The sequence below is a fragment of the Nicotiana tabacum genome, chromosome 6, assembly GCF_000715075.1.
Source record: "Nicotiana tabacum cultivar K326 chromosome 6, ASM71507v2, whole genome shotgun sequence".
NCBI classification, from domain to species: domain Eukaryota; kingdom Viridiplantae; phylum Streptophyta; class Magnoliopsida; order Solanales; family Solanaceae; genus Nicotiana; species Nicotiana tabacum.
This window is the reverse complement of record NC_134085.1, coordinates 44344985-44417073: the sequence shown is the minus strand read 5'-3', so window position 1 is coordinate 44417073 and position 72089 is coordinate 44344985. Positions and strand designations below refer to the sequence as shown.

The 72089-nt window shown below is 39.2% G+C and overlaps 3 protein-coding genes across 3 annotated transcripts; all 3 read left to right on the top strand.

Moving 5' to 3' along the window:
- The first annotated feature begins 20557 nt into the window (after nucleotides 1–20557).
- On the top strand, nucleotides 20558–29872 carry LOC107814976 (putative amidase At4g34880). Its single transcript, XM_075254707.1, has 5 exons — nucleotides 20558–21288; nucleotides 22627–22841; nucleotides 28492–28734; nucleotides 28856–29054; nucleotides 29244–29872. Exons 1-5 carry the CDS (start codon nucleotides 20737–20739, stop codon nucleotides 29613–29615), a joined length of 1581 nt encoding a protein of 526 aa, XP_075110808.1. The 5' UTR covers nucleotides 20558–20736; the 3' UTR covers nucleotides 29616–29872.
- Nucleotides 29873–30014: 142 nt separating this feature from the next.
- LOC142181786 (putative amidase At4g34880) lies at nucleotides 30015–35183 on the top strand. Its single transcript, XM_075255318.1, has 2 exons — nucleotides 30015–30096; nucleotides 34837–35183. The coding sequence occupies exons 1-2, from the start codon at nucleotides 30015–30017 to the stop codon at nucleotides 35181–35183; spliced, it is 429 nt and encodes a 142-aa protein (XP_075111419.1).
- A 30751-nt stretch (nucleotides 35184–65934) lies between these two features.
- Nucleotides 65935–66525, top strand: LOC142181785 (uncharacterized). The gene has a single exon (XM_075255316.1). It carries the CDS (start codon nucleotides 65935–65937, stop codon nucleotides 66523–66525), a length of 591 nt encoding a protein of 196 aa, XP_075111417.1.
- Nucleotides 66526–72089: the final 5564 nt, after the last annotated feature.

Sequence of the window (72089 nt, the reverse complement as noted above, 5' to 3'; positions counted from 1 at the left end):
AACAACGAACAACTAAAATTTTGATTGAACAATATTTTTAGCAACAAACAAACCTATTTTCAGATTCAACAACAACAACAAACAAGTATATTCAGATTTCTAAATTCAATAATTATTTGAACTTAAAATCAACTCTAACAACATTACAACCAACAATTCCTATATTAAACTTAAACAAGATTATGAGACAAACTCAAGAAATAATCATAAATGATAAACAATAAACAAGAAAATCAAACTTATACTAATTTCGTATTCAAGAACAATCAAACAAAGTATGGACATGAATTAAATCTAAAAATAAAAACGACGGATTCAAATAATTAAACCAACATACTTCCCTATTACAACTAAATTCTTTTAGGCAAATAACAAAACAAAACTTAAGAAGAAACAATTATGAATTTAAACTTGAACTTAACAATATTAACAATTTCTGAAAAAAATACATAGAACACATGACACAAATTAATTAAACTTCAATTTGTATCTAACCAACATTAAACTAACAACTTTTTAACTAAACAATAAACAAGAACGATAAAACAAACATGAAACAAACTGAAAAATTCACAAAATAATGAACGAAACAAACATTTACCGATTTTAGATTCGAGAAATATCAAAACGAAATACGGACAAAAATAAAACTCAAAAACCAACTAACCGAAATGAAATGACAACAACGAAGAAGATGAAACAACAACAATGTTGGTGAGGCAGTAGCAGCTGGTCATTTGCTCGACGTAGAGGCAGTAGGAGGCAGAAGCGTGAAACGTGAGCAGCAGCAGGCGGCGACGGGGTAGCAGCAGCGGCGATGCAGCGGCAGCAGCAGCGGCGACCAGCGACGGTAGGCAGCAGCGAAACAGAAACAGGAGCAGCTTGTTCGTTTGGAGAACAGAGCAGCAGCGCGACGGGTTGACGACGAAACACGAAGAACAAGTAGCCATGGGAGCTGCTTCACGTCGTCCATGGCTGGAGCTCATCGAAGTGGGGTTGTTGGTTGGGATACGCCGGCAGGGTTCGTTGTTGGAATGAGGAAGAAGAAGCAGCAAGGGTAGTCGATATGGTAGCAGCTGCCATGGAAAAGAAGTTACAACAATGGTGGTTTGGTCGTGGTGCTAGGTTGGTTCACGGCTGGGAAGGGTGGTCGTCTTAGTTGAAGGTGTAAGACGAAGAAGCGGGCAACAGCTGTGTTTGGGTGGTGAGGATGGAAGGGAATGGGAGAGGGCAGCCATGGTTGGAAGGTTTGGAGTTTTGGGGAAGAAGAAACCAAGGTGTGGGGGGGGGGATGGCTTAGTATCTTCTCTCTCTTTTTTTTGTTTTGTGTTGTTTTATGAAATGTAAGATAATAGGGGTGTTGGGTTATGGACTGGGTCGACCCGGTTTGAAATGGACTGGGTCATAGGGAAGGTTGGGCCATTTTTTGGGCCTGGGGTTGAAATTTGAAGAAGTGGCCCAATCCGATTTTTTCTGTATTTTTGTTTTCTTTTTTTTTCTTTTATTTTTCTAAAACTAAATTATAAAAATACTTAAATTATTATTAAGAACTAAATTAAGTTATAAAAGCGCAAATTAACTCCCAATAATAATTAACGCACAATTAAGTAATAATTAAGCATAAAATTGTATATTTGGACATTAAATGCTAAAAATGCAAACGATGCCTATTTTTGTAATTTTTATTTTTTGTAAAACAAATTTAATTACTAACAATTGTAGAATTAAATCCTACATGCAAAATGCGACATATTTTTGTATTTTTATTAATTTAACAAATAAACATGCACAGACAAATACAAATAATTATTCAAAATATCACAAAATTGCACACCAAGAAAAATTACTTTATTTTTGAATTTTTTGGGAGTAATTCTCATATAGGGCAAAAATCACGTGCTTACAGCTGCCCCTCTTTGCCCGAAGACACGAAGGGTTTTCGTGCAAAGATAAAGCGAGCGATTTTTGCCCATCCGAGTACTCCGTGTGAAGCATTTTTTTGAAAAAGATTTAACCGAACCTTTGCTTCAAAGGTTTCCTACATATCCTGGACTAAACAGGAATCAAGTCAATGTAGTTCGGGAAATTTTGGTAGCGGGGACTACCATGGGATTGCAATGCTTGTTGTTACTGCTATTGCTGTGGCCATTACCGCTTTACTGGTCTCCTTATTACAACCAAAGGAAATTGAAACTGAACTAACTACTTATGCATGTCAACCGCTAATTACAAGATTCCTATCTATAATTCTTTTGCAACTTGATCTTGGGTCTTAGCTGATTCTGCTTGTAGACTTTGATCCGAATCTTGGTGCTTGCAAGTTGTAGGCGCTTGTTTATTTCTGCGGTATTGAATGAAACGGGATTGGCGGAGCTCGGTCATTTGATCCAATCTTTTGAGCGACCTGCCCTTTGTTTGTTCCAATATGTGGGAACATCTTCTTTTTTTTTCTTAGATTCTGGATTGAGACTCATCCCGTAGGTCGTCTCGATCCATGCACCTTAGGGTTAGACCTGCTGAAACAACAAAACAAATGAACTAAATTTTCTGCCCCAGTTTCACTAGGAAAATCTCGTGAGTTAATTGTCATGAAAATTTACAGCACTGATGAGGGGATTGGAAAAACCCTAGTCTACAAAGCGCAACTCAGGGATTGGAGCCCTAATGTCGCAAAAGGTAAAAATGCACAACTTAGGGATTGGAGCCCTAATGTCGGCTTAACAGAAAAACGTTCAGTTCAGGGATTGGAGCCCTAAGGCTGGCTAAACAGAAGAACGCTCAGTTCAGGGAGCGGAGCTCTAATGCTGGCTAAATGGAAACTTGCTCAACTTAGGGATCGGAGCCCTAAATTGGGAGGATTGCCAGGTTATGCTGGAAAACTGACCGGGTTATGCCAAGAAAGGAAAAAAGGTCTCTAGGTTATGCCAGGGAGGTCCACGGGTTATGCCGGGAAAGGGAAAGAGTCCTCGGGTTATGCCGGGGAAGTCATCGGGTTATGCCGGGAAGATTCACCGGGTTATGCCGGAGAAGGGAAAGAGGTCCTCGGGTTATGCTGGGGAAGTCATCGGGTTATGCCGGAAAGGGAAAAAGTTCTTGGGTTATGCCGGAAAGGGGAAAAAGGTCCCTGGGTTATGCCAGGGAGGTCCATGGGTTATGCCGGGAAAGGGAAAGAGTCCTCGGGTTATGCCAGGGAAGTCATCGGGTTATGCCGGAAAGATTCATCGGGTTATGCCGGAAAAAGGAAAGAGGTCCTCGGGTTATGCCGGAAAGGGGAAAAAGGTCCCTGGGTTATGCTAGGGAGGTCCACGGGTTATGCCGGGAAAGAGAAAGAGTCCTCGGGTTATGCCGGGGAATTCATCGGGTTATGCCGGAAAGATTCATCGGGTTATGCCGGAAAAGGGAGAGAGGTCCTCGGGTTATGCCGGGGAAGTCATCGAATTATGCCAGAAAGGGAAAAAGTCCTCGGGTTATGCCGGGGAAGTCATCGGGTTATGCCGGAAAGATTCATCGGGTTATGCCGGAAAAAGGGAAAAAGTCCTCGGGTTATGCCGGGGAAGTCATCAGGTTATGCCGGAAAAGGGAAAAAGTCCTCGGGTTATGCCGGGGAAATCATTGGGTTAGGAAAAAAAATGTACTAAAGAATCGGGAGGAGACTTCCCTTTTGGGTTGATTATTGCAGCATAGCCATTTCTAATCCTTGCGCATTTCCTTTTGGCTGCACCTGCCTCTCGCAGGGTTGTACCTGCTTCCTGCTTAGTTCGTTTTTTATTGCAACTGCCTCAACTTCAAACAAAGGAAAATTGTTAGTTTGAAATTGTGGTCGGTTTTTTGGCCTTCATTGTTTTTCTTGGTCCCAAGCCTCATTTCTATTGAGAAAATTCGCCATTGATTGGCTTCCAAGGCAACCTCCTTTCAAACTGATAAGACTCAGTATTTCAGGATTTCACGATGATTTGTGCGTGTACGGCTCAGTTTCTTCCGTCTCGCTCTGCTTGGGGATTTTGAGGTAATCAAACGCCACGATCAGTCGGGATTGGACTGACGCATCACTAAGGCCGGGTATGTTCTCCACCTCTTGCCAGACAAAGCCCTGTGAAACCGGTCCTGCCACCTTTTCTTTCTAGCATGTTTTGGGGCTTAGGGTTAAAACGAAAAAGAATCCAAAGAAAGGTAAACAAAGAGCGAGGAAATGAATTTAAAAGAGAAGCGTTCTTTTCGGGAAAAAGAAAGACTTATCTGAGGTGTATGCTAGCTATAAATTGACATGACCTGCTTTTTGGACTGGATGCCCGATTCTCACGAACCTACATTTTCTCACGAACCAAAACGGATCTATGTTTCCAAACTAGGGAAGCTTGCTAGAACCTTCTGTGGTGAAATCCTTTTTTCGGCCGACAGCGCCCTTTGCGAGTTTTCGCTAGCCGACCTCTCTCATTTCTCTTCTTACCGTCGCCTTTTAGTGCTCGTCATGAGTTTTCACTAACAAGACTCTCTCATTTTGATTTCTCTGCTCGCCATCGCCTTATGGTGCCTATAGGTTTTCACCAATAAGACTCTCTTATTTATTTCTCTCATCCTGACTGCGTCGGATCCGAGCAACTGTGTCCTTTGATTTTGAAGAAACTTTTGCCGATTGATCGGAAGGACTTGCAACAGGTTTGGGGTAAAAAGAACTTGGATCGAATTACAACTTTGGAACCGTCCAGGCGGGATTATCGCCGAATTATTATAATGTCTGCCCCAGTTTAAATTTTGGGGAAAAACTGGATTTTTGTTTTGGTGTGACTGAACCCCATAGAGAGGCTGCCTACGTATCCTTTCGGAATCAAGTCAAACATAGTTCAGGCTACTTTTTTTTTTTTTTTTTTTGCACTTCCGGGTTCCAAAGAGGGTAATGAAAGAAAGGTAAACGGCTCAAAGGGTTAGCAAAGGATTTGAGTGTTTGGGTAGCGGGAATGAAAGCCTTCGTCCTCTCAATTGTGAAAAAACAATCAGAGCAAGTTCAGACATAGTATCTTTTTACTGCATCCGCATTCACGGCTGTGTCAGGATCTTTTTTGCTTCAATATCACCTAGATATAATGCTCCCCTGGGCAATATCTTCCTGATGATGTATGGACCTTTCCAATTAGGAGCAAATTTTCCTTTCGCTTCCTGGTGATGTGGAAGAATGAGCCTTAACACCAGTTGACCTACTTCAAAATTCCTGGGTCGCACTTTTTTGTTGTAAGCACGGGCCATTCTTTGTTGGTACAACTGCCCGTGACAGACCGCAGCCATTCGCTTTTCATCGATCAGCGTTAACTGTTCCAAACGGGTTTTGACCCACTCACTGTCTTCAATTTCAGCTTCAACAATGATCCGGAGAGAAGGGATTTCTACCTCTGCCGGTATTACAACCTCGGTCCCGTAAACCAACAAGTATGGGGTTGCCCCTACTGATGTGCATACTGTAGTGCGATATCCCAGCAGGGCGAAAGGTAACTGCTCATGCCATTGTCTGGAACTCTGGGTTGTCTTCCTCAAAATCTTCTTGATGTTTTTGTTCGCTGCTTCAACAGCGTCGTTGGCCTTGGGCCGATAAGGAGTGGAATTCCTATGCGTTATTTTGAACTGTTCGCACACATCCTCCATCAAATGACTATTCAGGTTTGCTGCATTATCTGTGATTATAGTTGTAGGAATACCGAAACGACAGATAAGATTTGAATGTATGAAATCCACCACGGCTTTCTTAGTGACTGATTTGAGAGTGACAGCCTCGACCCATTTTGTGAAGTAGTCGATAGCGACCAATATGAATCTGTGTCCATTTGAAGCTTTGGGCTCAATCGGACCAATGACATCCATACCCCAGGCAACAAATGGCCAAGGTGCAGACATGGGATGCAGTTCTGTGGGAGGTGCGTGAATCAGATCTCCATGCACCTGACACTGATGACACTTTCGAACGAAGCTGAAACAGTCCTTTTCCATGGTCATCCAGTAATATCCGGCCCGCAAGATTTTCTTTGCCAAAACATACCCGTTCATATGAGGTCCACACACTTCTGCGTGTACTTCATGCATGATTCTGCCTGCTTCTTCGGCGTCAACACATCTTAATAAGTTGAGATCAGGGGTTCTTTTATACAATATCTCACCGCTCAAAAAGAATCCACTTGCCTGCCGCCTTATAGTTCTCTTCTGATCTCCAGTAGCATGTTCGGGGTATTCTTGTGTTTTCAAGAACCTCTTAACATCCTGGTACCATGGCTGGATACTTGGTCCTGCCTCAATGGCATTGCAGTAACCATGCCTTTCCCTGATTTGGATTTCCAAGGGATCGATGTGGGCGTTGCCTGGATAAGGTAACATTGAAGCTAAAGTGGCAAGTGCATCGGCTAATTCATTGTGACATCGCGGGATATACCTGAACTCTACTGATCTGAACCGCTTGCTGAGATCCTCTACGTGCTGCCGGTAAGGAATAAGCTTGACATCTCGAGTTTCCCATTCACCCTGGGCTTGCCGGATAATCAAATCAGAATCCCCCATAATCAACAAATCCCCAACATCTTGATCGATAGCCATATTCATGCCCATGATGCAGGCTTCATATTCAGCTGTATTGTTCGTGCAAAAGAAACGAAGCCTAGCTGTAGCCGGATAATGTTGACCAGCAGGTGAGATCAAGATTGCCCCTATTCCTACACCTTTGGCGTTTACGGCCCCATCAAAGAACATCTTCCAAACGTGAGTGTTTTCCGAGACCACTTCTATGGTATTTATTTCTTCATCTGGAAAATAAGTACTCAATGGCTGGTATTCCTCATCAACCGGATTTTCGGCCAAATGATCTGCTAATGCCTGGGCTTTCATTGTCGTACGGGTGACATAGACTATGTCAAATTCAGTAAGCAAGATTTGCCACTTGGCCAGTCTTCCAGTAGGCATTGGTTTCTGAAATATATACTTCAAAGGATCCAGCCTGCTTATGAGGTAAGTAGTGTGAGTTTGAAGATAATGTCTCAATTTTTGAGCAACCCACGTTAAAGCACAACACATTCTTTCCAGCATAGTGTACTTGGCCTCGTAGCCGGTGAATTTCTTGCTCAAGTAGTAGATCGCCTGCTCCTTCTTTCCGGTTATGTCATGTTGCCCGAGGACGCAACCGAAAGAATTTTCCAAGACTGTCAGATACAAGAATAGGGGTCTCTCTGGCTCTGGCGGGACCAAAACTGGGGGATTTAAAAGATATTCTTTGATCTTGTCAAAGGCTTCTTGACATTCAGCCGTCCATTTGATCACTGCATCCTTCCTTAATAGCTTAAACATGGGCTCACACGTGCTAGTCAGCTGGGCAATGAATCGACTGATATAGTTTAACCTGCCCAACAGACTCATCACGTCTTTCTTCGTTCTTGGGGGAGGTAGATCTCTGATAGATTTTATCTTTGTTGGATCTAACTCTATACCTCTCCTGCTTACTATGAAACCCAAAAGCTTGCATGATGGGACTCCGAAGGCGCATTTGGCCGGGTTCAACTTCAAGTCGTACTTTCTCAGTCTCTCGAAGAATTTCCTCAAGTCTTGGATATGATTTTCCCGAGTCCTGGACTTGATTATCACATCGTCCACATACACCTCTATTTATTGATGCATCATGTCATGAAAAATGGCAGTCATGGCTCTCATGTAAGTTGCCCCAGCATTCTTCAGACCGAATGGCATAACCCGGTAACAGTAAGTGCCCCATGGTGTAGTGAAGGCAGTCTTCTCGGCGTCTTCTTCATCCATCAATACCTGATGATATCCAGCGTAACAATCTACGAAAGACTGGATCTCATGTTTGGCGCAATTATCAACAAGGATGTGGATGTTGGGCAATGGGAAATTGTCTTTGGGACTCGCTCTGTTCAAATCTCGATAATCCACACAGACCCGAGTCTTCCCATCTTTTTTCGGCACTGGAACTACATTCGCTAACCACGTGGTGTACTGGATTACCCGAATTACTCCCGTTTCCAGCTGCTTGATGATTTCTTCTTTAATCTTATCACTGACATCAGTTTTGAACTTTCTTTGCTTTTGTTGAACTGGAGGACAATCAGGGTGAATTGGCAATTTATGCACCACTAGATCAACGCTTAATCCTGGCATGTCATCGTATGACCAAGCAAACACATCTTTAAATTCAAAAAGGAGTTGAACTATCGCGTTTCGCGTTCTCTCGTCCGTGTGAATGCTTATTTTGGTCTCTCGGATTTCCTCAGGAGTTCCCAAATTAACTGGTTCGGTGTCATTCAGATTCGGCTTAGGTTTGTTCTCAAAGTGTTCCAATTCTCGATTTATTTCCTTAAAAGCCTCTTCTTCGTCGTATTCCATTTCTTGGTTCATTATTTCGCAGCTAGACTGCATGTTTGGATCCGGGCATGAAGTCCGCAAGCATGTCATGTTATTTAAAGCCGCATTATTAGAACTGAAAGAAATAAAACAGAAAAAATAAAAAAAATCAGAGAGAATAAATAAGATGAAAGATGAAATATTAATTTCATTTCATTGAATTTTGAAGATAATAGGGTTTACATCAGAATTTAAGGACAGGAAACTAAAAGGAAATCATTCGAGTTACACCCCAAAATAACTCGTGATGCAGAAAAGGTGGCAAGACTGGTCTACCAGGATTCCCTCTTGATCGGAAATGGAGTAGCCTTCCAATTTTGCAATTTGGCACCAGGCCCCATGTAAAGCACCTCAGCGGTGCTCGAGCCTTCTCATGGCTGAACCATATGGGTTTCGTACATCATTTGCCTCATAACCCCATAGATTTCTTCAATTTCCTCGGTCGTGAAGGTCTCATCCTTTTTTTCTTCATTGTACTTGGGTCTGACGAATGTTCTGTAAAGATGGAAAATTGGATGAGATAAAACCCAACCATTGCTCTTCCGTTGGTTTGCCCACATTACGTCAGCTTCTTCGGCGTAAAAACCAACACCGAAGAACTTTTCGGCGGCAGGTAAGGTGATAGGTTCGGTGATACCTTGCAACGATGCCCCGAGTCCCTTTCCCAGTTTATAACCATGCCTGATCATTTCCTTGGCAACCATAACTGACGCTTTTGAGAGAAAAGGTTGAGGGTAAGGGCTTCCTTCTTCGCATTGGTCTGCGACCACAACCTCAAAAACTTGATAGACTATGTGTTCACTACCCTCCTTAGCTTCGAGGCATAGAACCGACGGGTCTCGATAAATTGAATGCTCATCCTCTTCGTGGACTATAATTTCTTGATTTTCATATACAAATTTTACCATCTGGTGGAGAGTAGAAGGTATGGCTTCCGTCGCATGAATCCAAGGCCTTTCTAGAAGGAAATTGTAAGAAGTGTCCATATCTAGGACCTGAAAGGTCACCTCAAAATCCACAGGTCCAATAGTCAAAATCAAATCGATCTCGCCTAGGGTGTCCCTTTTGATGCCGTCAAAGGCACGAACACATACGCTGTTGGGCCTGATTCTCCCTGTCTCGATCTCCATTCTTTGCAGAGTCGAAAGGGGACAGATATCTACTCCGGACCCGCCATCCAGCATGACCCTCTTCACATAGTACCCTTCACATTGAACTGTTAGGTGGAGGGCCTTGTTATGAGCGGCCCCTTCCGGGGGCAGATCATTTTTGCTGAAGGAAATCTAATTGATCATGAAGAATCTTTCTGCCATCCTCTCTAGCTGTTCCACGATAGTTTCAATTGGGACGTAAGCTTCGTTGAGGGTCTTGATCAACACTTTCTGATGCTTAGTTGAATTCATTAATAGAGACCACAACGAGACCTGAGTGGGAGAGTTTCGGAGTTGATCAATTATCTCGTAGTCCGCAGTTTTCATTTTCCTGAAAAACTCTTCCGCTTCCTCGGCGCTAACCGGTTTCTTGAGTGGGAAACGCTTCTTTGTAGAATCATTCAACTCCTCCAGGTTGAGGTATTTCTCAGTTGGGTTAGTTTCATTCACTTCTCCCAGGATTTCTTTTCCTTTGTAGGTTACTACCGCCTTGTTATAATTCCACGGGACGGTAGTAGGATCTGTCATGGGCCTCTGCGGCGCGCGTCCAATAATCACGGGCTCATTCAGCCTTGGTGAAATTATTGGCCCCCGTTCCGCATAGGTCCCTTTGGGCACATACATTTTAGATCCTTTGTTCAGCTCAAACCTTCTTGGAGGGCTCAATGTCACTTGTCCTTTCTTCGAACCTCGGGGGACATAAAGGACGGCATCTTTCGATGGTACTACCTCAGTTTTTGTTTCCACTGCTTTTTCTGTGTTTTGAGGGGGGTTTTTACTCTTCTTGTCCACCTTTTCTTGCTTTGCATATGTCTTGGGCTCTTTCTCAATGTCGGCGATTGTAATGATGGCTTTCAAGACAGGATCAAACTCTTTATCTTCGCAGATCATCCCAATAATCGGTCCATTGTTGTGAGCCGGTAACGGATTGTTGGTCACATTAGGAATATCTTCGTCCTTTAACACTATTCGCTTTTGTTCTATGAGGTTTTCAACAACCCTTTTCAAAGTCCAACAGCTTTCAGTGTCATGCCCTTCCACTCCCGAATGATAGGCACATCGGACACCAGGTTGGTAAGAGGGTGACTCTGGGTTTTGCTTATTTGGGGGTACAGGTTGTAACAAACCCATTTGGACCAATTTAGGGAAAAGGTTGGAATATGACTCTCCAATATGTGTGAAGTCCATTTTCCTGGGCGGCTCTCGAGTGCGGGCGTTGTAGGGGAGATTATTTTGTGGAGGTCGGGGATTATACTGAGCTTGGTGGGGAGGTTGATTTCTTGGAAATTGAGCTCGCTTTTGGTGAAATTGTTGTTGTGGCCTAATATATGGTTGTGCATTCATTACTGTGTAAGGCTGAAGGTTCATAGCATAGGCCGCATCTTGATGGGGATAGTAGTGTTGCGGGGCTCTTTCAGAGAAATGAAATCTGGATGGATGGGGTTTTCTTACACTCGAAGTTGCCATTGTTGCTTCTTCCTTCTTCTTTCGGTTTGCTCCTCCTCCAGACCCACCTTGGATTGCTTGGGAGGTGGCCCTTATAGCAGACTGACTCAAGATTCGCCCTTTTTTTAACCCATTCTCCACCATTTCACCGATTTTGATGGCTTCAGCAAACGGCTTTCCCAATGCAGACATCATTTTTTGATAATAATCAGCCTCTTGGGCTTGAAGGAAAACACTGACCATTTCTGTTTCATCCATCGGAGGTTTGACTCTGGCCGCTTGTTCGTGCCATTTGACAGCATATTCTCGGAAGCTCTCCGAAGGCTTCTTCTTTAGATTTGACAATGAATTCCTGTCGGGGGCAATGTCGATGTTATATTGAAACTGCCTCACAAAATCCCTAGCCAAGTCGTCCCAAATGTGCCAACGAGATACTTCCTGATCCGTATACCATTCAGAAGCAGTGCCGATCAAAGTTTCTCCAAAGTAAGCCATAAGAAGTTCTTCTTTTCCGCCCGCTCCCCGCAACTGGTTGCAGTACCTTTTGAGGTGGGCTATGGGGTCCCCATGCCCGTCATATTTTTCAAACTTTGGGGTTTTGAAACCCAAGGGCAGATGTACGTGCGGGAATATGCACAGGTCAGCGTAAGATACGCTTTTTTGCCCGCTCAGACCCTGTATATTTTTGAGAGTTTGCTCCATGCTTCTCATTTTTCTAGTCATTTCCTCTTGTTCAGGCGTTTTCTCGGCTTTCTCCTGTCCTGCGATAAACTCGTACCGAGACGGCTGAGGGTAAGCGTTGGTAGTGAACTGACTAGGTTCCAATGGAAGAGGTGGTGCTTGAAATGTGAAGGATGATGAATCGAAGTTAGGCCTGGGTAAAACAGGTTGTGCCGTGGATGAACAAGGTGGAGCAGTGAATATGTTTGAAACCGCACCGGCAGCTAACACCTGGGGGCGAGACTCAGAAGGTGTTCCAGTAAAGTAGGTTGAGATGGTAGGAAATCCCAGTGGGGTATTTGGATAACTTGTGGTGATGTTGGAGGTCCCACTTGCCCTAGGAAAAAGCTCAGGGAATCCAGGGATCGCACTTGGTGGCTCTTTTCCATTGGCTCAGGCGTCCCACATTTCCATCATGTGGAGACGCAAAATTCTATTTTCCTCGACAGTTGCTGACTCAGAAGTTGGGATGGCTGAGATTGAACTTTCCTCCGAAATAGGAATCGTTGGCAGAGGAATTTCTGAAGACATTTCGACACTTCCCTTCGACCTTGTGAAATATGTATGAACACTTCCTCTTGATTTAGCGACGGGTGGCTGAACGCTTCCTTTTGACCTCGTGAAGTACGAATGTGAGGCCAGATTACCACAAAACCAAACCACTTTTCTAGGAACCTGAACTTATCAGCAAACAAACGGGTTAGTTTGAAACAATCAACAGATAGGCAATCTCACATTGGGGTGTGATGCACCTATACAGTTAGGTGGGTTTCTACATGCTTGCAACAAAGACATGCGTCATTCCGGCTTCTCTTTAGGCTTTTCTTTTATCTATCACCATTTTTCTTTCTTTGTTTTTTTTAATTATTATTTTCAGTTAAAAATGTGACCGGATCCGATGAGGATTGCCTACGTATCACGATGCCGCGTGAATCAGATCTTGCGTAGTTCGGGATAGAGGAGTGTAAAAGAAGCACACATTTTATTACTGAAGCAATCCATCATAACCAACATTCGAAAAAGGGAAAATAAACAAACCTTGAAAATAAGTACAGACTCAAACAGACTAATGCACCCTGGTGCGAAAAGACGGACAGAAGATGCTAAGATACAGACTCGACCTATGAATACATTAAGGTTTCGAGAATTGGCGCCCGCGGGGCATCGTTCGGCCTCGCCGCGGTCTTAGGTGTGAGATCCCTTTCAAGTTGTTCCAGCTCATGCATGGTTTGTTTGACATAAACCATCACTGCCGAGAGAACGGTAATGGTGGTCATGTTTTCACACCGTAGACATCTTCTGATGATGGCATGGGCAATGGTCCTGATCTTATCCCTGGTTTGCCTCTTTTCTTTGAGTAAGTGCTCTATTTGATCATTACGGGCTGTCATAACCCAAGAATCCTGGAGGCATTGATTTTGCCACTGCTGAATTTCTACTTCCATCTGGGCTAAAAGCTTGCGGCAATGTCTATTTTCAACTCCTAGGGTTCGGGTTTGCTCAAACGCTCTGTCCACCTTTTCCTTCAGATTGGCAATGGTTCGCTCGTGATCCCTTTCCAACTGCTGTAGGTGCCGGTTACGTTTTTCTGTCCTTCTTGCCCAGTGTGCCTCGAGCCCCGCTATGGTATTTTCTGACTCACTCCGGCGCTCCCCAATTTCCGTCCTTAAAGCTTTTATCAATCATTCATCCGACCGGCTCCTTTGTTGGTTATCAGCATCTATCCTCATTTGTTTGATCCGGGCTTTGAGCATCTCGTTTTCCTGAGCCAACCTGTTCTTTTCTCCAAGATCGGTAGAAACTTGCACGTTGTGCTCATATTTTAGACCTTCCACTTGTTGCTTCAACTTGCTGATTTCGGTACGATAACCTCTTTATTTTGCCAACCAATCCCACTGCTTTTGCGATGACTCGGCAAAATTCAGGATGTGGGGTCTTTTAGCCGGCCTTTCGTGTTCGAGTTCTCTTCTGTACCATGCAAGGTAACCTGGCACCATTTCACTTTTGGCCCAATCCTGCACACAAGTATCTGCTTTCAAATATTGACATTCATTCCAGATCTGGCGGATTTTGCTTCAGGAAATTATCCGTCAGGGCTTATCTCAATTGTTTGAGCACTAAGATCTTCCTCGTGTGGTACTATCTGGTATCTTCCGAGTTGTCTCAAGACTCGGCAGGGCGCGTAAGGTTGAATGCTCTTAAGTCCCATCAGTAGGAAATGAGTTCTAGTTGCTGGCATATACATGACCTCATCAACAGGCAACCATCCCAGTATCCACTGTATTTGGCTGGCAGTAAGAGCTTGAAAGAATGAAGTCCATGCCATAACTCCTTTGGGTAGACTGATCTCTTTGGTTCTCGTGTAAAACTCTTCTATGCAAGTCTTCTCCGAAGAACCATGGCTCAAAAGTTCGGAACGATGGCAGAGATGTTCAGTCATCCATATTTGTAGCAGCAAGTTACAACCTTCGAAGAAATTCCCTCCGGCTTTGCAGGCTGTGAGAGCTCGAAAGATATCAGATACCACCATAGGCGCGAGAGTACTGTCATTTTGAGTGAGCAAAGTACTGACGACCCCGGATATTTTCAGATCAATATTCTCCATCTTTCCTCGGAAATACCAGAAGGCCCAAAAATGTTATCATGAAAGCCACCCGTCTGTGCTTATCCCACTTCTGATGACTACCTTTGCTGCATAGCTTGTTAATCGGATTGTTGAATCCTCCTACATGACCATACCTGTCGTATATGAAGCATGGATTACAAAAACCGGCGGCCAAATCTGGGTTGTGGACCGTCCTGGGTATTTTTAGTGAGTCTAGAAATCGATGCACCGTGACAGCTCTTGGGGCGACCAGGTATCTTTGCCTTAATGGAAGTTCAGCATTTCCGATGTACCCAGCCATTTCCTCCAGAGTTGGGGTGAGTTCAAAATCGGAGAAGTGGAAAACATTGTGCGCTGGGTCCCAGTAAGTGACCAAAGCTCTTATGATATCTCCCCGAGGCTGGATTTCCAGTAAACCCGTGAGACCTTTCAGATATTTCTTGACCTCATCTTGTCCTTCAACACCTAGATCATTCCACCATAGCCGTAACTTGACAGGGATTTTAGTCATTATCGAAAAGTGCTCATTTTGCATTGTGCTCATCCTGCACATTTATTAAGATGATTATGCCAACGAAAAACTTTTATTAGACTCAAAAAAATAAAACTATCTATGTTTTTTTTAAAAGATTTTGTTTTCAAAATAATGGACTCGGTTTTCAAATGTGGCCTTTTAGCACTTCGGGAACGAAGATTTTAAGGCTGCGAGGATCAACCGGTCAAAAATAAAAAACGATGACCAAAGATGACTGTTTATGCAATGTCAGTCTTCCGCCGTCCCTTTCGGGAATACTCGGCTATTCTTGACAAAACGGCATCACCCTACTCATTTATGATGAAGTTAAAATTCTGACATTTTGGCTATTTCTGAAAAAGGGGAGGTTGGACCCGATGAGGGTTGCCTACGTATCTTACACCCTGTGAGAATCAAACCGGCGTAGTTCGGTCCGATCAGGCGTAGAGTAAAAATAAACTAAACCCCTTCTGACTAAAATCTTTTAAAGGAAAGGAGAAAAAGTATTTTTTTGGATTTTTTTTTTATATTTTGTTTTTATTTTATTTTATTTTGTTTTATTTTTTAAGGAAATATTTATGAATTTTAAACTTCTTTTCACCTTTTTTTTTGAAATTTCGAAAATCTTTTAAAATGGAACAAAATACTTTTTTTTTGAGTTTTGAATTTTCCCACCTTTTTTTTTACTTTTAAATAAATACCCGTTTTCGGATTTTGAAAGTAATTAAGGAATTTTTTTTTATGTTTTTTTATATATATATATAAATAAAACTAAAAGACAAATTTTGTTTTCATTTTGTTTTCTTTTTTTTTTTTAGAAAATTCTGGTGAGGTTTTGACACTACTTGGACATTGGTTTTATCCTTTCCAAAATAAGTAATTATCTCCCTACGCTGCTATTTTTCTCTTTTTTTTTGAATTTTTTTTTAGAAACCGGTCAGCACGCAGATCTGAAGCAAATAAATGCGCCAACAAACGGGATGCAGCAGGATGGTCTTTTCATTTCAGGTTGCCTGTCCTAGACGGACCCAATCCCTGTGTTGAGTCCCCTACGTCAAATGCAACATGATGCAAATAAGCGTTCCTACTAGGGATCCGGCATGAGGTTTCGTTATACTAGGTTTATAACCTAGGTATATGTTCTAGACTGTGTACCCGAGCGGACAACTCGAGTCGAGGAGGGGGCTACGTACCGGGGACCCGCGAGATCGTCCGGCTTTGTAACTTGTCCGGCCTCTTTCTTATTTCAGGTATTGACACTAACAGAATGGGGAGTCTCGACCAGCGAGCTTCTCCCCGGAGGTAAGAAGAGAAGGGTTTCGGCACAGTTTATATACAGTTCAGATAATATCAAAGCGGTAAAAGACAACATTTAGCACGTTATGCCAAAACATGTAATAAATATCAGATAATAAAGCCAAATATAACAATTATTCTAAGCTCGAATTCTTGAACCCTGAACCAGAGGTTCTGGGTTGATTCCCCAGCGGAGTCGCCAGAGCTGTCACACCTCCTTTTTGCGCGCCTACCCTAAAGGGTAAAATGCGTGAGGGAGTTTTTCCAATTTAAGTGACAATATTCGAAATGAGATTATTTATTTAATTCAGAGTCGCCACTTGGGAAAGGTTTGGCTTTTGGTGTCCCAAGTCACCGGTTTATCTTGAATCCCAATTCGAGGAAAATATTCGACTTTCCAAATGAAGTCTGCGAACCAGAAATTCTAAGTAAGGAATTCTGTTGACCCGAGGGAAGGTGTTAGGCACCCCCGAATCCCGTGGTTTTAGCACGATCGCTTAAATTGTTGTAATGGCTAAATATATGATTTTAATACATATTATAATTTATGTGCTTTTATCAACTTTAAACCGCTTTTATTATTATTATCATTTTTATAGAATTACAACGTCGTGAAAATGCGTCTCGAACCACGTCACAGTCAATGCACCCATGGTTGTTAATACATTCCGACTCCGTTGAGATTTGAATTTGGGTCACATAAATGTGCACCCGAGTTTAAGAATGTAATTTAATTAAGTCGCGCCTAAAGAGTCTAACGCGTTTATTATCTTTGGGGAAGACAGTGAAATTCACTAAACAGTCTATCCCAAATTCTAAGTATTTTATTGTGACCAGTTATTGAGGGCCCCGCAATTTGCATTATTTTATTTGGTGAGGCTCGTCTCATTTTATGAAAGGATAAACCTACAATGACTACATTTTTCTATTATGTCTCTATAAAAATGAAAGAGAAAAGATCTTAATTTATTTACATGCTTGAGTTGTTATAGTTGGGTTTCGAATATGATTCATAAATTCTGAAAATGATGCAAGCAGGACAGTCCGTTGCCAATGCGGGCCCAGGCCCAACGTGTATGACATAAAACTAGACCTGGGTCGTCTTATTCACATGTTGCTACCTAGTTACATTATACTAGGCATGTTCTCAGTTTGTCAAATTAAAAAAAAACTTAGCAATCTAATTTTAATCCTAAACCATTTATATGCTGAAATTAACCAATATTATTTAACTAAACAATATTCCTACAAGTTCCGAAATGGCCTATTCGTTTGATTTTTAACTAGACGGAGTTGCTACACCATTCATTTATTTTTTAGGCAATATATAAATAGTTCAACCGTTAAGCTATCGTCAGATGTTCCACTATATATATTAAATAGCTACATGATTCTGATTTTGTAAGCTAAATAATTTATACATACAAATAAAATTCAGAATATAATTAAAATAAATTTAGAACTTCAACTCTTCATTTTTTCGTATTCATACTTCCTGTTTCAGTTTACAATAATCAGCGTGTCAGTTGTGTACCTGATATTGGAAGCAAAAGAAAAGGGAGATCAGCAGAAATTCAGTAGCATACAACAACAGCAACCCCAACAACCAGTAACAACTAGCAACGAGAAACTTAGTGACAGATTTTAAAATCAAGACAAAAATCCAGAAACAACAACAACAATCAACAGACAGAAGCAAATGGAATCTTTTTCAGATTTTTGAAAGACTAATTAGTGTTTAACCCTTAATTTCTCAATCCGTATATCAGAATATTTGGATTGTATATCAGGTGTATATTCTTCTTCTTTTGAATTTCCAGAATGTTTTTCTTTTTATTTTTCTAAAGTCTTAGTATTTTTTCGGAATTTCCTCTCTCTTCAAATTTTCTTTTCTCTAAAATCTGATTCAAGTGCCTCTATTTATTTTCTATCCCAAACACTTAAATCAATTAATAAAAACCACCACTTTCTCCTACCAAACCCATTATCTTCCCACTCATCCCCCACTACATTAAACAAGTATATCAATCCAACCCATTATATCTTGTCCCCCATGCCTACCATAAACAAATACCATATTCCCCTCCACTACATTTTGTCTTGTCCCCCATTTATATTAAACAACTATATCAAAACCCACCCCATTACATTTGTTCCCCATGCTTAATTACTTTAATATTATCTTAATTTTAATGGAAAGAATATTCAAAATAAATAATTATTCAGAAATTAAATTCCAAAAATGCCCCTCTGCCCTTACTGAAATTACCAAACTACCCCTGAACGTACTGCAAATTACCAAACTACCCCCATCAGCTATAACAAATCAATTAATCAAACTCAACCAAAATATAGCCAATATGACCAATTTCTACACAAATTCAAAAATCAAATCATATGAACACGGATGAACAACACAGCAACAATATCACATGAACACAAATTGAACAACAATGAACAACTAAAATTTTGATTGAACAATATTTTTAGCAACAAACAAACCTATTTTCAGATTCAACAACAACAACAAACAAGTATATTCAGATTTCTAAATTCAATAATTATTTGAACTTAAAATCAACTCTAACAACATTACAACCAACAATTCCTATATTAAACTTAAACAAGATTATGAGACAAACTCAAGAAATAATCATAAATGATAAACAATAAACAAGAAAATCAAACTTATACTAATTTCGTATTCAAGAACAATTAAACAAAGTATGGACATGAATTAAATCTAAAAATAAAAACGATGGATTCAAATAATTAAATCAACATACTTCCCTATTACAACAAAATTCTTTTAGGCAAATAACAAAACAAAACTTAAGAAGAAACAATTATGAATTTAAACTTGAACTTAACAATATTAACAATTTCTGAAAAAAATACATAGAACACATGACACAAATTAATTAAACTTCAATTTGTATCTAACCAACATTAAACTAACAACTTTTTAACTAAACAATAAACAAGAACGATAAAACAAACTGAAAAATTCACAAAATAATGAACGAAACAAACATTTACCGATTTTAGATTTGAGAAATATCAAAACGAAATACGGACAAAAATAAAACTCAAAAACCAACTAACCGAAATGAAACGACAACAACGAAGAAGATGAAGCAACAACAACGTTGGTGAGGCAGTAACAGCTGGTCATTTGCTCGACGCAGAGGCAGTAGGAGGCAGAAGCGTGAAACGTGAGCAGCAGCAGGTGGCGACGGGGTAGCAGCAGCGGCGACGCAGCGGCGACGGTAGGCAGCAGCGAAACAGAAACATGAGCAGCTTGTTCGTTTGGAGAACGGAGCAGCAGCGCGACGGGTTGACGACGAAACACGAAAAAGAAGTAGCCATGGGAGCTGCTTCACGTCGTCCATGGCTGGAGCTCGTCGAAGCGGGGCTGTTGGTTGGGATACGCCGGCAGGGTTCGTTGTTGGAATGAGGAAGAAGAAGCAGCAAGGGTAGTCGATATGGTAGCAGCTGCCATGGAAAAGAAGTTACAACAATGGTGGTTTGGTCGTGGTGCTAGGTTGGTTCACGGCTGGGAAGGGTGGTCGTCTTAGTTGAAGGTGTAAGACGAAGAAGCGGGCAACAGCTGTGTTTGGGTGGTGAGGATGGAAGGGAATGGGAGAGGGCAGCCATGGTTGGAAGGTTTGGAGTTTTGGGGAAGAAGAAACCAAGGTGTGGGGGGGGGGGATGGCTTAGTATATTTTTTAGGGTTTTTTTTTTTGTTGTTGTTTTATGAAATGTAAGATAATAGTGGTGTTGGGTTATGGACTGAGTCGACCCGGTTTGAAATGGACTGGGTCATAGGGAAGGTTGGGCCATTTTTTGGGCCTGGGGTTGAAATTTGAAGAAGTGGCCCAATCCGATTTTTTCTGTATTTTTGTTTTCTTTTTGTTTTCTTTTATTTTTCTAAAACTAAATTATAAAAATACTTAAATTATTATTAAGAACTAAATTAAGTTATAAAAGCGCAAATTAACTCCCAATAACAATTAACGCACAATTAAGTAATAATTAAGCATAAAATTGTATATTTGGACATTAAATGCTAAAAATGCAAACGATGCCTATTTTTGTAATTTTTATTTTTTGTAAAACAAATTTAATTACTAACAATTGTAGAATTAAATCCTACATGCAAAATGAGACATATTTTTGTATTTTTATTAATTTAACAAATAAACATACATAGACAAATACAAATAATTATTCAAAAATATCACAAAATATCACAAAACTGCACACCAAGGAAAATTATTTTAGTTTTGAATTTTTTAGAAGTAATTCTCGTATAGGGCAAAAATAACGTGCTTACGGTAGTCTCCAGTGAACTCTAATAAACTCCTAAAATTTTAAAATTTTGGTAGGGTAGCCTCAAGTGTACTAATAGACTCCTAAATTTGGAAGAGTGTTCAAGTATCTTTAGTTTAGGATTTAGGTCTCGGTTAGCAATTTCATGTCTACATTAGCAGCTTTTTTCCTTTGGCCATTGCTACTTGGAAAAGCCGGTCTGTTCCTCCCTTTGACTGTAGTACAGTTACCTATACCTATAGATACACAGTAAATCATAAGAATACTTTCACTTCCACATAATATTAATGGCGATTAAGGGTCAATTTTCTCTTCTCTTTTCCTCATTGCTAATATTGCTGCTTTGCTTTATAAGTTTCAATAACAAAAATGGAAATTGCGAGCAGGAGTACCATTTCAATATTGAAGAAGTTACAATCAAAGACATACAATTGGCCTTTGCCCAAAACAAGCTCACATCAAGACAACTCGTTGACTTCTACTTGCATAAAATTGAAACCCTTAATCCCGTTCTTCGTGGAGTTATCGAAGTGAATCCGGACGTGCGAAAACAAGCCGATGAAGCTGATAAACAAAGGGAGATAATTAAGAAGAAACTGAGCAGTTTACACGGTATTCCTGTTCTGGTCAAAGATAGCATAGCAACAAAGGATAAGCTAAATACTACTGCAGGGTCTTACGCGTTGCTCGGTTCAGAGGTGCGTAGAGATGCTACAGTTGTGGAGAGGCTGAAGAATGATGGTGCTTTGATTTTGGGAAAGGCTAGTATGAGTGAGTGGTACCATTTTCGATCTTTCAGTATTCCTGATGGATGGTCTGCTAGAAGTGGCCAAGGTGTGGTGAGTTCTCACAGCATACTTGCTTTTCCTTCCACATATTGTCATATGCTCGCCTACTTTCCTTTTTAGTCTGTTCTCTTATTTAGAAATAATATTTTATTTTACACACAAATAGAGTCGTCAATATGGGCTTGGCCTATTGGGCCAACCCAGCCCAGCACAGCCCGTTATTTAACAGGGTTGGGCTATAATTTTTGAAGCCCATTTAAAAACGAGGCTTTTAAGCCCCGCCCAAGTAAGCCCGTGGCCCGTGAGGCTTGACTGTGGCTGGGTTGGGCCGGCCCTTGAGCCTAATAAAAATATATATTTGAAATATATAAAATAAAAAATTATACGACACAAAAAATATCAAGAAGAGTATCCAAGCTTAAAGTTTATTAAACTCATCATATTAAAAGATCAAAGTCTTAAAACGTTAATTAGTTTTAAAAATTTAATTATTTTTAATATTTAACTAATTAATATTGCATATGAATGGTAGATGTAGATGAAAGTGAAGATATTAAGACAACCTTCTCACATGCGGATTCAAATATGTTTGATGAAGATGATGTGTTGGATATCCCGTAAGCATAATGGATGTTCTCTTGAATAGTTTGTTTTGAGTTTTGACTTTTAGTGAACGAAATATTAGTCTTGTCTTTTACTTTTTGTAGTGTTTATCATAAATTGAAACAATATAAAAAGTTATTAAGTTTTGTGAAATTTTTCCAATAAGATTTTTTTAACTTTTAAATATTTATCTTTTTAGGTTAGAACTTAAAGAAAAAATGTAAATTATATTTAAAAAAATGACGGCCTGGCCGTGGGTCCCGCAACCCACATAGGATTGGGGTGGGCTAACCATTATAAGGCCCATCAAAGTGGTGGGCTAGCTTAACCCAGCCCGCCAATTGCTAAAGCCCACGTGGGTTGAGCTGGGCTAGCCCGACCCCGCCCATATTGACAGCTCTACACACAAATGTCTTATAGCTTGACTTATAAACACTGCCACATAAATTGGAGAGTAGAAATAGTATTACTTTCTTTCTCTCTTCTTTCAAAAGGAGGACTACTTTTGAAAGTTTCAGGTAGGTTCCAATCAAGGAAAATAAAGAGGTAATACCTAGTTTGTTAATACTTGTCGATTAGTTTGTAAAAGCTCCTTGATTAAAATTTATTGGCTCAACCTATGGCTTGAAGAATGTCTGTTATGACAGATCAATCATTCAATTACCTTCAATTCCAAAGTAGGTTGGGGTTGGCTAAATGTTAGTCGTACTTCCTACAAAATTTTATTGTTTGTTTGAAGAAATACTCTCAGAAATTTTACTGTTGTGGTCCTTGTGGAAAATGCAGAACCCATATGTGCAAGGAGGAAGTCCATGTGGTTCAAGCAGTGGATCTGCAATATCCGTAGCTGCTAACATGGTGGCTGTGTCACTAGGAACTGAGACTGACGGCTCAATTATCTGTCCTGCTGAATACAATGCTGTTGTAGGCCTCAAACCCACCGTTGGACTCACTAGCCGTGCTGGTGTCATTCCCCTTTCTCCTCGACAGGACACAATTGGGTAATTTCTGTATGCTATTGTCAAATTAGAATTGCTTCATTCCATCAACGACCAACTAAGCATCAATCCGACACTAGTTGGAGCAGTTATATGAATCCTCATTTATATCCATTTTCATTCAACTACTAAATAAATTTACAACTTAGTTGTTTTCCAAAACTAGATGTTTCCTAAATCTCACACTTATTCTAGTAGACAATTAATCTGAAGAAATACTGGATCTAATGTGTAAGTGTAATAACAATAATAAAGCCTTAATCCTATTGTATCATTGCTTCCATTTCGTTCACTGTTTAGCTATACGGTATATTGATTTTGAGAGACTGTATAATCTCTGTCAAGAAAACTTTTCTCAATGTGATTCAAGGTTTACCTCGTCCACTTTTAGCACCTTCAGCTTGTTGCGGAAGCCAAATGTATATAGTGTGAATAAGTCACAACTACTATACCAAAAATTATGACAGCCACCAAATAATAAAGAAGACAATAAAGCAACAATAAAGGGAATACCAGAATTTACGAGGTTCGGCTAATTTTGCCTACTCCTCGGACACAACCAATATTTTATTGCACTCCAAAAATACAAGTGAAATAATACTAAAGAGAGAAGATACAAATGCCTTAAACAGATGAGAAGGCAAATGAGAGGTGTGTCTAAATCCTAAACATTAGGCTTTCTTTTATAGGGAAAATTTCCCAACCAAATGGCTAACCCACCGATGTGGGACTTTGCCAAATTTAACAAATCTCCACCTTGGCAAAATTCCACATCTTCAATCTTCTCTCAATAACAAATTTTGGTTGTGTCTTCATCTTCAATCTTCAGTATTCAACAATGTTGATCAAATCCAAACAATGTTGAAACTTGACCGCAGTCACCACCTTTGTCAGCATATCAGCAGGATTCTCTGTAGTATGAATTTTCTTCACCGTGACTCCGCCTTCTTCTATGATTTCTCGTACGAAATGATACCGAACATCAATGTGCTTCGTCCTTGCATGATAAACTTGGTTCTTCGCTAATTGAATAGCACTTTGACTATCACAAAAAATTGTGATATCTTTTTGTTCAACACCAAGCTCCTTTAGCAATCCTTGAAGCCAAATTGCCTCTTTCACAGCCTCTGTAATAGCCATGTACTCTGCCTCTGTTGTAGACAAAGCAACTGTTGACTGCAAAGTAGACTTCCAACTAACTGGTGCCTTTGCAAAAGTAAACACATAACCAGTAGTTGATCTTCGTTTGTCCAGATCACCCGCAAAATCTGAGTCACAATATCCAACTACAGACTGATTGTCTTCTTGCTCAAAAACTAACCCGACATCTACAGTATTATGAATATACCGTAGAATCCACTTCACAGCTTGCCAATGCTCCTTCCCTGGATTGTGCATATATCTGCTAATAACTCCAACAACTTGTGAAATGTCAGGCCTTGTGCAAACCATTGCATACATCAAGCTACCAACAACATTTGCGTATGGTACCTTTGACATATACTTTCGTTCAGCTTCATCCATTGGCGACATAGTAGTACTTAGCTTAAAATGGGAAGCAAGTGGAGTACTAACTGGCTTAGTCTTGTCATCTATGCCAAAACGTTGAAGTACTCTCTTCAAATATTCCTTTTGAGATAAACAGAGTTTCTTTGAACGTCTATCTCTAATTATCTCCATGCCAAAAATTTTCTTTGCCTCACCCAAATACTTCATCTCAAACTCCTTCTTCAGTTGAATCTTCAACTTATCAATTTCTTCAGAATTCTTGGAAGCTATCAACATATCATCAACATATAGGAGAAGATATACAAAGGAACCATCTTTAAGCTTGTGCAAATACACAATGATCGTATTTGCTTCTCTTGTACCCTTGCCGCAACATAAACTCGTCAAATCGCTTGTACCATTGTCTAGAAGATTGTTTCAATCCGTACAACGATTTTTCAAGTTTGCATACCATATTTTCTTTTCCAGCAACTTTGAATCCTTCTAGCTGAGTCATGTAGATTTCCTCCTCCAAGTTTCCATGTAAAAACCACCTGAACTAGTTCCAAATCCAATTGTGCTACCAAAGCCAACATAATTCTAATGGAGGAATGTTTTACAACTGGAGAAAACACTTCATTGTAATCAATTCCCTCCTTTTGAGCATATCCTTTGGCCACCAATCTTGCTTTGTAGCGAACATCTACTTGGTTAGGAAATCCTTCCTTCTTTGCAAATACCCATTTGCACCCAATTGCTTTCTTTCCCTTTGGGAGATTGGCCAATCTCCATGTATGATTCTGATGAAGGGACTATATTTCATCATTCATGGCAATCCTCCACTTATCTTCTTCTGAACTTTGGACAACGTCTTTATAAGTGGTAGGAACATCATCAGCTACAATTGAGGTTGCACAAGCAACCGTCTCTATGAGACGAACAAGTTTCGTTATTGTTCTTTTTGGCCTGCTGGTTGCTATTGATTCAAGTTGTTGTTAAGGTTCCTGAGTTGGAATCTCCTCTACTGGCTCTCCTTCCAGAGGGTAATCTTCATTTGTTTCCTCCTCTGCTTCTTGTGTAGGAAAAATAAATTTTCCCTCAAACTCCACCTACTTAGAAGCACCTTTATTTTGTTTGGTATCTTCTGTTACCTTATTTACCATAGCAGATTCATCAAAGGTAACATCCCTGTTGAATATTACTTTCTTTGTCATAGGACACCATAAGCGATATCCTTTGACTCCAGAAGTAATTCCCATAAAAATAGCCTTCTTTGCCCTTGGATCCAATTTTGACTCTATCACATGATAATATGCAGTTGAGCCAAACACGTGCAAAGAGTCATAATCTACAGCAGGCTTTCCATACCATTTTTCAAATGGTGTCTTGCCATCAATAGCAGCAGATGGTAAGCGATTAATGAGGTGACATGCATATGTAACTGCCTCAGCCCAAAATTCTTTGCCCAAGCCAGCATTGGACAACATACACCGTACCTTCTCCAGCAAGGTGCGGTTCATATGTTCTGCCACTCCATTCTGTTGTGGTGTATGTCTAACAGTGAAGTGTCGGACGATGCCATCATTTTCACAGACCTTATTGAAATGATCATTTTTGTATTCACCTCCATTGTCTGTGCGAATACACTTGATCCTCTTGCCTGTTTGATTCTCCACCATCGTCTTCCATTTGAGAAAAATTCCCAACACTTCATCTTTGCTCTTCATTGTATACACCCATACTCTTCGGGAAAAATCAACAACAAAGGTTACAAAATAGTGCTTCCCATCCAATGAAGGTGTTTTGGAAGGACCCCAAACATCAGAGTTTACATAATCCAAAATGCCTTTAGTATTATGGATCGATGTACCAAATTTAACCCTTGTCTGTTTCCCTTTAACACAATGCTCACAAAACTCCAAGTTGCAAGCCTCGACTCCTTTTAACAATCCTTGATCTGATAGAGTTTTCAAGGATTTTCCTCCAGCATGTCCCAAGCGCATGTGCCATAGCTTGGTTGCTTCTGCCTCTTTGTCGTCACTGGATGTCACTGTCGCTGTCCCAATAACTGTACTGCCACGATAGCGGTACATATTATTATTCTTCCGATTAGCCTTCATTACCACTAGTGCACCGGAGCATACTCTCATTACTCCATTTTCTGCAATGATTTTGAACCCTTTTGATTCTAGGGCTCCCACAGAAATGAGATTCTTCTTCAAATCCGGTACATATCGAACATCTGTTAATGTTCTGATCATTCCATCATGGTTCCTTAATCGTATTGAACCAATTCCATATGAGGTAAGAGGGCTGTTGTCCGCTGTGTGGATGACTCCATATTCTCCTTCTTGAAAATCTACGAACCAGTCCTTGTTGGGACACATATGATAGCTACAAGCCGAGTCCATCAACCATATGTCTGATGATGTTGATGACTCTGTTGTAACTAATGAGAAGTCTGAATCATCACAATCAGCTACATTTGAATCCATAATGGCCTTTCCATTGTTATGTTTGGCCTTATTCTTCAACTTCGGACAGTCTTTCTTCCAGTGCCCTTTTTCTCGACAAAAGACACATTCATCTTTGCTGGGTCTGGATCTTGACTTGGATCTTCCCTTCTTTGTCCTCGTTTGATTTTGAGGACGACCCCTCACAAATAGTGCTTCTCCTTCTTCGCCCTTCTGTTTTTCTCGCTTTCTTTGTTCATAGCTGTACAAAGCCGAAAAAACTTCTCTAAGAGAAACTTCGTCATTTCCATGGAGTAGAGTAGTTTCAAGGTGCTCGTACTCATCAGGAAGTGACGCCAACAACATCAAGGCCAAGTCACCATCATCATAAGTTGTATCCATATTTTGCAAATCTGTGACCAACTTATTGAAACTGGTGATATGTTCATTCATCGTGGTACCAGGAACATAGGTGAAGTGAAACAGTCTCTTCTTCATGTACAATTTATTTTGACTGTTTTTCTTCAAAAAAATTTATCCTCCAGTGCTTTCCATAATTTACTTGCAGAAGTTTCCTTTGTGTATGGATATTTCTGCTCTCTAGCAAGGTAGGATCGAATGGTACCGCAAGCAACACGGTTGAGAATCTTCCAATCTTCTTCTCCAATAACATCTGGTTTCTTTTCTTCAATGGCCAGATCTAGCCCTTGTTGAAAAAGGACATCTAGAACCTCGCCTTGCCACATCCCAAAATGTCCGGACCCGTCAAAAATTTCTACCGCAAATTTCGCATTTGACACAATTCTTGTCATAAGCGAAGATGCCAATGATGACGTATTGTTGACACTTGATGTAGATTCTTCTTGTTTATTGTCTCCCATATTTGACACAAATATTATTTAATAGCTGACGACACAAATCAAGATTATTTCCTTTCTGATGTAGAAGATCAGACTAAGCTGCAACCACAGAGCATACTCAGACAGAACCTTCACTCAGTTACCAAGATAAATCTTTTCTGATGTGGAAGATCAGACTATGCTGCAACCACAGAGCATACTTAGACAGTACCTTGGCTCTGATACCAATTGTTGCGGAAGCCAAATGTACATAGTGTGAATAAGTCACAACTACTATACCAAAAATTATGACAGCCACCAAATAATAAATAAGACAATAAAGCAACAATAAAGGGAACACCAGAATTTACAAGGTTCGACTAATTTTGCCTACTCCTCGGACACAACCAATATTTTATTCCACTCCAAAAATACAAGTGAAATAATACTAAAGAGAGAAGATACAAATGCCTTAAACAGATGAGAAGGCAAATGAGAAGTGTGTCTAAATCCTAAACATTAGGCCTCTTCTTTTATAGGGAAAATTTCCCAACCAAATGGCTAACCCACCGATGTGGGACTTTGCCAAATTTAACAAATCTCCACCTTGGCAAAATTCCACATCTTCAATCTTCTCTTATTTATTATTTGGTGGCTGTCATAATTTTTGGTATAGTAGTTGTGACTTATTCACACTATATACATTTGACTTCCGCAACACAGCTATTGTGTGGTGTTGCTGGTTGCGCCTAAAGCTACTACATTTGAAAGTCTATGTAGGATATGCCCGATTGCTTATTTAGTTTATCTAAACTTAGTGTAGGCAGCATAGGCAAAAATATTATATTATATTGCTGAAGATCAAATTTGCAGGCCCATATGCAGAACGGTTTCAGATGCTGTATATGTTCTTGATTCCATTGTTGGCTTCGATATAAGAGACCTTGAAGCAACAAGGGCAGCAGCAAAGTTCATTCCAGCCGGTGGTTATAAACAATTTCTCAATGAAGATGGCCTTAAGGGAAAGAGATTGGGTGTGGTAAGACATCCTTTCTTGGCCCTTTCCGATGTGTATCAAGCTGATGCGGTATTGACTGGTCATTTGAAGACGCTAAGGTAAAAGTATGAGCATTATAGTTTAGTGAGTTTAACATTTCATCATTTTTTTCCTTTGTGTGCAAGATTTATACTCTTAGTAACACATTTAACTTTTTTTTTCTTTTCTAAAAAAGTTCAGGCAAAGAGGTGCAGTTGTATTAGATAATCTTGAAATACCAAATATTGATGTGGTCTTAGACCCCAATCAAAGTGGTGCGGAAGTGGCATTACTAGCAGAGTTCAAGCTCTCACTCAACAATTATCTAACAGAACTAGTCACATCCCCAGTCAGATCACTCGCTGAGATAATTGCCTTCAACCAGAATAACCCAGAATTGGTATGTCCTTTCTTCAATCCTGTGCTTTTGACATGGTTACTGTCATTTAGTTATAGAAGTTTTCTTTTGCAAGCTATATCTCTTTCGCTAAAACTATGGATTTACATTGTATACACTGACTGTAATTTAACCGACTATAACAAATTATTATCCTATTTTACTATTTGGTTGTTGCAAATACAAATACAGGAAAGAAGTAAAAGCTTTAGTCAAGAAGTTTTCATAGCAGCAGAAGCAACAAAAGGGATCGGAGAGAAAGAGAGGAAGGCGATGGCGATGATGGAGAAACTTTCAGAAGATGGATTTGAGAAACTGATGATAGAGAATGAACTGGATGCCTTAGTGAACATAGGTTCAGGTGTTTCCACAGTTTTGGCTATTGGAGGATATCCAGCAATAATAGTTCCTGCTGGTTATAATAGTACTAATGGTATGCCGTTTGGTATATGTTTTGGAGGGGTGAAAGGAAGTGAACCAAAGCTGATTGAGATTGCTTTTGCCTTTGAACAAGCCACCATGATCCGCAGACATCCTTTTTCCAACTCAATTCCTTCATTTTAAAGTAGATAATTTGTTTTCCTTTTTCTCAGCATAGTCACTGAAGTTTGTTTTTTTCCAACCAGTAGTTCGAAGATCATTTTCCTGTTTGGGAACTTTCACAAGTGTAGGGAGTTGGAAACTTTTAGCACATTGGCTCTATGATGGTCAATTGTAATGATACAGCATTTGACGCAAATATCTTCGAGTTACATTGCCCAAACATAACTGGAAATGCTGATTATTGTTTCCTGATATCTCAATTGGTCTTATTCGAAATCAAGCGTATCCTATTGATGAATGATCAAAAGGACATATCCAATGTTTTGGAGAAAATTAATTCCATTTTGCCTTCTCTAAATTATTATGCGAGACAGGTACTTGAACAGACTAACAAATAATAAGCCAGCGTGGAATCCCAAAATGGAATCATTGCAGAAGAAAGGCATAACGCTTGGGAAACGGAACAAGATTAAGCCTTTAAGCATGCAGATGGATGTCTGCTGTCAGCCCAAATCCTTCAGTTTCCGGATTGGAATAAGGAGTTCGATGTTTATACTGACGCATCACTCTATGCCATTGGTGCAAGAAGGGTCGCTTGATCACTCCATCTACTTTTAAAGTATAGGATCATTAGATGAACCATTGATCCCTGAGCCCGCTTATCACACTTGACCTTGAAATAGGGGATTGGTTGATGGGAAAGCTCCCGAGGAGTGTTGCATCTAAGGATTCAAGCTTATTCCTTTCACACTATCGTTTAGTCCATAAACACATACAGTCTTATTTCCAATGGATTTCATCCATAATTTGATGCCAAGGTGAAATTATGTTCCTTTTTCAGAGATGTTGATATGCGCCCATTTTGTTCACCAAGTTTTCGAGACTGGGGATATAAAAATAAATCTAAAATAACCAATAAACCGCCGAAATTGAGCATTCAAACGCTAATGTGATCTAACTCAAGGGCAAGTTACATAAAGGGCTTCAATGTTTGCTTACTCTTGGTTTTACATAAGGCTACAAACATATAAACCGGGGGGGGGGGGGGGCAATAATGTAAGAACTTACCAAATGCCAATAGTATTTAGCTCAGAAACACACTGTTTTTATTGATAATTAGTTCGGAATGAAGTTATTTTGTTTCTACCAAGAAATCATTGCCATTATAATTAGGCTAATATAATCCAATCCTGAATTTAGCTTAACGTGCGCTCTCAAAACTTCTTTTGTTCTTGTTATTTAAGCATCATTTATTTGCACTTAATGGAAGTTTGAATCTTAATAATTTAGATCTCAGTTATTAAGTGTATTTATTTTTTTAGATCTGGGTCTTAATCATTCAGATCTTAACCATTAAGTTGATTTTTTTTTAAATTTTACAATCACAATGAGTCTGAACTGATCTTAATGATTAAGATCTATAACAGAGTCTTAATATCATTAAAATGTCATACATTAAAGAATTTATGTAAAAAACACACTGTTTTTATTGATAATTAGTTCAGAATGAAGTTATTTTGTTTCTACCAAGAAATCATTGCCATTATAATTAGGCTAATATAATCCAATCCTGAATTTAGCTTAACGTGCGCTCTCAAAACTTCTTTTGTTCTTGTTATTTAAGCATCATTTATTTGCACTTAATGGAAGTTTGAATCTTAATAATTTAGATCTCAGTTATTAAGTGTATTTATTTTTTTAGATCTGGGTCTTAATCATTCAGATCTTAACCATTAAGTTGATTTTTTTTTAAATTTTACAATCACAATGAGTCTGAACTGATCTTAATGATTAAGATCTATAACAGAGTCTTAATATCATTAAAATGTCATACATTAAAGAATTTATGTAAAAATGATATTTCGCTATTACTCATGCATTTCCACGACTAATCACCATTACCACTGCTATCGATGTCCTCTACCATTATAGACTACATCCACCTACTACCCACCACCCATTACCACCATCCTCAGCCACAACCACCACTTCTGCCAAGCATGAATGTCATTTGTCACTACCACCGACCATTATTTACAACCATCACCACCGATCACCAATATCACAACAATCACTATTATCAACCACCACTGTATACACCCACTACTGTTATCACTCACTACCACTATCAACCACCACCATTAACCACTACTGTCATTGATCACCATCTACTACTTATAATCACCACTATCAACCAACACCATCACCAGCCATTACCCAATCGACATCTGTAACCACCATTGTTAACCATCATCATCACCAACTATCATATAATTTTAAAAAAATATTTTGTTAATATAGTATTAGATTAATTGGCACTAATTGATCTGAATTTATACTTATTAATTTTTAAATAAAGACAACTTTCACACATTCAGAGTAGAGAAAACAAATAGTCTAATTATTCAGTATTCAGATCTTAATACAACATCTTAATATTCAGATGTGTATCCAGATTCATACATCTTAATCTTAATGCACATATTAATTTTCAGATGTGTATTCAGATTTACACGTTTTAATCTTAATAAAAATAAACAAGGCCTTAGTTTCTTTACCCGCGTAGGGAGCTACTTGAAAGTGGATGTTTTTACTTTTGCTTTGCTGAAAATTAAGATCAACTGCAAAGCAGATCCTTGCATTGTGCCTCTTGCCTAAACTAGTGATTGTGTTGCTCAGCCACAACAAACTACTTTAAATTGAATGTCTTAATAACATTGAATTGGTCTTGGCTACGTAGACCTTCAGAACGCAGAATTGGGACTCGCCCGGAACTCGTCCCGGGGCGGAGCACTCGTAACGCCCCTGGGCTTATATGTGGGGCTTAGTTTCATGAGACTTACGCCTCGGCCATCGGGACTTACGCCCCGGACATGCCCAACGCTCAGCGTACTGGGCTCGCCTAATAGAACTTTATGCAATTATTTGTAACTAACCTTATAAATCCTCAAATTTTCTTAATAAATTGTTGACTATTCAAAATTACTTTTTTTTCTTCATCATAAATCATTAAGTTGAGAGTATTTTATGTCATAATTAAAATAAAAATTATTGCACGTTATCCATTAAGACTGCTATGATAGTAAACTTTAAATAAATCTTTCATTTAAAAGTATTTATTTATTAACTTTTGTTATATCTTTATTGTATAATAATCCATAATTTTTTTATAATTATTTTCCTACATATTATTTTTTTCACGTTAATGAGATACAATACTTATTAATTTAATAGCTCAGTATTAGCTAGCACAACTATTTACGAATAATTAGTTATCATGGTATATTATGGTGAATTATGTGTCACTTTATTAACTTGTTGAAACTTAAATATAAATGATGCTAGAGAATCATATTTAAATTGTGAATTATACATGTTTTTATATAAATTCTCTTTCAAATTAAAAGCATATTAAATAAAAGGATTATTTTAAAAAAATATCAAATTATAATATCAAATTCTTTCAAGATTCATTACTCATTAAGAGATACATATAAGATTTCGCATCGAATACATTACTTTTGATATTTGAGTTGTACGGTGTTGCAGCTAATTTCATATTATGATATATGTCATACTTTTCATATTATTCATAGTCGAATTATAATTTATAAGTATTTTAATTACATTAGTTTTTATAATTTTCTGATTTTAATGTAATTTTTATGGATATTTTTTTTATTTTATTCTATTTTAAAATTCTTGAAATTAATAAAATTTACAGATTCGTGGGATTATGCCCTATGTCTCAGGACTTACGCCTCGCCTCGTCAGAAGTAATGCCTCGTCTTTTAAAACATTGACGTAGACTATAATAATTATCTTCAAAGTTTGGCCAATTAATTTGCTAAAACTCTGACATTTGTAATTTAGCAGATATTTAGTTACATTGTCACGGTGAGAGCTTTCTTGTTGCACAATTTCTAGATTTGATTAGGTCCTCTCTAGTTCTTCCTATCCCAGGTCATTTGATAAGAGGAAAGGGTCCTGGAGTTTTACCTTATTTAACTAATACTTGGTAATCCGCCAATTAAACTACTATTAAGAAGCAAATTCAGTATGATCTTATTATATGTAAACAGTTTTAGATGATTTTTCATACGTTTACATAGTTCAAGCTCAAAAGTAATGGTTTAGTTGAACCAGCATAAGTTGCTTTAGATGCGCGTCTATCCTCGATTGTCACATTACCCGTTTAAATGGAGTGATTTTACTGTCTATTAGGATACTCTCAACTCAGTACCAGGAGCGGCTCAACGGATCTCGTGGCCTAAGGCAAAATCATATTAAGGACCCTTAAATTTATTATATAAAATATTTACACTGATAACAAAATTTGCTTTTTAAATAATAAATTAATCATTTAAGACAAAAAAGCGAATTTAAAAAATAAAAAAAATAGGAAGAAGAGTACAAAAAATAAAGTGGTGGACTACGGGATGTTGAGGTCCAGATTAAAAGTGAAAATATTGAATTGGCTATCATCACAAATAAACGTACGTAACGTAATAGCTTAGGTTTTGAGCATTGACGATGTCAAAAATATTTACTCCTTCTGAATAATTTAAACGATAATTGTAGTTCATTCTATTAAGTAACACTTATTGGTAAATATCTAAAATAATTGTAAATAACCTAATATAATATGTCGAATTACACCAAAAGAAAACTGGTACATGAATGTTTTTGTGTTCATGCAGCTTCAGAGAATATTATAAAAGAAATTCATTATGTTGTCAATATATATAACTTAATTCCTATATAAAAAGGACAAAATTAAAATTAAAGAGTGAAGTAAATATACTAATTAATGAGGGAAGAAAATTATTATAATTGATAAATTTTTTGGTATAAAATAACTTCAATCAAGTAAAAGTAATAATATATTGTAATACTTTTCTTCATACTAAGGAAACTATAAGCAGGTATGGAATATGGTAATAATAATAATAATAATAATAATAATAATAATAATAATAATAATAATAATAATTTAAAATAAATTTGGGTCCTTTCAAATTTTGGGGCCTAAGCAATGGCCTTACTGTCCAAAGGCTTGGAGCCGCCCCTGCTCAGAACAACATGAACTTCTACACTTCGGTCCTGCTAGTTCTAGTGGCATACATTTTCAACCAAGGAAGCCACCATGGTGACCTTCAAAAGCTTTCAGGCAAAACGAACTAAAATCAAGGCAATTGGTGAAATTTTACATGCAAGAAATTAAAAGACTTGTTTCTCAAAGGGGTCATAGAGGTTAACCCTGATGCATTCTTGCAAGCTGAAAAAGCTGATCATGAGAGGAACATGGCCACGACTCATGGCTCCTTATCTCCATTGCATGGTATCCCGAAGGATAACATCGCAACCAAGAATAAGCTTAACACTACAGCAGGATCATTTGAACTGTTAGAATTTCTGATGCCGCGTGATGCAGGGGTGGTGATGAAGCTAAGAAAAGGTAGGGCTATTATACTTGGGAAAGCTAGCCTTACTGAATGGTCTAGTTTTCAATCCAACAGTGAGCCTAATGGTTGGAGTGTTAGAGGTGGCCAAGAAAAGGTAAAAATTACAATTCTTACGAATATTTGAGATTGGCTATACGAATCATCTCTATCTACTTTGCTCTATTCACAACCGTTAGTCATTTTGATAGTGGGAGTTAATAACTCATACAGGATCTTCCGATAATTGAAAATAATCACAACTTTACTTTATATATCGACCTTTATTAGTTTGAAGTTAACACAATTAATTGATTGATTTAGTTGGTAAAATTGAAAATATGAATTCAGAGTAAAGAATTTGTTGCTTAGAGAACCCATATAATCTCTTTGCAACACCTTGCGGGTCAAGTAGCGGATCGTCCATATATATCAGTGGCTGCAAACATGATGACACAACATCACTTGGGACATAAACGGATGGTTCCATCTTGTGTCCTGACAGTTTGAATTCTGTAGTAGGCAGCAAAACAACTGTTGGTCTCACTATCTGAGAAGGGGCCATTTTCATTGTTACTATTCCGGCTGTTAGAAACATTATCTTCCTCAAGTTCGACGATTCTATCCCGAGGGGGGGCTATTTCAGTGGTGTCAGCCGCATTCCCCCCATCATATTGCTATGGTTGCTATTTGGCAGTTTCCTCATCGAAGATAGTGCTCTCCTATTTGGAGATACTGTTCGCAACGGCTATTGAATTGACTTCCCGGGACGATCTTTGTTCTCCCTGGATCTATCCTATCCCCCACTTGGATGGGAACTTTATCACCTGGTGCAGAGTTGAAGGTACCACATTCATCTCATGAATCCATGGCCTTCCTAGGATGGCATTGTAGGCTATATCTCGTACGATAACCTAGAACGAGGTGCTCTTAGTTACCCCTTACGCATTGGTCTCCTTGTTACTTCTCCACGGGTCATCTCAATAGAGTTTTTGAATCCCCAGAGCAGTCATACTTTCAGAATGATTCGGCCTGTGGGCTCCATTTCCTCGGCTACCCGTGACTGGATGATGCTGGATGAACTTCCCTAATCAATCAAATCTCTTCTTACATCAGTGTCGAAAATTCTTAAAGCAATTACCAGGGCATCGTGGTGCGGCATGGATAATCCGTCTTCATCTTCGTCATCGAACGTGATACTTTCTCCTGCTACTATTTGACAAGTGTGCTTCTCGTGAGATGTAGACATTTTTGTGAATTTCCTTGTTGCTGTGTGTTCAATTTTGATGACGTCCAAATCCACTACTAAAAAGTAAATGGACACGGTCGCATGCAATATAATTTACCCAACTATGAGTAGGGGTCGAATCCCTCAGAAAATAATATATAGGCGATTAGGAATGTAAGAGAATTATCACTTATCGCGCAATGCCAAACACTTAGAATTTGGTTTAGAAAATATTTTATACCTAAATGCGGAAATGTAAACTAACCTAGAAAGCAAGTGAAATGATCAATGGCTACAAGTATGGATGCATCGGGAATTACACTCAAGCAACGATCCAATGTATTTCACGATTTTACAAATATGAGCGAGTTTATGTTAATTAGCCACGAATAATAATTCTTAATTAGCATCTTCCGAAAACTAACAAGACTTCCTAATTGAATTATTCCTAACCCAATTAAGAGATTAAGCACACCCGGATATGGCTACAAGTAGTTCAATCCTATCCCTAGGTAGAATCTATAAAATGAGGGTTAAAACCTCAAGTTCTTGTTAATTAGTCTTTCCCAACCCCAAATTATCTTTTCCAAAATTAATTCGGAGTTATTGGGCGAGTCCTAGGGTTAGCTAATCCCTTTGGAAACATTAAAGAATAAGAACAATTAAAGAAACAATAACTCACTTCATAAAAAGATAAAAATCATTCAATACATAAGCACAACAAGGTATTTAATCCACACTTTAAACAAGAATATTTCCATAAACAAGATTCAAGTGTTGGATAAAATACTACACACTTAGATATACAATACAAAGCAAGGAAATAAAGAAATAAATATAAATGGGGAAGAAATCCTTAACCACAAGCTTCAAATCTTCAAGACCAAAGTGTGTGTGCAAACCCTAGCTTCCAAAACTTGTTCTCTCTAGTCTCTTGGAGCTAAAATAAGCCAAAAGATGCTTTACAAATGAGCTGGTTTTGGTATTAAAGGGTTTAGGGTAAAAAATGTGAAATTCCAGAACTGCCCAATTTTCTCGCCAGTTTCTTCATCGCGTTCGCGATCACACCTTCACGTTCGTGTATGTTTGCTTTCCTCAGGCATCGCGTTCGCGAAGGCTTGGTTTCTGATTCTTCGCGTTCGCGATGTGTACTTTGCGTTCGCGAAGGTTTAGCTTCCTGCTTCTTCGCGTTCACGTTGTACCTTCGTGTTCGCGAAGAGTAATTCACTGGCAGGTTCCATTTGTCCATTTTAGCTCCTTTTTGACTTGTTTTCACTTGGTTTCTTCACCATTACTTCTAAATCACATATAACCTATAAAATAAAAGTAAATGACATCAAATACACGATTTTATCACTCAAACATAGCAAAAGTATAGGTTTAAAGACAAGATAAGTTGGTAAAATATCAACTTATCAAACCCTCAAACTTAAATTATTGCTTGTCCTCAAGCAATGAAAGCGACAAAATTTCCTCCCAAGTAGTTAACTCAACAATGCATCCATATCATGCCAAGCCAAAAGGGGTCTACTATAAGCACACATACATGACTTCGATTGGTACCAACAATTACTCCAAAGCATATGAATTGCCGAACACTTTTCATCAACTTCATTACATTTCAAATGCTCAAGCATTATGCAAATCAAAGTAGCAAATCAAGTCATGATACTACAGCTTCAAAATTTGCCTATCTATCACAATTATTTTTCTTTGGTCATTTCTTCCAATTGAAAATGGGATTAAATTCATAACTCAAATTTCATGTGCCCTCACATTTAAGAGAGGATCCCACACTCATAAATCTTAATTCAAAACAAAAATGAGATATCAAAAATAGAAAGAATTAACTCTCTCTCTCTCAAAAAGATGTTCAAATGCATACACGTAGTACCATAGGTTTGCCCTTCATGTATTTCTCCATTAATGTAGACAACTTGGTTCAAAATCAATTAGGACATAAAGGGTTGTAGTTTAAGCTTTTGGTTAAGGTAGGGCACAATTTTGGTTAGAGTGACTCAAAACCTCCCCAAGCACTACAAAATTTACAATTAAAGTCCACTTCCTTCAAGAATATTTTCCATCCTTTCTTCACTTTTCATTCCACACCTAATCCTCCCTTTATTCACAACTTCTTATTATTATTTTATATTTTTCTTCCTTCCTTTTCAAAATCAAGGAAGGTTCCACTTTTTATCATTTTTTCTCTCTACCTTCCACCTTTTAAACAACTTTCATATCACAACTTTCCAACCTTCACCCCCTAACTTAGGCTTTTAGCCTATGTTTACACTTTTAAAGTACTTAGAGAGATAGGGTGCCAAAAGTTAGATCAATAAAGAACAAAGGAATAAAGTTTGTAACATGGTTGCCAAGAACAAGGTTAAAGGCTCAAAATGGGTTGACTAGGGAAAATATTTAAGGGTAGGAAATTTAAGGCACAATGGTGGTCCAAAGAAGGCCTAATATCATTTTTCAAACTAAGTTAGTATATGATTTCACCTTGAAGAACATTACGGGCAAGTTCTAGACTACAAGTAATACAAAAGAACTCACAATAAATCTCACCACACATGGCACATGAACACTCAAGTGGAATACAAATCCAAAATCCAATTGAAACCAATGACTCAAAGAGGTTACATATAGAATAGGAAGCTATTTAGTGAATCAAAGAGCCAAAAGTTGAGTCTAAAAGTCATGACATCTTTACTTCAATTATTTTATTCTTTTTCGTTACCGGAAAATTCATATGCCGAGGTTTAAATCATGTTGGTACCAAGTAAGTCACAACTTGGTCAATGGGCACAAACTCCAACCCAAACCATTTATTCTTCCTAATATTAACATAGCTATATCTAAACTACAAGACTAATTCCCTTAAGAAAGTTGTCTATCCATCAATCATCGGGAAAAGTCGACAAAATTTTTCTACAATTACTCGTGTGACAACCCAAAGGGGCATCACCATAGTTATTCCTTGTTCCGCGCTTCCTCGGCCTTGAAAACCTCACTTTTAGTTGCCTCGATTTGCGTGCGCAGTTCGGGCGCATAGCCGGAAAGTTTTTATGTTAAAATATGTGAATTTTGTGAAAACAATTTGATGGATTTTGATATTAATATGCATAATATGGACTTTGGTCAACATTTTAGGTAAACGGACCCGGACCTGTGATTCGATGGTCCCGGAGGGTCAGTAGAAAAATATGGGACTTGGGCGTGCGCCCGGAATCAAATTCCGAGGTCCCAAGCCCGAGAAATGAATTTTTGAAAGAAATTGTTTTCTGAAATTTGATATGAAAATTTGAAATGAAAAAGAGTTAGAAAATATAGGTATCGGGCTCGTATTTTGGTTCAGACGCCCGGTATAAGTCTTAAATATGTGTTAAGCACTATCTGTAAAGTTTGGCTAAAAGCGGATGTCATATGACGTGTTTTGGACTAAAAATGGAGAATTTGAGTTATGAAAGTTGAAGAAAGAAAATCATGTGTTTGAGGCTTGATCCTATGTATATGATGTTATTTTGGCGATTTGATCGCACGAGTAAGTCCGTAAGATGTTTTAAGGTTGTGTGCATGTTGGTTTGGAGCCCCGAGGGCCCGGGTGAGTTTTGAATGGGTCCCGGGAGGTCTTGGACTTAAGAAAATGCAGGTTCAGGTGTTGCAGACACCAGCGCTGCCGCGGTCTTTTCCGCGTGGTCCGCGCTGGAGCCGCGCGGCCGCGATGCCTTTCTATGCGGTCCGCGTGGCTGAGGGCTAGGGTTTCAGGTTAACCAGCGCGGACGCGCACCAAAACAGTGCGGTCCGCGCTGGAAGGGTTCAGAAAAGCCCCAATTTTTCTCCCACTCGGCGCGGCTGCAACACATTTTTGTGCGGTCCTTGCCAGGTCCTCAGAAAGGTATACAAGTTCAGAAAATCTCAGTCATTTTTCATTTTTCAAAAACCCAAAACCTAAGAGGCGATTTTCCAAACAACTTTTCTTCTCCAAAACCATTGGTAAGTGATTTCTAACTTAATTTCTTCACTTCTTAACATCTTTTAACATGATTTCAACTTCAAATCAAAGATTTTCATGGGGAAATTGGGTGTTTTGGGTAGAACCTAGGTTTTCTACAAATTGAGAAGTTGGACCTCAATTTGGGGTCCGATTTCAAAACAAAACATATATTTGGATTCGTGGGAGAATGGGTAACAGGGTTTTGGTCCGAACCTCGAGTTTCGACCACGTGGGTCCGGGGGTATTTTTGACCTTTTTGGGGAAAACCTTGTAAAAACTATTTTTGTGCATTGGGGTTAGTTCCAATAGTAATTATTGATGCATTCAAGTAATTTGTGACTAGATTCGAGCGGTTGGGTGGTGAATTCGAGAGGTAAAGCTATAATTGAGACTTGAGTTGGAGCATTCGAGGTAAGTGGCTTGTCTAACCTTGTGTGGGGGACCTTTCCCCTTAGGATGTGCTATATTTTATAATTGAAATGCCCTGTACGTGAGGTGACGAGCGCGTACTTGAGCTAATTGTTGAAAATCCGGTTTTTCCTTAAGTATTTCAATTGAGTTCTTTTCTTGTTTTATTCAACTTATGAATTTAGCATGTTGCTAGTCTAGAAAGGCATGTTTAGTTGACTAAATTGCCTATTTGCTTAAATTGCCTGAATTGCATTATGGGAAGCATGTTAGGCTAGAAGTAAATGTTTACTTGGTACGAAATTAGCGTTTAATTTAATATTCTTGTGTTGCTGCTCTGTGTTTTAAATTGGGACTACAGGTTAGATTCCCGGGAGATTCCCCCTGCACATTTAAATTGGGACTACGAGTTAGATTCCCGGGAGATTCCCCCTGCACATTTACTTTGGGACTACGGGTTAGATTCCCGGGAGATTCCCCCTGCACATTTACTTTGGGACTACGGGTTAGATTCCCGGGAGATCCTCCGCACATATATTGAGGATACCAAGAGATCCTTGGGATACCAAGAGATCCCTGACTTATATTGAGGATACCGAGAGATCCTCGGGATACCAAGAGATCCCTAGTACATATTGAGGATACCAAGAGATCCTCGGGATACCAAGAGATCCCTGGCTTATATTGAGGATACCGAGAGATCCTCGGGATACCAAGAGATCCCTAGTACATGTCGAGGATACTAAGAGATCCTCGGGATACTTAGAGATCCCCGGTTACTTTCCTTATGGTTTGCTTTCATCATTGTTTCCGTTATTGTACTCTTATTATCCTGCATAGATTCTTATTGTAGGTTCTCAATTGCACTGCTTATCTTATCCTGACATCCTTATATTTTATATAACCTCAGTAGGGCCCTGACCTTCCTCGTCGCTACCCAACCGAGGTTAGGCTTGGCACTTACTGAGTACCGATGCGGTATACTCATGCTACTCTTCTGCACACTTTTGTTGTGCAGATCCAGGTACATCTGAGCAGGCATACCGCCGGTAGCTGTCAGGGAGCATTATTGGAGATTTGAGGTATACATCTGCTACGTCCGCAGATCTGCAAAGTCTCCTTCTCATTCCATCCCTAGTTGTTAGCTGTTATTTCGATTCCTCTCTTTGTATTAGACAAATTCTGGTGACTAGAGCAGTGTTAGACTTCTTGTAACCTGTGTTGCCCGTGGGATTCCGGGTTTTGGGATGTTACTTTCAGGAGTTGTGTATTCAGTGTATGTGCCAAGCGACATCGTTATACACTTCCTTTTCTATTTAGTGTTTGTTTACTGTTTTTATTTCGAACTGTTAAATTTCGCAATGTGTTAGGCTTACCTAGTCGCGAAGACTGGGTGCCGTCATGACAGACTCACAATTGGTGAACCAGGGTCATGACAAGTTGGTATCAGAGCTCTAGGTTCATAGGAGTCACGGGACACAGGCCGGTTTATTAGAGTCTCGGTGATCGGTACGGAGACGTCTGTACTTATCTACGAGAGGCTATGTAACCGTTAGGAAAATTCCACTTCATTTCATTTCTTATCGTGCGTCATTTATTCAGTTTGGAGCTTATATCATATGTTCTTTTTGCATTCACTCGTGTATTGAAATTGCGCACTCGGTATCAATTTTGCGCCGATGGTTTGTGATGCTACAGAAGGATTATAAGGGAGCCAAGAATTTGCTCAACCATTGTTACCGCGTGTCATCCATATCGATAATGCAGAAGTATTGAGAGATAATTCAATTGTGCACATGGGGGTGCAATAGGTTCTGACATTTGGTTGATAAGTATGGTCTTAAGAAGGTTTACTTAATTTCCTAATCATCGCAGTAATGGTAGAGTCACGAGGTGGACGTAGATCTGAAGATAGTTGGTGGTAATAGGGACTATGTGGTACGTATGAGATGTCTATCTAGCGAAGGGTACAACTAGCAACCGAGATGCTGGAGGAAGTGAGTTTAACTGTCCTAAGAAGGACATATGCCAAACGAATGGCTTGGGGTGTCTCATGATGGTGACATACGAGCGATAAAGGTTAGTATTGTGGAGTATCAAGATGTATCTTATGGCCTTGCACCAAGTGAAGAGAGTTCACTATCAACGATCAAATTGTGGCTCATGTGTCATATCAGATTTGGCATGAGGTGTATTTATGTGGTATCCAAAAGTTCTCTGAAACTTGTATATGAGTAGGAGCTGAGATTTGTATGGGATGATGTGGGGACTTTCGATGTTCCTATGTCCATAAAGATTCTACATTCAGTATCAGCAGGGAAATGAAAATAATTTTAGAATACTCGTAGTGCTCCAGTTAATCAGGGCACTCTCATGAGACAATTATCTTTTAAATGCACCACTAGCATGAGGTTCCTTAAATGGTTATTCTAGTTATCCGGCACAGACTCAGTATGAGCAGCCGAACTGCAGATGGGTTGTTATGAATGTAGTGATACTAGAAACATCATGAGAAATTATCCCAAACTTGGGAGAAACCTATTTCATCAGAACACACAGTCAACACACTCCATTATAGTTACTAATCTACATACGCTACAAGATAGAGATGGAGAACGAACGGGCAGATGGCGCCTAAGAGGTGGATGCCCGACCCATTGATATAATTGCTATAGTGTGGCTGAGGCCATTATACCAGATGGTGTCATTACAAGTACAATTCTGATTGTTAAAAAAATGATATTTTTTTCCTTAACTTGATTTGATTTTGAAAATTTAGGCGAGTCCTCTTAATATGCTCCACCCATGAGTGAGCTTCGTAATTCTGAAATCTACTTATGTGAATACTCATGTTGGGCTATTATATGGAGATAACTATCCCTATTATTGTATGTTGTGATTTTCTTTGATGGAAATTATTGAAAAGAAGAAAAAAAGGAAATGAAAAATTTCAGTTGACACAATGTGCAAATACTTGTGATTCAGAGTTGAGGGTGATATCCTCAAATAATTATATAATGTAAAATATTTTAAACCGAGCTACAAGCTGCGGTGGATTTTATATAAGGACAAGGTCCTGGTAGTGAAAGGTTTATGTGTTTAAAATTCTCCTTTTATGAAATTAAAATTTTTGGTACTATATTTTAAATGGGAGTCATGCCTATTGGGCTTATTTGACAATTCTTGTATATTTTCTGTTCATATTCAACCATTTTTTGTGTTGTAAACGTTGAGCTCTAGCCTATGAGATGAGCGTCCATGTGGCGTTAAATGTGACTCGTTAATTTGGGTAAGTAATTATGAGGTCTCAATGCCTCGTTGTGAGTAAAGTGGAGGTCTGAAATAAGATGATTGTTAACATAAGGTTAATTGGCAATGTTGTGATTTATGAACAACTATTATGGCCAGAGACATGGTTATTAGCATACAGATGATGTGTTTCATGTCCAGATATCAGCATGATAATGCGATGCTTATAATGATGAGATTAGTGTTATTGATATATACATTGTGGTGTTTCATTGGGTTGTGGATGTGTTGTTAGTAGTTGTTTTGGTGTTACTCTGGTAGGTGGATAGACCCAAATACAGGGGAGGCTCTGCCGAAATTTCAAAAAAAATAAAAAATAAAAAAATAAATTTTGGAAGTTAGAAAATTTGAGACCTTAAGATGTGTGAAGAAAGAGATAAGCTACGTCGTGTATTTGAGGATGAATGACCCTAAGTGGGGGAGAATGTAACAACCCGGAGGAATAATTTCGAAGTATTTAAGCATTATTAAAGGTTTAAGTGTGTTGAAATAAGACTAATGCAGTGTGATGATGTGGAATTCGTATCCTATGACGAGTGGCAGATTTTGAAGTTTGGGTCCTGTCCTAAGGTTATGGACTAAGGATGAGGTGAAACCTTCAGTTAAGTTGAAGGATCAGTTACTTGAGTTTGCTTGATAAAGGTTTTATTCGCCCAGTGTATCGCCTTGGGGTGCTCCTGTTTTGTTCGTAAAGAAAAAAAAGGGGTGCTTCTATGCGTATGTGTATTAATTATCGACAGTTGAACAAAGCTACAGTGAAGAACCGTTATCCTTTGCCTCGTATTGATGATTTATTTGACCAGCTTCAGGGCGCATAAATGTCTTTTAAGATTGACATGCGCTCAGGTTTCCATCAGTTGAAGATTAGGGAACTAGATATCCCGAAGACTGCTTTCAGGACTCGGTATGGCCATTACGAGTTCCTAGTTATGTCATTTGGGCTGACCAATGCCCCGGCAGCCTTTATGCATTTGATGCACAGTGTGTTCCGGCCATATCTTGGCTCGTTCGTCATTGTCTTTATTGATGATATTCTGGTGTATTCCCGGAGTCGGGGAGATCATAAGCAACACCTGGGAACTGTGCTTCAGACTTTGAGAGAGAAGAAGTTATATGCTAAGTTCTTGAAATGTGAGTTCTGGTTGTATTCCGTGGCATTCTTAGGCCACGTGGTATCGAGTGAGGGTATTCGGGTGGATCTAAAGAAAGTAGAAGCAGTGCAGAGAGACTTATGGCAATGGATGTTCAGGCCTTAGTCAACCAGTTTGTGAGACTGGACCTTTCGAAGCCCAGTCGAGTCCTAGCTTGTGTGGTTTCTCGGTCTTCCATGTTTGACCGTATCAGGGAGCGGATCACCACGGACTTTGTAGTTGGGCTCCCTCGGAATTTGAGAAGGTTCGATGCTATTTGGGTGATTGTGGATCTGCTAACCAAGTCCGCTCACTTTATTCCTGTGTGTACTACTTATTCCTCAGAGCGGTTAGCGGAGATCTATATCCGGGAGATTGTTCGTCTGCATGGTATCCCGGTTTCCATCATTTCAGATAGAGGTACTCAGTTCACATCACGGTTCTGGAGGGCCGTTCATCATGAGTTAGGTACTCGGGTAGAGTTGAGTACAACATTTCACCCTCAGACGGACGGACAGTCCGAGCACACTATTCAGATTCTTAAGGATATGCTCGCGCGTGTGTGATTGAGTTTGGAGGATCTTGGGATCAGTTCTTGCCATTGGCGGAGTTTGCTTACAACAACAACTATCAGTCCAGTATGCAGATGGCACCGTATGAGGCTTTATATGGGAGACGGTGTAGATCTCCGGTAGGATGGTTTGAGCCGGGAGAGGCTCGATTATTGGGTACTGATTTGGTTCAGGAGGCCTTGGATAAAGTCTGGATTATTCAGGATAGACTTCGTACAGCTCAGTCCAGACAGAAGAGTTATGCAGACCGCAAGGTCAGAGATGTTGCTTTCATGGTTGGTGAGAGGGTATTGCTCCGTGTATCGCCTATGAAGGGCGTGATGAGATTTGGGAAGAAGGGCAAGCTCAGCCCTAGGTTCATCGGTCCATTTGAGATTCTTGATCGTGTGGGAGAGGTGGCTTATAGACTTTCCTTGCCACCTAGCTTGTCAGCTGTACATCCCGTGTTTCATGTATCTATGCTCCGGAAGTATCGCGGAGATCCATCGCATGTGTTAGATTTTAGCACTGTCCAATTGGACAAGGATCTGTCATATGAGGAGGAACCGGTGGCTATTCTAGACCGGCAGGTTCGACAGTTGAGGTCGAAGAGTTTTCCTTCGGTGCGCGTTCAGTGGAGAGGTCAGCCTCCTGAGGCATCGACCTTGGAGTCCGAGTCCGATATGCGGGGCCGTTATCCCCATCTATTTCCCGACTCAGGTACTTCTTTCTTTTGTCCGTTCGAGGACGAACGGTTGTTTTAGAGGTGGAGAATGTGACAACCCAAAGGGGCATCACCGTAGTTCTACCTTGTTCCGTGCTTCCGAGGCCTTGAAAACCTCGCTTTTAGTTGCCTCGATTTGCATGCACAGTTCGGGCGCATAGCCGGAAAGCTTTTATGTTGAAATATGCAAATTATGTGAAAATTTTGATGAATTTTGATATTAATATGCATAATATTGACTTCGGTCAATATTTTGGGTAAACGGACCCGGACCTGTGATTCGACGGTCCCGGAGGGTCCGTAGAAAAATATGGGACTTGGGCGTGTGCCCGGAATCAAATTCCGAGGTCCCAAGCCCGAGAAATGAATTTTTGAAAGAAATTGTTTTCTGAAATTTGATATGAAAATTTGAAATGAAAAGGAGTTAGAAAATATAGGTATCGGGCTCGTATTTTGGTTCCGACGCCCGGTACAAGTCTTAAATATGTGTTAAGCACTATCTGAAAGGTTTGGCTAAAAACGGACGTCATATGACGTGTTTCGGACTAAAAATGGAGAATTTGAGTTATGGAAGTTGAAGAAAGAAAATCATGTGTTTGAGGCTTGATCCTATGTATATGATGTTATTTTGGCGATTTGATCGCACGAGTAAGTCCGTAAGATGTTTTAAGGTTATGTGCATGTTTGGTTTGGAGCCCCGAGGGCTCGGGTGAGTTTTGAATGGGGCCCGGGAGGTCTTGGACTTAAGAAAATGCAGGTTCAGGTGTTGCAGACACCAGCGCGGCCGCGGTCATTTCCGCGTGGTCCGCGCTGGAGCCGCGCGGCCACGATGCCTTTCTGTGCGGTCCGCGTGGCTGAGTTTGAGGGCTAGGGTTTCAGGTTAACCAGCGCGGCCGCGCACCAAAACAGTGCGGTCCATGCTGGAAGGGTTCAGAGAAGCCCCAATTTTTCTCCCACTCGGCGCGGCCGCAACACATTTTTGTGCGGTTCGCGCCAGGTCCTCAGAAAGGTATACAAGTTTGGAAAATCTCAGTCATTTTTCACTTTTCAAAAACCCAAAACCTAAGAGGCGATTTTCCAAACAACTTTTCTTCTCCAAAACCATTGGTAAGTGATTTCTAACTTAATTTCTTCACTTCTTAACATCTTTTAACATGATTTCAACTTCAAATCAAAGATTTTCATGGGGAAATTGAGTGTTTTGGGTAGAACCTAGGTTTTCTACAAATTGAGAAGTTGGACCTCAATTTGGGGTCCGATTTCAAAACAAAACATATATTTGGATTCGTGGGAGAATGGGTAACAGGGTTTTGGTCCGAACCTCGAGTTTTGACCACGTGGGTCCGGGGGTATTTTTGACCTTTTTGGGGAAACCTTGTAAAAACTATTTTTGTGCATTGGGGTTAGTTCCAATAGTAATTATTAATGTATTCAAGTAATTTGTGACTAGATTCGAGCGGTTGGGTGGTGAATTTGAGAGGTAAAGCTATAATCGAGACTTGAGTTGGAGCATTCGAGGTAAGTAGCTTGTCTAACCTTGTGTGGGGGACCTTTCCCCTTAGGATGTGCTATATTTGATAATTGAAATGCCCTGTACGTGAGGTGACGAGCGCGTACTTGAGCTAATTGTTGAAAATCCGGTTTTTCCTTAAGTATTTCAATTGAGTTCTTTTCTTGTATTATTCTACTTGTGAATTTAGCATATTGCTAGTCTAGAAAGGCATGTTTAGTTGACTAAATTGCCTATTTGCTTAAATTGCCTGAATTGCATTACGGGAAGCATGTTAGGCTAGAAGTAAATGTTTACTTGGTACGAAATTAGCGTTTAATTTAATATTCTTGTGTTGCTGCTCTGTGTTTTAAATTGGGACTACAGGTTAGATTCCCGGGAGATTCCCCCTGCACATTTAAATTGGGACTACGGGTTAGATTCCCGGGAGATTCCCCTTGCACATTTACTTTGGGACTACGGGTTAGATTCCCGGGAGATTCCCCCTGCACATTTACTTTGGGACTACGGGTTAGATTCCCGGGAGACCCCCCGCACATATATTGAGGATACCAAGAGATCCTCGGGATACCAAGAGATCCCTGACTTATATTGAGGATACCGAGAGATCCTCGGGATACCAAGAGATCCCTAGTACATATTGAGGATACCAAGAGATCCTCGGGATACCAAGAGATCCCTGGCTTATATTGAGGATACCGAGAGATCCTCGGGATACCAAGAGATCCCTAGTACATGTCGAGGATACTAAGAGATCCTCGGGATACTTAGAGATCCCCGGTTACTTTCCTTATGGTTTGCTTTCATCATTGTTTCCGTTATTGTACTCTTATTATCCTGCATAGATTCTTACTGTAGGTTCTCAATTGCACTGCTTATCTTATCCTGACATCTTTATATTTTATATAACCTCAGTAGGGCCCTGACCTTCCTCGTCACTACCCAACCGAGGTTAGGCTTGGCACTTACTGAGTACCGCTGTGGTGTACTCATGCTACTCTTCTGCACACTTTTGTTGTGCAGATCCAGGTACATCTGAGCAGGCATACCGCCAGTAGCTGTCAGGGAGCATTATTGGAGACTTGAGGTATACATCTGCTACGTCCGCAGATCCGCAAAGTCTCCTTCTCATTCCATCCCTAGTTGTTAGCTGTTATTTCGATTCCTCTCTTTGTATTAGACAAATTCTGGTGACTAGAGCAGTGTTAGACTTCTTGTAACCTGTGTTGCCCGTGGGATTCCGGGTTTTGGGATGTTACTTTCAGGAGTTGTGTATTCAGTGTATGTGCCAAGCGGCATCGTTATACACTTCCTTTTCTATTTAGTGTTTGTTTACTGTTTTTATTTCGAACTGTTAAATTCCACAATGTGTTAGGCTTACCTAGTCGCGAAGACTGGGTGCCGTCATGACAGGCTCACAATTGGTGAAACAGGGTCGTGACAACTCGATTCAAGAAGAAAATTGGCATCCTTGGAAAAAGAACCGTGGTACAAAGAAAACCAAGGATATCGCCACTAACATAAAACATACTATATAAAAAAATATTTAAGAAGCTAATAACCAAAATTAAGAAGCTAATAAACATCAAGTAACTAAAACATACTATATATAAAAGCAAGAAGTTAAGAAGCTAATAAACATAATAATATCACACATCACATGAAAATACAATAACAACAAAATGAAAATAACCACAGTACCAATCTGCCATACCCACAGTTATCCACAATTATACAAGCATCACAGTTATACAAAAAGCCACCCCCAACTAAAGAAGTTGCAATGTCCCCAATGCAACTAAACATGATAGAGTAAAATGGTGGAAGGTGCTCCCTGAATACTGCATCAGTCAGAGCTGGAGGTAGTGGGAAATTTGAGCTCCATATCCGCATTATCATCATCCTCCGATTCATGTGAACCACAAAATGTACTCAGCTTTTGCATCATCTTAGACTTCAGTTTGCTTTTCTTCTTCTCATGCTCTTTGAACTTTCTCTTTCTCTTCTAAATCTTTCCTTGTCGGCGACTCATGTTCTCCAACCTGATGTTAATGGCCTCCATCTTGCCTGTGATTGCTTTTTGCTCTTTGACCATATCCTCCATGGATGGTGAGGTAGCAGCCCCAGTAGATGTGCCAGTCCTAGTAGATGTGCCAGCCCCAGGTGGGCCAATAGTAGGGCCAGCTATAAACTGCCTAACATGCGCATCTACTCCATATATCTGACTGGATAAGTGGCGCATAATGTGAGGACCGGAATGGAATGGTCCCATGGGGTCAAAAGACCCTGATGAAGGTGCAAAGGATCCGGCGGGATCAGTGGTGGCCTCAGAGAACTGCCCAAATGAAGAGGAAGCAACATCAATTCTCCTTTTTTTCTGTTTGTCACTAGGTCCCTTTTTCAGCAAGGGATGGATCATTGGCTTTCCTGGACCTTTCTCAACATCATTGGGGTAATTATCTCAGGGTTGAAGTGAACTTGCACGCCCCGCACAGTAGTAACAAAGGCACCTTGGAAGTCGGTCCTCAGGGCGTATGCATAGAATTCCAGAACTATTGTGTGGTTGGCATTATTTGGTTGCTCGGCAAAACAAATCCACCTGCTTTCTACCAAGCGCGTGTAGAAGCCCAGCATTTTAGCTTCGACTTTTTCAAAGTTTATGCCTCTTTCCCAAACTATGGTCTTGGACAGGAGTTCATCATATTTTTGCTCACATGTTGCAGATAGAAACCGCTCATGATCAAAGGGTTCCTTTTGTTCAGGTCCAAAGATAGGTTCGTGCTCAAATTCATGGTGTTCCGGATCCATTTTATGCCCAAAGTACCTACAAAATAGACCAACAATGTTAAAAGCTCTTACAGACACTTAAAACAATGTATTAGGAAGTATTTAGGCTGAAGAAATGGGCAAAAAAAATTCCCGAGCAGAGCTGTGCGAAGCTACTATTGTTTGCCAGTTTTGGGACTGCCAGTGGTTGCTCTTCGCGTTCGCGCGCAGATCACTGCGTTCGCGAAGAGCAAAGAATTTTTGCCCAGAAATATACCTTCGCGTTCGCGAAGAGCAAAAATTTTTTGCCCAAAAATATACCTTCGCGTTCACGAGAAGACCCTTGCGTTCGCGAAGGTCGTCTTCCTCGCCCAAATTATGTTTTCTTTTAGGAATTTCTTCAAACAGTTGGGGTGACCTCTTTTCTTTGTTCAATTACACCCAATTTAAGAACAGATCTTGCGCAAAGTGTTTCTTGAAAAACAAACACTTTCACTCAACCAACCTCACCCAGGAAGCACAACAAATTTCACACACAAATTTGACATTTAAGATCACAAAATTTTTGAACCCTAAGCACCAATTACCATGATTGTTTTTCCATTGGTTCACACCAAGAAGGGGAAGAAAGATTTAAGATACAAGAGAGGAAATTGCATACCTTGAGAGTAGAAATGGAAAATTGCAAAAGTCTTGAAGATTTTAGACGATTTGAATTTTTGGGGTAGAGGGAACTGTTGTTTAAGAAAAGGGGATGAATTTTTGTTTCTAGTAGGCTTTTGTGTATTTTAACTTACCTGACCCTACGCGTTCGCGAGGGTTGTCTGCGTACGCGAAGGTTAAATACTGCTGAAGGTCGCGAACGTGAGTGCTTTTCACGCGAACGCTAAGGTTTAAGATTTGCTAAACCTACGCGAACACGAGATGGAAACGCGAACGTGAAGAGTTAATTTTTTCTACAATTCTACAGTTCTGGCAACTACTGGTTTTGGCTCTCGGGTCACTCCGACCTGCTCAAATCAACTCCAAAAAATCTAAAACTTGGCAGATTAGTTACAAATAATATTCTAAGCTATTCTAAAAAAGAAAATTTCAAAAATGACTAAAATTTTTGAAAAACGATGGGTTGCCTCCCACCAAGCGCAACATTTAACGTCATGGCACGATGAAAAACAACTTTACCACTTTTGTTGCCACTTGGATGATATGAATTGGGCACCCAACTTGGAATCAAGCTTGTGACCACGAGCGGCGGGGGGTGGTAAGTTGATGATCAAGCCAAACCTCAATTTCTTCATTTTGCACTTCTTGGCTTTCATGTGAGGAATGTCATTTTGCCTTCTTGTTCCCTCAAATTGTAAGATGTATGGGTTTTACCTTTCCTCCTCGCAATCCTTCATTGACTCGTGTAGTTCAATTCCCATATCACCACACAATTCCAATGTTGAAAAATGCTTGGAATGTGACATCAACCCTTCAAATTGCAATTCTTCCCGGATTTTGACATCCTCTTTTTCCCCCGGACTAGAATCAACCTCAACCAAATTTTCATTTACACCGGTTGACTCTAATTCCATATTTTTCTTGGAATTAATAACACTCATGGAGTTGATTGGAGGATGTTCAATTCTCGATTCCTCAACGTAGAGCTCACTTTCTTCCTCGAAATCGGAATCTTCTTGACTTCTTTCCATACTCTCAAGTTTCATTTGATCTTCCAAAGTGCGGATATGTTCATTTTTGTGAGCCAAGCCTTGTTTCAAGTCCTCAAGTGCAAAGTTGTGCTTCTCCTCATTTTCAAGAATGGTCTCCAACATGAGCATCATCTTCTCATTTTGAGCATTTGAGAGTTCTTCTTGGTTTTGATCAAGTGCCAAGGAAGGATTTCCGGCTTCCACATCTAAGAAAGATTCTTGGCTATCATTAATCTCCGAGGATTTTTGGACCTCTAAAGCTTCAAACATTTCTCACATTTGTGAGTGCAACCTTTCAAGTGCGAAGTCATTTTGGAGAATATTCTCCAAAATCTCCTCCAAGGCACTTTGTTCTTTGTTTCCTCCGTCAAGTAGACATTCTAACATGAGCTTGAACTCTCCATTTTGACCATGCTCAACTTCTTCTACTTCCAAAGACCTATAATTTTCATCACAAAAAGTAGAATCATCATAGCGGGGGCTTGGGGTGATCATTTTGAAAACCACACTTATCACAAATACTCCACTCATAGGTTTGAGATTGTGCGCACAATCCACCCCCGGGAGAATTTAAACAATTTTGCCACGAGTGTGGTCCTCCACAATAAGGACAAGGGTCATCAAAGTATGAACAACTACCATCCGACCAATTTTCATTAAATGATGCCATTTTTCAAAAATAAGAAAATAAACAAGAAACAAACAAGAAAAATAGACCAAGGTACGAAAAATTAATAACACAAATATTCACAAGTTTGGACCAAATCACTTACGCTTATTTCTCAAACAACGGCGACGACGACAATTTTGATGACGACGGTGCCCCAATTTTGATGACGTCCAAAGCCACTACTAAAAAGTAAATGGACACGGTCACATGCAAAATAATATACCCAACTATGAGTCGGGGTCGAATCCCACAGAGAACAATATATAGGCGATTAGGAATGTAAGAGAATTATCACTTATCGCGCAATGCCAAACACTTAAAATTTGGTTTAGAAAATGTTTTATACCTAAATGCGGAAATGTAAAATATCCTAGAAAGCGAGTGAAATAATCAATGGCTGCAAGTATGGATGCATCGGGAATTACACTCAAGCAACGATCCAATGTATTTCACGATTTTACAAATATGAGCGAGTTTATGTTAATTAGCCATGGATAACAATTCTTAATTAGCTTCTTCCGAAAACTAAAAAGACTTCCTAATTGAATTATTCCTAACCCAATTAAGAGATTAAGCACACCTGGATATGGCTACAAGTAGTTCAATTCTATCCCTAGGTAGAATCTATAAAATGAGAGTTAAAACCTCAAGTTCTTGTTAATTAATCTTTCCCAACCCCAAATTATTATTCCAAAATTAATTCGGAGTTAATGGGCAAGTCCTAGGGTTAGATAATCCCTTTGGAAACATTAAAGAACAAGAATAATTAAAGAAACAATAACTCACTTCATAAAAAGATAAAAATCATTCAATACATAAGCACAACAAGGTATTTAATCCACACTTTAAACAAGAATATTTCCATAAACAAGATTCAAGTGTTGGATAAAATACTACACACTTAGATATACAAAAACAAAGCAAGGAAATGAATAAATAAACATAAATGGGTAAGAAATCCTTAACCACAAGCTTCAAATCTTCAAGACTAAAGTGTGTGTGCAAACCCTAGCTTCCAAAACTTGTTCTCTCTAGTCTCTTGGAATTGAAAATAAGCCAAAAGATGCTTTACAAATGAGCTGGTTTGGGTATTAAAGGGTTTGGGGTCAAAAATGTGAATTCCAGAACTGCCCAGTTTTCTCGCCTAGTTTCTTCATCGCGTTCGCGATCACACCTTCGTGTTCACGTATGTTTGCTTTCCTCAGGCATCGCGTTCGCGTTTGGTCATTCGCGTTCGCTAAGGCTTGGTTTCTGATTCTTCGCATTCGTGATGTGTACTTCGCGTTCGCGAAGGTTTAGCTTCCTACTTCTTCGTATTCACGTTGTACCTTTGCATTCACGAAGTGTAATTCACTGGCAGGTTACATTTGTCCATTTTAGCTTCTTTTTGACTTGTTTTCACTTGGTTTCTGCACCATTATTTCTAAATCACATACAACCTGTAAAATAGAAGTAAATGACATAAAATACATGATTTTATCACTCAAACATAGCAAAAGTATAGGTTTAAAGACAAGATACCACTACTAAAAAGTAAATGGACACGGACGCATGCAACATAATTTACCCAACTATGAGTCGGGGTCGAATCCCACAGAGAATAATATATAGGCGATTAGGAATATAAGAGAATTATCACTTATCGCGCAATGACAAACACTTAGAATTTGGTTTAGAAAATATTTTATACCTAAATGCGGAAATGTAAACTAACCTATAAAGCGAGTGAAATGATCAATGGCTACAAGTATGGATGCATCGGGAATTACACTCAAGCAACGATCTAATGTATTTCACGATTTTATAAATATGAGTGAGTTTATGTTAATTAGCCACGAATAATAATTCTTAATTAGGTTCTTTCGAAAACTAACAAGACTTCCTAATTGAATTATTCCTAAACCAATTAAGAGATTAAGCACACCTGGATATGGCTACAAGTAGTTCAATCCTATCCCTAGGTAGAATCTATAAAATGAGGGTTAAAACCTAAAGTTCTTGTTAATTAATCTTTCCCAACCCCAAATTATCTTTTCCAAAATTAATTCGAAGTTAATGGGCGAGTCCTAGGGTTAGTTTATCCCTTTGGAAACATTAAGAACAAGAATAATTAAAGAAACAATAACTCACTTCATAAAAAGATAAAAATCATTCAATACATAAGCACAACAAGGTATTTAATCCACACTTTATACAAGAATATTTCCTCAAATAAGATTCAAGTGTTGGATAAAATACTACACACTTAGATATACAATACAAAGCAAGGAAATGAAGAAATAAACATAAATGGGTAAGAAATCCTTAACTACAAGCTTCAAATCTTCAAGAGAAAAGTGTGTGTGCAAACCCTAGCTTCCAAATCTTGTTCTCTCTAGTCTCTTGGAACTGAAAATAAGCCAAAAGGTGGTTTACAAATGAGCTGGTTTGGGTATTAAAGAATTTGGGTCAAAAATGTAAAATTCTAGAACTGCCCAGTTTTCTCGCCCAGTTTCTTCATCGCGTTTGCGATCACACCTTCGCGTTCGCATAGGTTTGCTTTCCTTAGGCCTCGTGTTCGCGTTTGGTCCTTCTCATTAGTGATGTGTACTTCGCGTTCGCAAAGGTTTAGCTTCCTGCTTCTTCGCGTTCGCGTTGTACCTTCGCGTTCGCGAAGAGTAATTCACTAGCAGGTTCCATTTGTGCATTTTAGCTTCTTTTTGACTTGTTTTCACTTGGTTTCTTCACCATTAGTTCTAAATCACATACAACCTGTAAAATAGAAGTAAATGACATCAAATACACGATTTTATCACTCAAATATAGCAAACGTATAGGTTTAAAGACAAGATACCACTACTACAAAGTAAATGCACACGGTCGTATGCAATATAATTTACCCAACTATGAGTCGTGGTCGAATCCCACATAGAACAATATATAGGCGATTAGGAATGTAAGAGAATTATCACTTATCGCGCAATGCCAAACACTTAGTATTTGGTTTAGAAAATATTTTATACATAAATGCGGAAATGTAAACTAACCTATAAAGCGAGTGAAATGATCAATGGCTACAAGTATGGATGCATCGAGAATTACACTCAAGCAACGATCCAATGTATTTCACGATTTTACAAATATGAGCGAGTTTATGTTAATTAGCCACGGATAATAATTCTTAATTAGCTTCTTTCGAAAATTAACACGACTTCCTAATTGAATTATTCCTAACCCAATTAAGAGATTAAGCACACTCGGATATGGCTACAAGTAGTTCAATCCTATCCCTAGGTAGAATCTATAAAATGAGGATTAAAACCTAAAGTTCTTGTTAATTAATCTTTTCCAACCCCAAATTATCTTTTCCAAAATTAATTCGGAGTTAATGGGCGAGTCCTAGGGTTAGCTAATCCCTTTGGAAACATTAAAGAACAAGAATAATTAAAGAAACAATAACTCACTTCATAAAAAGATAAAAATCATTCAATACAAAAGCACAACAAGGTATTTAATCCACACTTTAAACAAGAATACTTCCATAAACAAGATTCAAGTGTTGGGAATAAATACTACACACTTAGATATTCAATACAAAGCAAGGAAATGAAGAAATAAACATAGATAGGTAAGAAATCCTTAACCACAAGCTTGAAATCTTCGAAACCCAAGTGTGTGTGCAAACCCTAACTTCCAAAACTTGTTCTCTCTTGTCTCTTGGAACTGAAAATATGCCAAAAGATGCTTTACAAATGAGCTGGTTTGGGTATTAAAGGGTTTGGGGTAAAAAATGTGAAATTCCAGAACTGCCCAGTTTTCTCGCACAGTTTCTTCATCGTGTTCGCGATCACACCTTCGCGTTCGCGTAGGTTTGCTTTCCTCAGGCATCGCGTTCGCGTTTGGTCCTTCGCGTTCGCGAAGGCTTGGTTTCTGATTCTTCGCGTTCGCGAAGGTTTAACTTCCTACTTCTTCACATTCGCGTTGTACCTTCGTGTTCGCGAAGAGTAATTCACTAGCAAGTTCCATTTGTCCATTTTAGCTCCTTTTTGACTTGTTTTCACTTGGTTTCTTCACCATTACTTCTAAATCACATACATCCTATAAAATAGAAGTAAATAACATCAAATACACGATTGTATCACTCAAACATAGTAAAAGTATATGTTTAAAGACAAGATAAGTTGGTAAAATACCAACTTATCACTGTGAAGGTGACTCTGTTTACTTCTTCCTCTCCAAAGATAATGTTGATGATCCTCTTAGAAGTTGGAGCTTTGGTGGATCCTCCTTATTCCGATTTTTCATATAGGACAGATTCGCCCTTTCTCCTTTGAGGAGTCTACAATCTGAAGTCTTGTGGCCGTGATCATTTTGAAATTTACACCAGAGTTCCTGACTTCGCTTGCTCGTCAGACTCCATCCCTTTTGTCTACCTTACTTTGTTCCCAATACCTTTAAGAACTACCACCAACTCCTTCACGTTCATGCTGAAGTCATAGTCGACGAGTTTCGGCATGGGGTGGTGACCGCTGATTCTGAGTGCCTTTGATTCTCTTCTAGGCCAGTGCAAAGGTGAATTATTTTTTTTGGCCGGGATTCTTGTCATCACGTACGTGCCTTGGTCGTTGGTCAATCTCGTGCCGCATGGGTCTGGGCTACGGTTCATGCCGCATTCTGGTATCTTGACGCCCGAGTCCATCCTGTCCGCAGGTTCCTCCTGATCGACGGTCATACCCAAAGGTGTTTTTCATTTTGAATCCGAGGAGAATTGAGATTGTCGCATCCCGTTTTCTTGCAAAAGCGGGTTTCGATGTGTGACAACTCTTTTAAATGGGTATTAAAGAGAAAAGTCTCCACCTAGCGCTATTAAGGTGCGTTTGGGTACCTATTTGAAAATAACTCCATTTTAGCTAGTCTGTGTCACCAAAAATCTGGTAAATGCTTAAATTACCTCGAAGGGAAGGAGTTAGGCACTCCTCGAGGTCCATAACTATGATTCCCGACCAAATTTTACGCTATGTGGGATTATTGAATTATAACTATCCTATGAGATCATATAAATTAAAGGAAGATAGAGAGTCAACTAAAATGTGCAACAAACATAAATGGAATTACACATACGAAGGGAGTAGATTATACAATAATAAGTGATTGGTATAATCCCTTGAAGATTACAGGGTACAACCTAATTTGTTCTAAGTCCGTATAAACAAAGGTTCAAGTAGTAAACATATATGTGTGTGTGTGTGGGGGGGGGGGGGGTCCAAGTTATTTTAGCCTAAAAGATCACCCTATGCAACATAAATTATACTTTGTAGCTCCCTTAAAGATAGGAGTTGCTCATATTATTTAGCATGCACAAACGATCATCTCCTGCTACCCAATTACTATCTTGAAGTTGTTTACCTAAAGTAATATAGTTCAATACTGAACCGTGTCATATGCGTGCATTACTCATCCCATGCCTATGGTCCAGGAGGCTTTGGACCTACTACTTCAGTGGTTCTAGACTTTACTTAGAATGCTCAAAAATGATAAAACTAGGCGCACATTCAAAACAAGTGGGACTGCACATAATTACAATTAAGGGCTCAAGTTGGCCTCCACACATAGGCACAAACACACGTAAACCAGATGCTAACAAGGTCCATATTATGCAGAAAACAGTCATAGGCAGTTTTGGAGTCGAAACGCATTAAAATGTTGAGACCTATAAGCATGGTTTTCATGTGATTGAATTCCATAGGCAGTGCTTCTAGGCAGGTTATCTTGACGATGTTGCTGATTATAATACATATTAAAGACCTACAGGCATAATCTCTAAGTGATTTGCGCCTGGGCAGTGAGGCTGTTGAAAGCGCAGAATTGTTCATCTTTTATCCTATAATCATGCTTTCTAGGCGAGTAGTAACACCCTATGGGCATGTTCTCTAAACAGTTGATATTTGGGCAGTAATTAAGAATGCGTACTCATTTTGTTTATCCCTATAGGCATGTTTTCTAGAGGGGCAATCTGAAGAAGACAAACCGATTAATCAATTTAAGGTCATATAGATATGGTATCTAAGTGAGTCACGTGGCTGGAGGAAATATCAATGTAAGCCATTCTTAACTACTTAAGAGATCCTATAAGCATGTTATCTAATAGCGTATAGAAATAGAGCATGTGAGCAAGTGAAGCACTTAAGTCTTATAAGCATGCTTTCTAACATTCTACAGAAATGGAACATGTTGAGAAAGTGAAGCACTTAGGTTCCTATAGGCATGTTTTTTAACAATATATAGAAATAGAGCATTTCAAACAAGATAGCCAATAAAGAATTTAGATCCTATAGGCATGTTTTCTACTAATTCATATGAGAATTAGAGTACCCCATCCCCTTTTCAGTAATTTTTCCATCATTCGTTATTACATACCCAAATAGCGTAATTACAAGTTCAAATAGAAAGATGATAGGCCTTACTAGGACTATTACAGGCACACAAATACACCCAGGGATGCTTTTGGGCCTTCAACTAAGCTTGAAACCTTATGTGGATGATCAGGCCCACACTCCAAACGGTTATCGACATGCTTCAGTTCTGAGTATCAAACTGGCCCAACAGTCAGGACCGAATGATAAAACAACTGCCTTGCTTACCTTTTGAATACCAAACACATAACAATACATGTGACAAACTGGGTGCTAGGCCAACCAAACAACATTAAGACTCCAACACTTTAGCCCTTAACACTATATCTAACAAAGAACACAGATTTCTAGACAAAGACACACAAATAAGGTTACATAAAATAACTTATAGGCACATATTGACACAAGTTTCCCAATGACAAGTTTGGACATCATAGGATAGCAAAAGCAGATATTCAGAGTAGACATGATCCCTAACTAAGTTTAGTAGGACTCTAAACGTAGGAATCTTGCTATAGAAGCCTAGAAGAGTCATAATTAGGACAAGAAAAAGGGTGAAAACATTTCACAAAAGACCTTGTTAGGAGAGCCTAATGATCACTACTAACTTGCAGAACTTAACATGTGGAGTGTCCAGGCAAATACTAGTCACAACACAAAGTTCTAACTCAAAAAATATAAGAATTCATGGCAGATGAGGATGGGTTAACTTCCAAATTAATATGTCAAACGAGCATCACATGAAGAAGGCTAGAACTCATTCTAGTAGACATAGGAAGAATAAGCTAAACATATATTGGAATTCACCTTGGAGTCTTAAGAAATTAGTGAGCACATAATGTCAACACAACATTAAAGCAAATAAACAAGTCTGCCTGAGAATTGTAATAATATTGGCATATGGAATTCATATAATCACAAGTTGATTTTAGGAAATAACAAGTACATAAAGGACTTAGCAAGAAGAGGTACATTCGAAAAAAATTCTGGGCATGCATTAGTTCCCTAGGAGAATCTAGGTCAAGGATTCATGATAAGTAACATACCTAAATAACTTGAACATAAATGTTAGAAATCATTTAGGTTAGACATCTACAATAGGCATTCATTAAGGCTAGTAATGGAAGGAGAGCATATTACGTTAAGCATTTAGATAATATTGTCACATGATTTGCGGAGAAGCAACAAGTTATGCATAAAAAATTCAGTAGGAAGATATTAAAGCCATTTTGAGCAGGAACCTTGTTTTATAAAGATTTCAGTACAAAAAATCAAGACAACATGCAAAAAAATATTACTTAGGTAATCACAAACCAGGTAGGCATCATGAAGCAACTTAGCTAGTCTTACATGAGTTAAAATCCGGACTTGAATATAATTGAAGCTAGTAAGACTGCAGAATAGCATTAAGATAAGAAAAATTGTACATGAAGTGGCATTTTATTGAAGTCATATTAACTCAAAGAATTTCAAGTAGTACTAATGCATATTGCATAAACACAAACAAAATGGAAGTAGAATTGCGAAGGTTTAAACACTTACCAATTTGCAGATTCAATATATAAATAGAAGAGAAAAACAAGTACCAACAACAGCTTGAGTATCAGTAGCAAAAAGACCCCAAACCATAGTGCGTCAAAGTTCAAAAGAGCTTCGAACGAGCCCTGAGCAGTGTTCACACTAGGCAAGTCAATAGAGAGGATTCTAGTGGCCTTGGCTTTCAGCCGACCACAATCAAGTGTGTAGAATAGTATAGATAGAGTGAAAGTTATAGAATAACAATGATTAATATCTCCATTAAGGTAGCCGAGGAAGAGTTTTTATTGTAGCAGAATTAAACACACAAAACAAGGAAAAACAGTCGATTAAACACAAAAAAGAAAAGAATATATCCACGCACACTCGAATCAGTAGAGGAAGTAAGAATTTTAAACCCTTGTTGGAATTGAATTTAGGAAAAATTCACAAGTCCTAATCACGACGGAATAAATGGAGATATGCCATAACCAAGAGAAATTTCCTCTTTCTAAGTAGAGCCACTTGGCACCCAGATCCACAGGGTCAAGGCTAGATATGTGAGAATTGAACTTGCCATAAGTAGAATGGAAACGAAATTTAACATAACTGAGTGAGAATAGCAGAAAAGGTAAGTAGAATCCGCGTATGAATGCGTATAAGGAAGGTGATAACAGATCTTTTAGGTCGGCTAGGGTTCTTCAAAGAGAAGGAGAGGTGTGACGACCCGGCCCGTCGCCACGTGAGTTACTGCCCCGTTTCCCCCATTTTTTTCTTCTTCATGTTTCGTTATCGGTATTCGGTGTGTTAGAGTTAAATCGGATTGGTTTTGATAGGAAATGAGACACTTAGTCTCTTTAAGGAAGGCTTGTTTTGGAAAAGTCAACCGGATATTGACTATTGAGTTAGAGGGCTCGGATGTAATTTCCGGTGATTTTGTTAGCTTTGGGGGATGATATGTGGCTTAGGAGTGTGATCAGAATTGATTTTGGAGGTCCGGAGTAGAATTAGGCTTGAATTGGCGAAGTTAGTATTTTGGCGAATTCCGGTTGGTAGGTGAGATTTTGATACGAGGGTCAGAATAGAATTTCGAGAGTTGCAATAGCTTCGTTAAGTGATTTGGGATGTGTGTGCAAAATTTCAGATCACTCGGAGGTGTTTTGGTCGGGTTTTTGATCAAATGCGTATTTCAGAAGTTTTTAAGAAATTTAGGCTTGAATCCAATGTAATTTGATGGTTTTGGTGTTGTTTGTGGTGTTTTGATGATTGGAAAAAGTTTGAATGATGTTTTAGGATGGGTTGACACTTTTGGTTGAGGTCCCGGGGGCCTCGGGGGTAATTTCAGATGGTTAACAGGAATTCTTGAAGTTGGAAAATGCTGCAGAAATGCAGCAGTCAGTGCAGAGCAATTTTGCTCTATGCGATCGCATAACATAAAGGGTTGCGATAGCATAGAAGGATTTTAGGGGCTGTTTGGTTGTTCAATGCGATCACTTGAAGTGGTTGCGATCGCATAGTGTTGTTTGGTAAGGCACTACGATCGCATAGGGCCTGTTGCGATCGCATAGGGTAATTTGAGACCATGGAATTTTTGGTCTATGCGATTGCAGGGGCTTGAATGCGATCGCATAGAGTTAGCTACAGTGATCCGGGCAGAATGTTAAAATTATTTCATCCGCGAACCCAAACCCATTTCCTAAAAAGCTCTATCTAATACAGATAGATACCATGAATAGTGATCCCGTCACTATTCATCGACCATAATTCCAGAATCCGGCAAGGTAAGATCACAATATTGGTACCAAAAGAACACCCTTCTCATTGTGAACAATCTCCTTTTGATTTTTTCCTAAAATCTATCACCATTCAAAACAGATCTTAATTTTACTTTTAAAAGTTACTGTAGCAACGAGCTCCCATTAGCCAATTTCAACATTGCTGCCAGTGATAGCTACTGCTTATGTAACGTGAAGCTTGGATGGTTGAATCACAACTTGGATGGTTTGTTTTTAAGCGTGATCCTCAGTTTTGAAGCTAAAAGCAACAACAGATTAAAAACAGATCTTATTTTGCTTTGAAGGGTTACTGTAGTATCGAATTAACAAAAACTGTGCTTTTCTTGTCATAAGTATTAACGTGGAAAAGAGTTTTCATTGGTGCAAGAGAGTGTTGACGCTAAAATCTAGGTTGATCTATGTTGTCTCAAGCTTTTTGAAAAAACACTTTACAGTTGGAAGATCCTTCACGGAGTGCTGCCATGGCCACTATGGCCAGCGGCCAGCTACCCGCAAACACTAGGACACCTCCCCAACCTCCCCTTAACATCACCCAGCCTTGCACGACAACAATAAATGTTCCAAAAACTATGGATTATGCAAACGCTGTAAAACCCACGACCAGTACTTCGACAATGCAAGATCGAGCAGCAGTAGTTGATCCAATCCCCCCTAGACAAGCCCAATTCTTTCAAGGACAACCAACGGTATGCTTTACAGAATCAGAAGTTGAACGTATGAACTATATTGAAGGACTACAATAGGCAGTTGTGTGAAAATTTTCATACGGATGGCCAGACATCAATGAAATACGTCGAATTGTTCCTATGCAGTGTGGTATCAAAGCTGATTGCAATATTGGATATCTTCGTGACAGGCACATTTTGATTCGATTTTTATTATGGCAAGATTACGTAGATTTCTCATCAAAAGGAGTGTACTATGTTAAGTATAAGCATGGGGATGAATATCAACTAAGAACTTTGATCTATGATGCAAAATTTAAAGTTGGAGAGGAGACACCTAAGGTAATGGCTTGGATTTCATTCCCTAATTTGCTGCCTACCTATTTTGTTAGAGAATGCTTGTTCTCTCTAGCTTCTGCTGTAGGTAAACCCCTTCACTTGGATTTGGCTACTGTCAAGAAAACTAGACCTAGTTGTGCTCGTGTTAAAGTGTTGGTGGATCTGCTAGCTGACCTCCCCAAGAAAGTTCGGATGGACATTGTCAATGAAGTAAATGGGAATTTTAGAACTGAATGGGTAACCATTAACTATGATTAGTTGCCAAAGTATTGTAAAGAGTGCAAGTTACAAGGCCATGACATGCTTGAATGTTGGAGAATTAATCCTGATTTAAGGGAAAGCAAAAATGTCCAGCATCAGAAAAATGTTGAAAATCTGAAACAAGGCACTAAGAAACCGGCAAAACATGATGCTCCTTTGATGATCCTTACTAGTGGTAAGGTAGTTGGTAATGCAGGCCCTCGATGGAAGGAAGTTCGAGACAATAGGGGACTAAACAAAGGCAAACAATCTAAAGGTACTACTACAGAAGGGAAAGAAATAGTTCTTGTTAACAATACAGTTGTGACAAAACAAATACAAACAACCAACCAATTTGCAGTGGTAGAAATTGAAAATAGTGAGATAAATGAAGGTTACCAATTGGCAGCTGTGGAGGAAACTCCAGTTCAAAAAACCACAAGCAACAACATTCAGCAAAATAATTCCATAGCAGGTGTAGAGAATGAGTCAGAGGAGCAGGAATTTGATTTTTCAACTAGACAAATAGTACAAAAGGTAACTTCTCCTAGCTCATCCAGGAGACAATCATCCAAGACACAACCCAAGAAACTGAACCCTGCAGCACCTACTTTTAATCCTACAGCAATAAAAAATCATGCAGCAAATAGGGAAGCAACAGCTCATTGTGTACAAAAAGATTTGGGGAATGAGCAGCATTTTCACAATGAGTCAACTGCCCATTGGGTCCAAAAAGTATCCAAAAATAATGTAGGTCAAGTCAATACTTCATGTCAAGACATTCCTTCACAGGACACCAAAGTTGAACAACAATTAGCAAACAACAAAGAAAATGAATTTGTTGAAGATACAGATTTTGAGAAATTCATGACCAATGAAAAAGAAAAATGGGCAGGAGGAAGATTATGGCTCAACCAAATAGAGGAAGACCTAGCAGATGGTCAGATTCCAGATACAATGCATAGTGATGAAGAAATTGGAGGAAATGAAGTGGAAGATGAGGATCAAAGTTTTAATTGTAATGCCAATGCAATTAATGTTCAAAGCATTCTTGAATGCACAAATGTAGCAATAGAAAAGACAAAAGAGGGGAACATTAATATTATAGATCCAGGAGGGACTTCACATAATGCTGTTAGTAATGTCTTGAAAGAAGCTGAAAATGCAGACAAGAAACAAGACAGGAATGCAGACAAGAACCGAGCTATGACAGTGCAGGTTTATGCAAGAAGTACTGTTCCATTGAGCACCATGCAGGATGTAGCAGGAAGTAACGTTCCACTGAACAATACAATGCTGTTGACTAATGAACATAATGCAAAAGATGCTGAACTTATCAACCAGGCAGAGGATATTGTTACATTAAAAGAAGAAGTAGAAACACATGACCAAGTTAACCATGCAGAACTTAAAGGTGGAAACATGGACGAGGAATCCACTGCACAAAATTTCCTTAATGTTGCCAAGCAGGGAGATCTGTCGCCAAGGCTTATTGAACTAGTAAAATCTGCAGCTAAGGAAAAAAAAATAGTCAAAAGAGACTTCTACTGTCCCAGTTAGTGGAGTACAAACAAGGAGAACACTGTCCAAATCCCAAAACATTTAATGGATGCCATTATATGGAATGTCAGGTCAGTAAACACAATGTAAGTATTTGAAAGACTGATTACAATGCAGAGAAAACATCATTTTGAGTTCATAGGAATACTTGAGCCTATGCAACAATCTCATAAAATGGAGAGGTATAGAGCAATAATTGGTTTGGCACAAGCTGTGGTGAATGTGTCAAACAAGATTTGGGCTTTTATTGATGAAATTTTTGAGGTTACTATTTTATATAACATGACTCAATAGCTGACTTTGAGATTAATGCACTCTGAAACACATGTTGAGCTCATCCTTACACTAGTCTATGCCAAATGTGATCGCACTGAAAGAATAGAACTATGGGATACGTTGTATGCAATGGCATCAGATATGACAATACCTTGGCTAGTTGGAGGCGACTTTAATGTGATATGGGATGAGGAAGAGAAATATGGGGGATTGTCAGTTTCACTCATTGAAGTAGATGACTTCAGACACTGCATCAATACCTGCAACTTGACAGACTTGGGTTTTAAAGGAAGCATATTTACATGGTGGAATGGAAGATCAGAGGAGGACTACATTTTTAAAAGATTGGACAGATGTTTTGGCAATAATGAATTGCAACAGACCTTTCCTGGATTGGAGATAACTCACCTATCCAAAATCGGGTCTGATCATTGCCCAATGCTGCTGAAATGTGATATAGAAACTCCTCCAATTAAGAAGTCATTCAGATTTCTTAACTTCTGGACAAAGCATGAAACCTTCAAAGATGTAGTAAAGGATAATTGGAATGCTGATTTTAGTGCTAACCCTTTCTGCATTTTTAACTACAAGTTAAAGAAGCTTAAACAAGCAGTATCTACCTGGAGCAGAGCTACATATGGGGATATATTCCAGAAGATTGCAAGACTTGAGGAGGTGGTCTTGGTTCATGAAAGACAATTTGAAGTCAATCCTACATAGATGAATAGACAAAGATTACAACAGGTCGAAGCTGAAATGATTAAATATCTTGCATTAGAAGAAGAATTCTGGAGACAAAAAGCAGGCATGTTATGGTTCAAAGATGGTAATAGAAACACTAAATTCTTCCATGCTCAAGTTAATGGGAGAAGGAAGAGACTGAAATTATCAAGGATCTAGAATAGCCTTGGTAACTGGATTGAAGAAGATCACTTAATAGCAGAAGAAACAGTAAAGTTCTACAAGGATCAATTTACAGAGAGTGCAGTTCCAAATGATTTTGATATTCTAAATCATGTACCTTCAATGGTAGATATTGATCAACATGAAAGACTGATGGCTTTGCCTTCCAATGAAGAAGTGAAGAGAGCAATTATGGGGTTGAATGGGGACTCAGCTGGTGGACCGGATGGATTCACTGGAGCCTTTTACCAAACATGCTGGGAAATTATTGAAGAAGATGTAGTCCGCATGGTCAAGGCTTTCTTTTGCGGTTAGCAGTTGCCAAAGAGTGTGACAAACACAAACCTGGTTTTATTACCAAAGAAAAAAGAAGTTACGACCTTTGCGGACATGAGACCAATCGGTCTTAGCAACTTTGCTAACAAGATTTTCTCTAGGATTATTCATGAGAGGTTGGTTGAATTATTACCAAACATAATCTCAGAGGAACATGCAGGTTTTGTGAAGCGCAGAAGCATAGTTGAGAACGTGCTTCTAACTCAAGAAATCATTAAGGATATCAGGTTGAGAACAAAAGCAGGTCCAAACGTTGTGATTAAGCTTCATATGGAAAAAGCTTACGATAGGCTTTCATGGCTATTCCTGACCAAAATACTAAGGAAAATGGGATTTCCTGAAGCTTTTATTGGCTTGATCTTTGATTTGATTGCGAACAATTGGTACTCTATTCTTATAAATGGTCAGCCTAATGGATTCTTCAAATCATCGAGGGGAGTTAAATAGGGTAACCCTGTGTCACCAACTCTATTCATTCTAGAAGCAGAAGCACTTTCTCGGGGATTGAATTCACTACACACTAACCAGTATTTTTGTGGATTTGGAATGCCAAAATGGAGCCCAAAAATAAATCATCTATCATACGCTGATGATACGATTGTTTTCTGCTCATCTGATGAAACTTCATTGAGACTTGTCATGGAGGTTTTGCAAGCTTATGAATCATCATCTGGTCAACTGGTGAACAAAGCCAAATCAGCCATATACCTGCATCATTTAACAGATAATGAGGTGTTTAACAAGGTGGAAAGGATTACAGGCATAAGAATACAAGGTTTCCCTATGACCTATCTCGGATGTCCTATTTTTTATACAAGAAGAAGGGGAGACTATTACCAGGGATTAATCACCAAGGTTATGGACAAACTGCAGTCATGGAAAGGCAAATTCCTATATGTAGGAGGCAGAGCGGTTTTAATCGCAAATGTCCTGCAGAGTATCCCAATTCATATGTTGTCAGCAGTTAATCCACCAAGTTATGTGATCAACAAATTACATAGCATTTTTGCCAAGTTTTTCTGGAGCAGCAATGTGGGAGGCAGCACTAGACATTGGGCGTCTTGGACTAACCTTTGTATGCCTTATGAGGAGGGAGGCATAGGTTTCAGGTCCCTACATGATGTATCCAAGGCACTGTTCTGCAAATTGTGGTGGAATTTCAGGACAAAGCCCAGTTTGTGGAGTGTATTTATTAGTCAAAAGTACTGCAAGAAACTAAATGCAGTAATTGTACCTTGGAAGGGTGGATCCCACGCATGGAGAAAAATGCTAGAATGTAGGGACTTGATTGAGCATCAAATCTACTGGAAACTGAGAATGGGATCAACTCTATTCTGGTTCGACAATTGGACTAAGATGGGAGCCTTATATTTTCAAGTACCTGCAGACTTTGGTATCGATGAGGATATTCATAATGTCAATGATATGGTTGAAAATGGTATGTGAAATGTGGATAAAATGTTTAAGAGCCTACCTGAAGATTTGGCACACCACATTGTGCAGAATATTAGACCAGCAACTGAAAGTTCACAGTTAGATACTCCTTTCTGGATGCTTGAAATAAGGGGACATTTTACAGTAAAGTCTGCATGGGATTACGTGCGAAGAAGAGCCAACCCAAGATTAGCTTACAAGATGATATGGGTAAAAGGTTTACCTTTCAAGATATCCTTCTTCCTGTGGAAGGTTTGGAAAGCCAAACTGCCACTTGATGATTTCTTGCGTAAACTAGGATACTCAATGCCATCTAAATGTTGGTGCTGTGCTGATCCTAAGGAGGAGTCATTACTACATTTGTTCTTCACATCCAATGCAGCTAGAAGTGTTTGGACTTACTTCCTGAGGAGAGCAAGAATTGCATTAGATGGGTTGTCATTACATCAAGCAATTACAAAGTGTTGGACAACACCAGTTGCACCTAGATTGAAGCCAATATTACAAGCTTTACTTGCATGCATTGTATGGGAACTTTGAAAGAGAAGAAACAATTTGAAATATGGAGAAGCAGTGTCAGTGAGCAGAGTTATTTACCAGGTGTCGTCTACTGTGCAAGCACTTGTCCAACTGAAAAAGCCTGGACTACGTGTGCCTCAGAAGTGGCTGGACTTACTGAAAATGATGGATCAATACACACCTCGACTAAAATATGATAAAGTTTTACGGGAATTTCCTTCAAGAGGATGGATCAAAGTGAATACGGATGGAGCATGTAGAGGGAACCCAGAGAGGAGTTCAACTGGTTTCTGCATAAGGGATGAGGTAGGTGATTTGATATATGCAGAAGGAAGGGAGATTTCTGAAGGAACCAACAATGAATCAGAAGCGGTAGCTATTGTGGAGGCATTGAAGATGTGCAAAAATCTTAATTATTTCCAGATATGGCTGCAGAGAGATTCTATGCTATTAAAGAACATTATAGAGGAATCATGGAAGCCTCCTTGGTATATTACTGAACATGTAGAGGAGATTTTAAGATTGAAGGAACAAAGTATCATCAAGGTCACACACATATTCAGAGAAGGGAATACATTAGCAGACCACCTTGCCAATTATGCTCTAGATGAAGGAAATACTGAATGCCATGGTTTCTGGGATATGGACTCAAAAGGAAGGAGGATTATTAATGAAGATAAGATGCAATGTCCTTACATAAGAGTGAAGGTATTTCATCGAAGCTAAAGCCTAATCTTATAGTTGAATCTCAAGTGGTGGTATTAATGCATTGCATTCAATCCACTAGGAGGACATTAAAGGTGGGCTTTGGCACTTTTACAATGTTCATTTCATGGCTGTCATCCACATCAAAGGGAAGTATTGAAATAGCATGGGAAAACAAGATGGGCACGTGAAGTTCTGGACAGTAACATATGCCAAATCGTTTGGATTTTGCACCAGCACGCTAGGGAATTTGTAGGAAATGCAGTTCTTTAATTGTTTATTGCTGGAACATGAATGGCACTCGACATGATCTGGTCAAGGGAATGGAAAAAGAATTAAGCATGCGTTTTGGAAACAAAATACAAATCAGCTTTACGACAAAAGCTGTAAGCTCACATTATGGACGCTGCAAACATCCGACTAATTTTAATAAATCGAACTAAGCATTGTGCGCTGTAGTGATTTCGAGAAACCCTTTCATGTGTGCACATGGTTAATGTGCAAAGCGTGGAAGACAAAACATGGTGTCGAACAAAAGTATCACATGGGAAAGTGTAATACACATGGAAATCTGTGGTGGTACTTTGGGATACAATTCGTATGCTTCAGCTGTAAGTGGAGGCCACGTGATTTTGGATTCTACAATAAAAGACTATCTCTATGGATTATATAACTAGTCTGGGCAGCGCAATCGAGAATGTAAGGAATCAAAAGATCAGCGCACGCGTGCAGTTGCCTGTTCAAAGAATCTTGATGCATGCATGGATGGTGGCAGCTGTCACAACCAAAGCAGCTGAGGCGTGCTATTTTGGGAGTACATTTTAAATCCCAACAATGAGGCACGCCTGGTTTCACATGGAAATGCACGCTATAAATGTAATGCATGCTAGACATGAATGCTTTGACATTAGAGCATGCACTACATTTGAACAATTCGAGAAATGCTGGATTACAGCATGTGCGAGCACAGGGATGTTCCAGCTCTGTGTTCGACAAAGGCAGTAATTAAATAATGGCTAGTGATTAAACAATGGCCAGTGCTCTCATCTTCCGCGCAACAACAACAAAGGGATCGAACGAAAAGAGTATACACGTGGGAATACACTGCTCCCATTAAGCAATAGCGACAGAAGAGTCAGCGCACTCGTGCAATTTTCTAGGAGGCACCACTAGGTTGACATTACATGTTGTCTGCAGATAAAGCGTGGCTAATGAATTTCAACTATCTTAAGCTGGAAGAACAGATTGGATGCATGAATAATGCAGCAGCACCAATAGAGGAATGGACTGGACATTGCAATCGATAAGCCACATAGAAAAAAGTTATGTATGCAAAAAGCATGACCTAAATTGCAACTGGATAGAAGAAAATGCGAAGGAGAAAGGCGTATACTAATGCATGAATTGTATGGGCTGGCTTTTAATTATACAAATTTTATTAGACTTTGTGTGATATCAACTTTGAGTACATTACTCAACTTTGATAATAGGTCTTATGTAGTTTACAAAATTTATTTCGTGCACTTTTTAAGATTTCATGACACTTTGTTTCTCCTTTTATATATTAATAAAAACTAACCCTAGGCTATGCCTAGTGGATTGCTTAAAAAAAACCCATTTCCTCCATTTTTTGAGCAACCTTGAGAGCTTTTGGACGGGAATTGAAGGGGTTTTGACGGAAAGTGATTGGAGGTAAGTCCAACAAACTAAATACATGATTATATTGTGAAATCATCCTTGAAATTCATGAAAATATAGCCAAATTGTAAGAAATTAGGGCTTGACTTTTGAAATAGAAATTTGGGGGTTTGAGGGAGCATTTGAGCTCGGATTTTGGTAAACTTGATATGCATAGACTCGTGGCGGGATAAGGAATCCGTTGATGTCAATTTTATGATTTTTCGAGAAGTGGGTACAGGGCTCGGGTTTTTCCAACTTCGTGATTTTCGATATTTTTCGAGTCTTTTCGATTAGGTTGTATTCCCTTAGCCTATTGTAACGTATTACTTGTGGTTTTGATCAGATTCGATGCTCAAGGAGGTTGATTTGCGAGGCAAAGGGGTAGCGAGCTAGGATTTCGGCCTGCTTGAGGTGAGTAATGGTTATAAATGATGTTCTGAAGGTTTGAAACCCCGGATTTGCACAACGTGGTGCTATGTTGGGATGAGACACACGCTGTATGATGAGCGTGGGGTCTGTTACTATTGGGTATTTGGACTCAGTCCATCCCGTTTGATGACTCTACTGTACTTTTGACTGAGACTTAATTAATATCATTATATTATGGGCTAGTTGCCATGTTTGGGGCCTTGTGGTGATCTGTAGAACCCTTAGGGGGCATTTGTATTGGTTGACCTCACTTTTCTTGTCGAAATCATACCCTAAGT

Coding starts and splice junctions, on each gene's coding strand:
- LOC107814976 (XM_075254707.1), top strand. CDS start 20,737: ATGGCGATTAAGGGTCAATTTTCTCTTCTCTTTTCCTCATTGCTAATA. Junction 21,289..22,626: donor CTAGAAGTGGCCAAGGTGTG/GTGAGTTCTCAC, acceptor TGGAAAATGCAG/AACCCATATGTGCAAGGAGG. Junction 22,842..28,491: donor CCTCGACAGGACACAATTGG/GTAATTTCTGTA, acceptor TCAAATTTGCAG/GCCCATATGCAGAACGGTTT.
- LOC142181786 (XM_075255318.1), top strand. CDS start 30,015: ATGGAATCATTGCAGAAGAAAGGCATAACGCTTGGGAAACGGAACAAG. Junction 30,097..34,836: donor CATGCAGATGGATGTCTGCT/GTCAGCCCAAAT, acceptor TGTTTCTCAAAG/GGGTCATAGAGGTTAACCCT.
- LOC142181785 (XM_075255316.1), top strand. CDS start 65,935: ATGGCATCAGATATGACAATACCTTGGCTAGTTGGAGGCGACTTTAAT.